The sequence below is a fragment of the Podarcis muralis genome, chromosome W (assembly GCF_964188315.1).
Source record: "Podarcis muralis chromosome W, rPodMur119.hap1.1, whole genome shotgun sequence".
Lineage (NCBI taxonomy): Eukaryota > Metazoa > Chordata > Lepidosauria > Squamata > Lacertidae > Podarcis > Podarcis muralis.
This window is the reverse complement of record NC_135674.1, coordinates 4,628,292-4,699,560: the sequence shown is the minus strand read 5'-3', so window position 1 is coordinate 4,699,560 and position 71,269 is coordinate 4,628,292. Positions and strand designations below refer to the sequence as shown.

Genomic DNA, 71,269 nt, shown 5'->3' with positions numbered 1-71,269 from the left:
CTGGGTTCTTATTCCAAAGGCTCTATGCAGGAAGGGTGAGCCAAGATCCAAGAAAATGATCTTTGTGGGGTATGAGCCTGCCTCAAAGGCTTGGAGGTTCGCGTACCCAAGTGGGAACCAGTCCAGACTGGTGATCAGCAATAGTGCTGAGTTCTGTGAACAGGCTGGTTGGTCACGTCTGCATGCTAATCCAGACGTGCTTTTGCAGCAGTTCTATGACTCAGACGGTGAGGATGAAGAGGAACTTGTTGCTGGGGACCAAGGTCCGGAGCAACAGGGTCCGCCGCAGGGACAGAGTCAAAGGCAGGGACAGCTCAGGATCCCTCAGAGGGGGGAACTTAGACCACCTCCTCCAACAGCTGTTAAGTCTGAGCCAAAGAGTGAGCCTTCCTCACCTGCTGGACCGGCTGTGAGGCCCCAAAGGTGCAGCAGGTCAGAGGGGGAAGTCACTGACACTGAAGATGATTTAGCTGGACCTAGTGGGTCAGAAGGAACACCTGGGTTCACGCTGAGAAGGTCAGCAAGGTCAACCAAAGGGAAGCCACCTGATAGGTACAAAGCTACTGCTGTGTGGGTTGGTGTGGCTAGGTGTGATCCTGAATCCTTCGAGGATGTTCAGAATTTGCCTCAGGAAGAAGCCAGCAAATGGCATGAGGCGATGCAGAAGGAGATGAGATCCATGGAAGATCTAGGTGTGTTCTCACTCACAGAGTTGCCACCGGGCAAACAAGCTGAGTTGCAGATGGGTTTACCGCCTTAAACCCACAGAAGCTGGAGAACCACAATATAAAGCTAGATTAGTTGCCCGTGGGCTCACCCAGAGGAAAGGGATTCACTTCATGGAAGTGTATTCGCCTACCTCTAGGAGTGAAACGCTACGGATGCTTCTAGCTGTTGCTGCACAGAGAGGTTGGAAGGTAAACCACTTTGCTGTGGATGTTGCCTACCTGAACTCAGATCTCCAGGAGGAGCTGTTCATGCTTCCTCCTCCAGAGTTTGAGATCATGAGGCAAGGCATTGTGTGGCGATTGCACAAATCCATCTATGGGTTACGTCAATCTGCCAGAAACTGGAATATGTGCCTGAATGAAGCTTTGGAAGAGCTAGGTTTTAGAAGAAGTGTTGCTGATAGTTGTCTTTACCTGAAAGGATCAGGTGCGACACAGGAAATTGTGCAGGTCTATGTTGATGACCTGTTATATTTCACTGCGACAGGTAAACAGGTAGAGAAGTTTGCTAGGGAGCTTGGTAAACAGTTCAAGCTCAAGCAGCTTGGAGCTGTTAAGACTTATCTGGGCGTGGATGTTTTTAGGACACAAGATGGAGGTTTCTTGCTCAGCCAGAGAGGCAAAATTGAGCAACTGCTTCAAAAGTTCAGGATGAGCGATTGTGCAGGTGTCAGAAGCCCTATGGAGACTAGTTATGTAAAGGATAGTCAGCAAGTAGAACCGAACAGGTTATGGGTCAACGTGAAGCGTGTGAGAAAGGGCTTGGAAGACTCTAAAAGGCTGAACGTCGGCTTGATCGACTGCCAAGGCTTCAAAGAGAGCAGAGGGCAGATCGGAGGAGGCTGGCGGAAAAGGAGCTGAGAGCCACGTCGTCCGGAGTGCCTGGTTTGGCTGCGGAGTGAGTATTATCAGCTGCTCTTGCAAAGGCCAACAGAGGGGACGCAATGGCTCAGCCCCATGGACATGGCTTTGAGTTTAAACTGCCGTGTCAGAAACTGACTAGCCAAAATTGGCTGCAGTGGAGCTTTCAAGTGGAGCTTTTGCTGGTGGGGGAGCAGCTTTGGGATGTAGTATAGCCTCCACAGAATGCAGCTGGGAAAGCAGAGGCTAAGAGGGCTGCAGAGCAAAGTGAAGTTGAGAAGCGTGTGCTTGCTTTTTTGGCAGAAAATGTGGATGCTCATTTAGTGCCAGTTGTCCTGGATGCAAAAAGGCCAGGGGCCGCTTGGCTAGCACTCCATGAGGCTTGTGGAGCTGGGGTGGGCAGCAAGGGCCAAGAAGTGGCTGCATCCGAAAGGGAGAGGCAAGATGGCGCCAGCCACATTCTTGAGAGCCGACACACAGCTGGGAGGAGCTGGGAGCCCCCACAGGGGGGCAAAGGGACTGTTGCTGTTAATGCTGCTGGTGCTTTTGCTGAGCCTAGGAGCTGTATAGATGCTGCAACGTGTCTGTGTGAGGAGCCAGGAGAGAGGCCCCCAGGGGAAGCGTGGCTGGGCGTCAAACAATAAAGCAATAAATCTACCGAATACGCACTGTGTTCGAAAATGCTGAATTCTTTCAGTCAGCTCTAGGAAGTTTGCTGTATTTGTCCCAGTGTTGCAGACCAGACATAGCGTTTGCTGTCAATCTGCTCAGCAGGGAGGCTTCAAATCCTAGTGTGCAGGCCTGGAATGGCATCAAGAGTATCTGCGATATCTACAGGAAACCAAAGACTTTTGTCTTAAGCTGTCAGCGCAGGGTGAGGTCAAGCTGACCTGTTGGGTGGACTCGGACTGGGCTAATCTTCAGGATTGCAAGTCCGTGTCTGGCCTAGTGGTGAAGTTTGGGGACTCAGTAGTTGGGTGGAGGTCCAGGAAGCAGAGCCTCATTGCGCTCTCATCCACTGAAGCTGAGTTCAGTGCTCTTTCTGAAGTGTGCAGAGAGTTAGAGCTCTATGCCTGTTTGGTCCAGGAACTCTGTGGAGAGAATTATTTGCCCATAGTCGTCCACGAAGACAATCAACCGTGTCTCAAATTGGCCGAGACGGGGCAATTCAAGGCTAGGACCAAACACCTAGACATTCGCTTTCAGAATGTGTGTCAGAGTGTTCAGGAGGGGTTAGTTGCGCTGAAGTACTGTCCCTCCGCCAAGAAACTCGCTGATGGGTTCACGAAACCACTCACTTTCCAGAGGCATGGAGAGTTCTGCGAGGGTCTGGGTTTGGGATGTGTTTCCCCTCAGACGCGAAGCAAGAGGGGGTGTAGAGTGTGGTGGTTAAAGGGTTAACCTTCTGTGCTTCGAGTCTGAGGGAAGGGCTTCTACGGGAAGTCAGCCAGGATGTTACATCACAGTTCTTTGTTCTTTGTTCTGTGAAAGTTGGTTTCGATTTCAGTCGGAGTTGTGCTTTGAGCCGGAGAAGATGTCTGAATTTTCTGGTGGACTGATTTACTGCTTGGCATGTAAATAAACGCTTCTTAGATTAGAAGAACCGTGTCTCTGGACTGTTTTACTCCCTGTTTTTCTTCACGGAAGCAACGTCGCTGCAGCTCTGCTATTTCCTGCCTTAGGTGAAGTTTTCCCCAGAAGATTGCACTGAGCAGTGTTTTGTGCACAGGGGAAGCGCACTGGACAGGCAGAAGTTCAATATATCATTCCCCCAATCGGAAAGGTGCACGCCATTGTCGCAAAATAAGGTCATTTTGCTGAAAACAATGGAAGGGTGTGGGATCACCCGGCCATTCAATGCAACCACTTTCTGTGAAATGGAATGATTCAAATGCTTCCGGGCACGGTGTGTAGCGGCTGGGGAATTGCTGCCACACCAAACGTGTCTCTCCAACAGCAGCGACCAAACGGGAGTCATTCTCAGGAAATTCAGCGCAAGAGTGCCCAAGTCCTTTTTGATAGTGAAAAGCAAGTCCATGCCCTTCCGGCAAGGCAAGTCGTTCTCTCCCAGCTGCACAACCAAAGTGTTGGGGGGGACATGTGCCTCCACCCTGGCCATCACAATTGGCATCATCTCTGCCCAGCGCATCCCACGCCTCGTTATCCAAGAAATGCGAATGTGCGGTGGAAAACCCAGTTGGCATCCCTGGCCATTAGCGACCACCCGTTCCTGGGCCCAGTGGACGATCCTGTGTCCCACAATCCAGATTTCTATGAGGCTTGACCCTGAAAAGCAAGAAAAATGACAGAGGCGTGTAAGTGATTGGTCTGTTTTAAATTTTGGAGCTGTCGCGGATATAGTTTTTGTACGCGTTGGATTGCCAGCGACCCATGTCTTTTATTCTGTCTGTTGGCAATCCCAAGTGAGCCACCGTTGTGCCGGCCCCGATCCTAAAAGAATGGGCAGCATATTCCCTAGCCGGAAGCCCACAAGCTTCAATGGCTTTGCGCAACACCCGAGTGAATTGCTGCCTGGCAAGACGGGACCCATCCTCGTGTACCAGGAAAGGGCCAGAACCTGGGGGCCTGAGACCCAAAAACCTTTTTGTGTCCTTTACAGGGCAGGGACCGCTTTTCATGGTTGCCATTAACCGAACCAAGGCACCCTTTCCTTTTTGGTCTGTTTTTGAGCAAAGGATGCGAACCACCAACATTGAATCAGAAAGCTGAATATCATCAAGCTGCAGGCCTTGGGATAAAGGACCCGGTTCACCTTCATGTACCACTTCACCAACTCTTAAAGCGCCAAAAAAATGCTATAGAATATGCAGCTGAGAATAAACGGGCCTCGTATTTGGACCAGCACACTGATTTTAATTTATTACGTATTTTACTGAGGAGATTGAATGGAATGGGCCTATGCCCCTCCTTACTTGGTGGTTGTAATCTGCGCCACCCCTCGAGAGCCCTGCGCACCACGAACTCAGCGCAAGGGTCAGTGCAGTAAATAGATTTTGCAAAGAAGGAAATTGCAGCCGATTGTATAGTTAAGGTCTTTGCTGCACGACCAAGGTTGCGCAGATGAACTAAGAATTGCAGCGCCTGGTCCATGGTGGGGGGCTCTTGATGCGCAATACCCAAAGATTTTCTCCGAAATGCTAGAAAATCAGGCCAGGCTTTTGAGTAGGACCTAAGCTTCCCCTCTGTTATTTATCTCGGTTCTGGAGGTTCTTTTGAACATGATTAGAGGGGACCGGTTGGTGGACGGGATACAGGTCAGAGCCAAACAGTACAAATTAAAGGCGTTTGCAGATGACCTGGTTTTAACATTGCAGGAGCCAGAGTCTAGTACGAAAAGAGCTTTAGAATTGATTCATGAATTTGGTCGGTTGGCGGGATTTAAATTAAACAAACAGAAAACTAAGGTGTTGGAAAAAAATTTGACATCTATGGAAACAGAGAGGTTTCAGAAGGAGACGGATTTAAATGTGGTTAAAAAAGTGAAATACCTAGGGGTTAACTTGTCTGCGAAAAATTTGAATTTATTCAAAGACAACTATGAAAAATGTTGGTCAGAAATTAAAAAGGACTTAGAAATTTGGACAAGATTGAAACTTTCCTTGTTGGGCCGAATAGCAGCCATAAAGATGAATGTGCTGCCAAAAATGCTGTTTTTGTTTGAGGCCCTACAGATCGTGGACAGAGTGGAATGTTTTGGAAAGTGGCAGAAAGATATCTCTAAGTTTATCTGGCAGGGCAAAAAGCCCAGAATAAAATTTAAAATTTTAACTGATGCAAAGGAAAGAGGGGGGTTTGCCCTGCCGGACCTAAGGCTGTATTACGAAGCTGCAGCTTTCTGCTGGATGAAAGATTGGTTACTTCTTGAGAACACTGATGTCCTGGATCTGGAAGGGTTTAATAATGCTTTTGGTTGGCATGCTTATTTGTGGTACGACAAGGTAAAGGTTCATAAAATGTTCAAGAACCACATTGTCAGGAAAGCAATATTTAATGTCTGGTTAAAATACAAGGATTTGCTAGAAAACAAGACTCCAAGGTGGGTGTCACCTTTGGAGGCCAAGGCTCGGAAAAGACTCAATATGGAGGCCGAATGGCCGAAATATTGGGAAATAACTGAAAAGGTTGGAGAAACCTGGAGGCTGCAGAGTTTGGAGAAATTAGAGGGTAAAGTGCGAGATTGGTTACACTATGCTCAGATTAAGGAGGTCTTTAATATGGATAAAAAGGTAGGATTCCAGGTGGAAAAATCGAAATTAGAAACAGAATTGTTAGAACCTAAGACTAAGGTACTTTCAAGAATGTATAACTTGCTGTTGAAATGGAACACACAAGATGAAACAGTTAAATCAGCTATGATAAAATGGGCACAGGATATTGGATATAACATCATGTTTGCTGACTGGGAAAGGTTATGGACCACCGGTGTGAAGTTTACGGCATGTAATGCTTTGAAAGAAAATATTATGAAAATGATATACAGGTGGTACATGACCCCAGTCAAGCTTGCAAAAATATATCACTTGCATGACAATAAATGTTGGAAATGTAAGGAGACTGAAGGAACGTTTTTTCACCTTTGGTGGACCTGCCCGAAAGTGAAGGCATTCTGGGAAGTGATTTATAATGAGTTAAAAAAGGTATTTAAGTATACCTTCCCTAAGAAACCAGAGGCCTTCCTTTTGGGTATTGTCGACCAGAAGGTGTTAAAAAAAGACAGAACCTTTTTTATGTATGCAACAACAGCAGCAAGAATACTGATTGCAAAACATTGGAAGACACAAGATTTGCCCACACTGGAAGAATGGCAAACGCAACTGATAGACTACATGGAGCTGGCCGAGATGACTGGCAGAATTCGAGACCTGGGAAAAGAGGAGGTGGAAGAGGACTGGAAGAAGTTTAAAGACTATTTACAAAAAATATATAAATTGTATGAATGTTAAGAAGGTGCATGAAAGGAAAGATTATGGCAACAGCAGCTGAGATGAGATATGTATGAGAATAAGCTGAAATACAAAGATAAGTGTCAGAGACTGCCTCCCGGTCCCAGCTCACAGAGGACCAACGCTAGCCAGTAGAACTGTACAAAAGTCTTTATTGAAGTTTAGTTTCCATTTTCAAGCCCTAGCGTGCGTCTCTACGTCTAGACCCTAGACCAGCGAAGCCTCGTCTGAGTCTCCGCCCCCTGTACACCAGTTTAAGACTCTAGCCTTACTCCACCTTCTTCGCTTCTCCTTCCGCCTCTGGGTCCTACTACCCCCCGGGGTGCCTTCCTTCCTGGACGCCTCGGAGGCGGACCCCTCGGACTCTTCCCCCTCTCTTCGGCGGGCTTTGGGACCTGGCTCCCTATCCGGGCTGCTCATTGCGCCACCCTCTCACACATTTGAACTTGGCGCGCGCGCGCTGCCTCTGACCTTCCTTTTGACCGTTTCCTCGCTCTCTGATGCAGGCGTGGCTAACCCTGACTCATGTCCTTCCGCTGACGGAAAGCTGCCTGCTGCCGATGCTTGGGACTCCTCCCCCTTACTGCTCTCCGGTGGGGAAGCTGGTCCCGATTTCCAACTGCTGCTTTCTGAGTCCCCTCTGGCCCCTCCTTCCTGTGGTGTTCCCTCTGGCAACCCCCTAGCTCTGACCACGGGAGCCCCTTTCTGTGAATCCTCTGATTCGCTGGAGAGACTTAGAGACCTCGGACGGCTATCATCGCTGACCTCTCCCTCGGATTCCTCTCCCTCGGTCTCTAATTCCTCCCTTTCCTGTCCCTCTGCTCCTGAACCCCTGACATCCATCCCCCCCTCGAAGCCCCCCCTTCCCTCCTCCCCTCCGTCCGGTGTGGGTACTGGGTGCTCCGTCGTAGCGGGGGTGCGTGCAGGATACAGTTCATCCCCCATGTACTCGTCGACGTCGCTCTCCTCTGCTTCCATCTCTCTGCCTCCTTGCTCGAACCCCACGTCTTCCCCCAACACGTCCATGTCCGTCTCGCCTCCGTTCCCCTCTGCGGGTGATGCCTGCCAAGGACCCCCCAGCCACTTCCTGCGCCACCGCTCCTCTGGTCGATCGTCCCACCAATACGAGCGGTCTGAGGCAGACCCCGGTGGCGAACCCTCCGGGGAGCTTGTGACTGGTGCCTGTTCCTCGTCCGATGCGAACCCCTGGAATGTGCTGGCTGAAAGTGTGGGTGTGAAGAGCCAGTCGTCGAAATACTCGGCTGGCATGGGCCTGTGTGGGAAGAGGGCATGAAACTCCTCTTTGAGCAGAGGCTCCTCCAAGGCATAGTCCGGTACCCAGCTGTTGGCACTGGCCGGGGTACCCTCTTTGGCTAGGAGATATTCTACTCCCTCTACCCCCCATCTCGAGTCTAAAATCTCTGTGACCTCGTTGATGTGCCCCCTTCTTGGCGACCCCCCCTTTCTGGGCCCTTCTCTGAGCGGGTCTGGTGCTGTGTCTGGCTCCTGAAATCTATGAGGTGCTTTGTAGGGCGTGAGCACCGATCTATGGAACACCGGATGCATTCTGGAACCCTCCGGAAGAGCCAACCGGAAAGCCACTGGATTGACCTGTGCCTGGACTTGGTAAGGTCCTAGCTGCTTATGTCCTAGCTTCTTCTTCGCTAACGATCTGGTCGGCACTGCTTGCGCTGCTAACCAGACCCAGTCTCCCACCTGTATGTCTTCCCCAACTCTTCTGTGTCTGTCGGCCTGCACTTTGTATGCGTGCTTTGCTAGTTCTAACTGCCTCCTAAGCTGTTCGTGAACTTCCTGCAACTCCGACGCTAAGGCTTCCGCTGCCTGTGGCTCCCCCTCCCCCACTCTCTCTAAACCCGGGAAGGTTCTGGGATGCCTCCCGTTGTTGGCGAAGAACGGCGTCACCCCTGTCGACACGTGCTTCGTATTGTTGTAAGCGAACTCGGCGAGTGGCAGGTAGTCCACCCATGTCGTGGGCTGCTGATTGGCGTAGCATCTCAGGTACTGCTGCATGATGGCGTTGACCCTCTCCGCTTGTCCGTTGGTCTGTGGGTGTCTCGCCGACGCTAAATTGACCTTGACGTTCAGAATGCCCATCAGCTTCTGCCAGAAGTTCGAGATGAACTGTCGCCCCCGGTCGGACAGAATAGACCGTGGTAGACCGTGGACTTTGAACACGTGGTCTATGAACAGTTTGGCGGTCTGCTCTGCCGTGGCTACCTTCGCACACGGAATGAAGTGTGCCATTTTGGTAAACATGTCCACCACCACTAGCACTGCTGTCTTTCCCCTCGAACTGGGCAGATCCGTGACGAAGTCCAGGGCCACCCTCTCCCACGGTTCAGACGGTGTCTGCAGCGGTTCCAGCAGTCCCGCCGGCGGTTTGTGAACTGACTTGGCCCTTTGGCAGGTGTCACATCTCGAGACGTAATCCGCTACTTCCCCCCGCATCTTGGGCCACCAAAAGTCTCTGGCTACTAGTTCGACAGTCTTTTCTTTGCCAAAGTGCCCGGCGGTGGGAGCGTCGTGTAGCTGCTGAAGTACCCTCGCGCGGAGGTCGTCTCCCGGCACGTAGAGTGCTCCCTTGTGGAGGAGCAACCCGTCGCGTATCTGGAACTCGTCGGCCTTCGCTGTGCCCCTGTGCACCTCCTCCATCTTGGCCTGTGCGAAGGGGTCTTCCCGCAGCGCGCGACGTACGGCGTCCACGTCCACGGTTGCCGATGCGCATGCCCACGCTTCCGGTGCAAAAATGTGCTTGGCCGCCGACGGTGCCGCCTCCTCAAGGTATTGCGGCTTTCTGGACAATGCATCCGCCATCACGTTGTTGTCGCCTGGAATGTACTCTATCTTGAAGTCGAAGTCCGCGAAGAACTCTGCCCATCTAATGTGTCTCTGGTTGAGGAACCTAGCCGTGCGCCAGTACTCCAGATTCTTGTGGTCCGTGTGGACCTGCACTGTGTGTCTGGCTCCGATAAGGAAGTGCCGCCATGCCTTGAACGCTGCATGGATGGCTAGCAACTCCCTGTCCCAGATGGTATAATTCTGCTCCGACTTGCTGAGCTTCCTCGAGTAGAAGGCACACGGCCTCCAGTCCCCCTGCTGGTCTTGTTGCAACAGGACGGCTCCCACGGCTCTGTCTGAGGCGTCTGTCTCCACCCTCATGGGTCTGCTGGGATTCACATGCAGCAGCTGCTCTTCGGACGCGAAGAGACGCTTGAGTTTCTGAAAGGACTGCTCCGCTTGCTCCGTCCAGATGAATTTCTTCTTCTTGGAGCTGAGCGTGTCGGTGATGGCCGCTGTCTGCATGGCAAATCCCTTGATGAACTTGCGGTAAAAGTTGGCAAAGCCGACAAACCGCTGGACTTCCTTCCGATTGCGTGGGCTTTTCCAGTCTAAAACTGCGCGAACCTTGGCGCTGTCCATGGCGAGCCCCTTGTCCGACAACTTGTAGCCCAGGAAATCCACCTCCGTCATGTCGAACTGGCACTTCTCCAGCTTGGCGTACAGCCTGTGCTCCTTCAGTCTCTGCAGAACTTCCCTGACATCCCTCTCGTGCGCCTCTCGCGATTCTGAAAAAATCAGGATGTCGTCCAGGAAGCATACGCACTTCTTGTAAAGGAGTCCCGCCAGCACATGATGCATAAAGGCTTGAGAACAGTGAGAGCCATTTTGTAATCCGAAGGGCATAACTCTGTATTCGTAGGTGCCCAGTGGCGTGAACATGGCCGTCTTCCACTCGTCGCCTTCGCGCATGCGAATCAGGTTGTACGCCCCTCGTAGATCCAACTTGGTGAAAACGCGTCCTTTCCTCACCGTCGCGAGCAGGTCGTCTATCTTGGGCATGGGGAAGGCTGAGGGCTTGGTTTTCGAGTTTAAAATTCGATAGTCCACCACCAGCCTCTTTTGGGGCGTGTCCCGCTTCTTCACAAAGAATACTGGACTGCCTCCCACAGCTTTTGACTCCCGGATGAACCCGCGCTTCAAATTGTGATCTATGAACTCCCTGAGTTCCTGCAGTTCATCCTCAGACATGGAATACAGTTTCCCAGTTGGCAGCGTCGCCCCCGGCAGGAGGTCAATCTTGCAGTCATAGGGTCTGCGAGGAGGTAGCTTGTCCGCCTCCTTCTCGCAGAATACCTCCAAAAACTCCGCATACTTGAGGGGTACTGCTTGCAGCGTGCCCAACTGTAACTGCGGGTCTTCCTCTTCCCCTTCTGGGCTAGGTATAATGCAATGTTCCGCACAGTAGGAGGAGCCAAAAGTCAGTTGGCGCTGGTACCAAGCCAATGCTGGGCTGTGCCTGTGCAGCCAACTCATGCCTAATACTACAGGCGTGTCCGACAGTTGGGTGACATTGAAGCTGATGACTTCCCGGTGATTCCCAATTTGCATCACCATCGGCGGCGTCTGCTGTACCACCTGCCCCCCCAGCAGTTCCCTGCCATCCACCGTGACAACCTTCAGGGGCAGCGTGGCTGGCAGTAGCGCTATGTTGTGTTGTTGAATGAACTCCAGTCCTATAAAGTCTGCATTACTGCCAGAGTCAATCGTAATAGGCACTTCTAAGGTGAGTCCATTGGGCAGCTGGAGCGATGCGGTGAGCTGCACCACTGGTTTGGGCGGGAGGGGGTCTGTGGGCTGCAAAATCTCTGGGGACTTCTTCACTGACTCGTCTGGCTGGGCCCCAGTGCCTCCGTTTCCAGCCAGACTCCGTCGTTTCCCTGCTGTGGTTCTCTCTGCTGAGTTGTTTCCCTTACTGTCACTGAAGCTGCAGTGTGCTTGTGGAGCCTCTGGGGACACTCTTTCGCCATGTGCTGTCCACTATCACATATATAGCACTTCCTGTTCCCTCTAGGCAGCTTCGGTTTGACTGCTCCCGGTGTTAAGGCTCTGGTAGCTGAGTGAGCCCTAGCACCGCCAATTTCCATCGGCTCTTCGCCCCCTCCCTGTGGAGGCGTGGACTGAGCACGCGCTGCATCCCTGGGCAAGAGGGGGGGCACTCTCGCTGGTGTGCGTCCCCAACGCCCTTCTTCTTTGCTCCATGGGCGTTCTTCCTGCCTCACCCCAATCATTAGCGCTCTTTCAACCACTTGCTGAGTGGTTTTGGGTCTCTCTCCCCGTGCCATCTCATCCTTGATCTGTGGGCTCAATCCTTCCAAAAAAAGGTCTCTAACTGGCGGAGAATCCTTATCCCAATTCAGCGCGTTGACCAATGCAAAAAACCGGGAATGATACTGCCTTACACTTGCTTTCCCCTGTCGTAGCCCATGTATGTCCTTCCGGGCAATGTCAATGTCTATGTTTGATAAGAAACAGGAATCCATTGCCTTAATGAATGCATTTGCGCTTTGGAGCGCTGGATCCTTATCCCTCCACAGATTGCGCAGCCATGCTTTCGCGTCCCCATGCAAATGGGACAAGATAAACCCCACTTTCTCTTGCTCATCTCTAAAGTCTTTATCCAGCAGCTGCAGCGCAAACAGCACGTCTGCTCGGAAATTGGGGTACTGCTGTAAATTCCCATCAAAATGAGATACAATGCTGCCTCCTCTCTTCCCCAACCCAATCCCCTCGGATCTGGGTCCCGGTAGCCCCTGCTTCACAAGCCCTTCCAACCTGGCTTGAAGATCTTTGCAGGCAGCCGCCGCTTCTTCTTCTCTCTTCCTGGATGCGATTATTTCAGCGCTGAGTTGTGTCACCGCTTCTTGCAGGGAAGCTATTTGCTGTTCTGTAGTCATCTCGCCTGACTTTTGTGAGCTCGCAAGGCACCAGTCTTCTTCCCTCCCTGCCTCGCTCCCGTAGCGATGCTTGAGGCGAAGAAAACCGATGAAATTTGAGACGAGGCTTACTGTCAGAGACTGCCTCCCGGTCCCAGCTCACAGAGGACCAACGCTAGCCAGTAGAACTGTACAAAAGTCTTTATTGAAGTTTAGTTTCCATTTTCAAGCCCTAGCGTGCGTCTCTACGTCTAGACCCTAGACCAGCGAAGCCTCGTCTGAGTCTCCGCCCCCTGTACACCAGTTTAAGACTCTAGCCTTACTCCACCTTCTTCGCTTCTCCTTCCGCCTCTGGGTCCTACTACCCCCCGGGGTGCCTTCCTTCCTGGACGCCTCGGAGGCGGACCCTTCGGACTCTTCCCCCTCTCTTCGGCGGGCTTTGGGACCTGGCTCCCTATCCGGGCTGCTCATTGCGCCACCCTCTTGCACATTTGAACTTGGCGCGCGCGCGCTGCCTCTGACCTTCCTTTTGACCGTTTCCTCGCTCTCTGATGCAGGCGTGGCTAACCCTGACTCATGTCCTTCCGCTGACGGAAAGCTGCCTGCTGCCGATGCTTGGGACTCCTCCCCCTTACTGCTCTCCGGTGGGGAAGCTGGTCCCGATTTCCAACTGCTGCTTTCTGAGTCCCCTCTGGCCCCTCCTTCCTGTGGTGTTCCCTCTGGCAACCCCCTAGCTCTGACCACGGGAGCCCCTTTCTGTGAATCCTCTGATTCGCTGGAGAGACTTAGAGACCTCGGACGGCTATCATCGCTGACCTCTCCCTCGGATTCCTCTCCCTCGGTCTCTAATTCCTCCCTTTCCTGTCCCTCTGCTCCTGAACCCCTGACAGATAAACAGATAAACACTTGATGGAATTAGTTAAAATCAGAGGCATAACATATTAGAATTAGAATATAAGATCTGAAAGAAGATAATAAATTGCTGAACATAACTTTTATATTGAGAACGCAGGAAAGGGAAACGTGAGGAAGTCCAGATGGTTATGGAATATATGTATGAAAAACCGTGTTTTTCTTTTTTTCTTTTCTTTCTATATATAATTGATAGCTATGTCTTTTATGTTTGATATATGCTTGGTTATTTTCTTTTTTCTGAAAAATTAATAAAATATTATTTTTTTAAAAAAAAATGAGAAGGACCTAAGCGTAGAAGGGGCAACCGAAACCAATACTCCCTGCATCACGTCTCGCTTCCAAGGCTCCACAGGTGCTCCGGGAATGGCTCTGGCAATTGCTGTGCTTCTGGGGCTAACGACCGGAAGCGGTCCATCTGAAATCGAGATAGCACATCCGCAATATTGTTATTAATACCAGGAATGAATTTTGCTGAAAATATGATGTTAAATTGCAGGCACCGTAACACAAACGATCGCAGCATCGTGGACACCCTTTCTGAACGCGAAGATTGTTTGGTCAGGACATTGACTACTGACTGGTTTTCTGTCCAACCAGGACTTTGTGAGGCGTACCCTGTGATGTGGTGACCGCAGCCCTGCCCTGCAGATAATCTAGCCAGCCGTGAGCAGAATGGGCGCCCGGGGGCTATCACCCGACAGGCAAAGTTTAAGTGGCCTAGCAAGGACTGAATTTGCCTGAGTGTTACTTTTTTGAGCGGGAGGAGCTGGGAGATTGCCCTTTTAAGAGCTGTCAGTTTGGCCTCAGCCAAACGCAACGTCTGGGCGACCGTGTCGAGTTCGATGCCCAAGTAAGTCGTAGTCGTGACCGGACCCTCGGTTTTTTCTGCTGCCAGGGGAACACCTAACTCCAGCGAAAGAGAGGCAAGAGCATCAAGCAACGTTGCACATGAATTGTTATTTGGCGGTCCAACCAGTAAAAAATCAGATAAACCAGTTTTGAAACGCAGGGCCCAATCCAGTTTCGAAAGCAGCGCATGCGACTGAACAACCCATTGGCATTGCTTTATCCACGTAACAGGAGCCCTCAAACTTAAAACCTAACCAACGAAAGTCCTCAGGATGTATTGGCAGAAGGCGGATTCAATTTCACATTTTGCTAATAGTGCCCCTTTTCCGAAGGTCCGGATAAGTTTGATGGCATGATCGAAGGAGGCGTATTTTACTGAGCAGAGTTCGCCTGGGATGGCATCATTTACTGAGCCCCCTTCGGGATAAGACAAGTTAAGAATCATACGCAAATTTGGAATAGGTGGGCTAGTGAAAGGACCAGCCACCCTCCCTGCCAATATTTCTTTTTCTATTTTCTTTTTTGCAACTTCGGGCCTTTCTCTTACAGATTTTTGGTTGGGTGGATCCCTGGGATTTGGAGCCACCGATACAGGAATTCTAAACCCCCGGGAGAAGCCCTCCCAAAGGTGGTTTGCATCTTTCTTATTGGGGTACAAATCAAGGAGGGCTTTTAGCGTGTGAAGCTTGATGGGTGAAAATGCAAGTGAAAGGATGGGACTGGCAGAGATGACGAGCAGAATCCGAAACCAGGGAAGAGAAACATCGGAGGAAGATTGGAAAAAAATTAAGGACTATTTAAAGAAATACTGTAAAATTAATGACTGTTAAAATGACGTTGGATTAGAAAATATGTGGTTATTAGCGATAATGGATAAGTTAAAGAAGAAGAAAGATTAAAAGTAAGTCAAAAATAAGGGAAGGATTTGCTGAATAATTAATAAATTGGAATACAGAAAGGGGAGGTAAGAGGAAGTCGGGGAAGTAAGGTATAAGAAAATAAGGGTTGAAGTTATATTTGTTTTTTATATTTTTTGTTTGTCATTTTTAGTGTATTGTTTCATTTTGTTTTTGTTGTTATAAAAAACTTTTTAAACTTTAATAAAAACATTTATAAAAAAGAAAAGAAAATGCAAGTGAAAGGGAATTATTGTCTCTGTGCACCTCCTTGGGCAGGGGGTTGTCCACCCTGTCTACTCTGCTGGTGGGACCCCCTGCCTCCCCGAAAGGGCTGCTTTCCCCTGTAACAAGACACAACAGGGTGATTCCCTAGGCACCCGTCACACTCGTGTGAGTACTTACAACTTTGCCATTGACATAACCCTTTGTTAAACTCCCAGCATACCTTGCGGTGTGTATCTCTTTTGAAGTCAGATTTCAGAAAATTACCCTGGTCCGGCGGTTTCTTTTCTTTTTTTAAAAAAATAATAATTTTTATTAACAAACCAATCAAATCACATTAGTTCCAAATTATAGAGTCAAATTTTAAATTTTTGTTGGGGGTACCCATGCTTCGAGCTCAGAAAGGGATCCGATCATCTCTATTGCTGCTGCTTTGATGTTCACAGCTCTGTCCAAATAATGTTCACAGTTCTATCCATTCCTCTCTTTGTTGTTTTCCTCATCTCTTCTTGTTGTTTTCGTATATTTTTCCTTTCTTTGTGACCTCTGATAGTCTCCACAAGCGAGTTGAAAACAAGCGTTTTTATAATCCTGTGTGGATTTTTCCATTCATCCAAGAGTCATATTCATCACTTCCATAGAAAACAATCTTAACGTCTGCTCATTAATCTTCGCAGGCCTGTCACTCCCTTCTCGATCTTCTCAGGGGGTTCTGCCAGGTCAGACACAGAGTCCAATATAATAACAAATCCATGGCTTCCTTCCCCTCTTGATCGTCAATCCTGCAACAAAGCCTGCCGTCATGGCAAATCTCTTTTTATAACTGCGTCATTCCAAAAGCCTTTCACTCCTTTCCAGATCTCCACAAGCCAAGCCTTTGGTTAGTAATTCATTTCCACACAGTTTCTTAATCACCCCACTTATAGTCAATTGTTGCAACGGTTCTTCTTGGGGAGGGATTGTTAGGTAATCACACAGAGAAAAAAAGAAAAGTCCCCCCCCCTTTCCATCCCGTTCCGACATACTGACCCTTTGATGTATCTTCTTGATATATTTTCCTGTTGAATCCAGCCCGTCGCTCAACTTCACAGAGGTCACTTCAATTAGCAGTCTAAACTCCCGTTCTTCACTCGAAACATGTGCATTTGCTGCTCTCTCTAATTGTTTATTTTAAGCTCCTGCAACCAGGTCGCGCGATCAGAGACGGCGTCGGGAGAGCCAGAAACCCACACGAGTGCTGTGCGCCTAGTGCCTTCACCCCCTTCTTCTTTCGAACTCGGGGGTGATTTATCGGCAACCGCAGGTGAAGGCAGTGTTTCCCCCATTCCCTGGGGAAACAAGGGAGGCTACATACTCCCATATTAGCCTCTTAATTACCTCGTGTGAGCCGGAGAGATGGTATTGTCGGCCATCTTCCAATGCGCCCCTAGCGGCCTCCCGGCGCTTTCTTTTCGATGTGGGGACCCACGTACGTAAGCCAGATAAATTGGTCCACCCGATCCCAGTGTGCAGAGGGCAGCAGTGCAGCGTTTCTCTGGAACATTTTATCGTAACGAATGGCCGCAGATTCTCCGGCCGTGGCGTAGGCCGTCCTCACGAGTGCTTGATAGACAATCAAATGCATCACTCTTTTTGGATAAGCCGCTGCTACTACGCAGAAAAAAAACTTGGAAGCCATTTAGCCAATTTTCAAAAGTTTTATCCGCCCTGGGTGACTATTACTTTTGCTTACCATAAACACGCTTTCTTTCAGATTTTTCATCTAGCGGGAGCAGCTTAAAGATATCTACATACTCACCATTCAATATTTTGGCCCTCATTCTTGCAGACAAATGATTACCCAGGATAATATCTTTGGGCCTGTTGGTAGAGACTTTAACGTCCTCCAGTAGCACCCCATCCTTACACTTCAAGGTCCCGCCAAACCGCTTACAATGGGAATTTGCTCTCCTATTCCATGCCCATAATGGTAAACCAGGAACCCCTTCACCCAGGCCCCAGTAGCAATTCAGTGACTCATCGCTATCAGAGTCAGAGCTGGATGAAGAGGAGGAGGACGTACCTGAGTCCAAGTCTGAGTCGTCCCTCTTGGAATTCTTGCTCTTCTTGGAATGCTTCTTATGCTGTCGCTTCTTGGGTGCTATAGCTGCATCTGGGTATTGAAGCACACTTTCGTCCTCTGAGGACGTGTAAGCGCCTGCGATTTGTGCCAACGCTTTGCTCGGTGTGGCGCTGGAAAACGACACTGATGGCTGCCTCCCATCCGTCTTTCGCAAGGCCTTCCAGCCTGTGCGCCGAGGCTACTCATCCCTCCTTTGGGGCACGATGGCAAACTGAACATTTGTTCGCACGTGCGATGCAGAACGAGGTTGCTTGCTGCGGGGCTTAGGCGTGGGAGCCCCCTGCTGGGGTGCGGCATTAGTCGCTTGCAAATTATCAAAGAAGGCCTGGGATGTGCCAGGCATCTCACCATCATCACTCTGGGACCCACTAGAGCCGCTGGCTCCCGTATCGGAAATGTAGTCAGGGGAAGACTGATGGCCTGAACCCTGGTCATCGTCTCCCAGCCTGAACCTATCCATCATAGAGTCAAATTTGGTAAAAAAAACTTACGCAATGCACGCGGGATTTTAGCCATGCCTGCTAAGGTTGAACCCAATAGCCCTATTGCCTGCCCCGTAATGGAGGAACCCTTGCCTGACTGAGCTGACTGTGCACGCTTGACAGGAGCGCTCTTTGGTTCGGAGACAGCAGGGGCCAGATCAATATTTTTCTTTGGAGCCATGAGACCACCTAACACGCTCTCAACCACTTCAATTAAAAGGCAGCGCCTTCAGGTATTAATTACACTGCTGGCAACTGTAATAATATAAACAGTATCAAAGAGCGCGCAACCTACCCAAATATCCAATTGCAACTACCAATTGGGATTGAAAGCATTAAGTGAAGGAACTCCAAGGTAGAGCAGCAAACACCAATTGTAAATAGAACTCAATAAAGCAAATTTAATTCAGCAGCGACGAGGCAAAAGGCCTCAAATACTAAATTAAAACCCGGTATTCAGGCCAGAAGCCAATTAAAATTAACCCATCGAAATGCTGAACTTTTTAGTAAAAGGACCTTCAATAATGGCAGCGCTGCGACAATCTATTCGATTATTAACCAAAACAAATAGGCCCGAAAACTCAATCCACTGAATGAGAATTAACTAATCTGCACAGCACACACAAAACACCTCACCAAAATTGCTAACCTCCAAAATTGCCCTACCCTATAGTATGTGTGTAAGTTTAAATTAGAGTTGTTAAATTATTGAATGAATTAATAATTAGAATATAAATTAAAATTAATTAAAATTGTATGGATTAATATTATAGATGTTGTATGAATTAATAATAAACTAATGTATGACTTAAACTGAAGTATGAATTAATTAATTAATTTAAGTAATTATATTTTAAATATTAATAGTTGATATGTAATTATTTATTTATTTCTTAACCCGTTGTATACAATCAATTTATTGCCCCAATTATGAATTATTCCTATGAATGACCTCTAATGAAACCAATACAACAGCCTGAGGATTTCCAAAGAATAATTGCTTTATTTATGTAGGAGTTAGGATGATTGAAGCTGCAAGCGACCGGGCACTTCTCTGCCCCTCCCAAGATGGCAGTCGGCCGCTGCCTGACTATGCAAGCACGTGGTTGCTTCTAAAATGGTCGCTACCGACCACGTGCTCCCTGCTGCCAAAGAGGATTGTAGGCATGAGTGCAAAAGAATTCACAAAACAGCCCAAAGGCAACCCTGTGCCTCAGAAACTTTCCCCCTTCCCTTAATGTTGTGCTGGGGGGGGGGGAGGGGATGTGAAACCCGGCTGGTGCCAGCTGTGAGCGCATACAGACTTGAGCAAGCCTGAAAACAAAGAGGGTGGGACAAAGGCGAAGCCTGCAGCCAATGAAAAGGCAAAGAGAGCGGGGAGCAAAGGAACACAAAGGCACTCTTCGCCTGTCAGCAAATTGCAGGGCAACGGCGGCTAATAGCAAAAGCACCTTCGCGAATGCTCCGCGCCCTAGGAAGCCCAATTCCCTCTCTGCAGCCAAAACACTCTTTCTGCCGTCCCACGCAACACACAACCCACGTGCACACAAACAAACTGGAAGGACCGGCTGAAGCAACCACAATCAGCGGCTAAAGCCAAGGCAGCGCTGAAGCTGTAAACAATGAGCCACTTGAGGCAAGCTGGAAGGAGCCGCGTGGGGCTCAACAGCCATGCCGAGCGGGGGTGGGTGGGTGGGTGTGCTGGCAGGGGTTTGAGCCGCCGAAGGCAGCGGTCCGGAGACGGTGCTCCAAGGCTCAAACCGCGCCCTAAAGGTTGAAGCGCTGGAAAGCCCCAAACACTCTTTGCTGTCTATCCGTCTCGAAGAAGACTCAAGCACTCCCCTAAATTGCTCAGCGTTCGGTCTCCCAACGGCTGCTACTCAATGCAGAATACCGTGTTTAAAAGGATAACCGAGCCGTTCGCTAGCCCTGCGGCGAGGGAGGAAACAATAAGAAGCAATCCTCCCCTCGTGGCAGCGAGGGAACGCAGAAGGGGGGGGGAGCCGGGGACCCAAAGGAAGGCTACAGCGAAACGCCTCTGTGACCGAGCGTGTAAGGTGGGGGGGCGCACAATGGGACCCTCCAAGCACCGCCACTAGACTTTAATCCACGCGGCTCGAACAGAAGCCATGAACGAGCGCACTTCAGCTGACTAGCCCCCGAAAGGATGGATGAGGAAATGGGGGGGAGGGAGTTTCAACCCCAGGTGCCTTTGGCGGATCGGAAATGTGGAGAAGGGCCAGGAAGGAGGGACAAAGGACAAAAGCAGGCAGTAAGCAGTTCTGAGGGGGCGCAACAACTCACCCACTCGGTTTTCCCCTGGTCCTTCTCGCAACGCTGAACCACGAGGCAGGAAACAACCAAGAAACAAAACAAAAGGCAAAATCCAAAGAGCAGAGAGACCGACATCCTGATCGATTGAGGAAGCGAGCCAAAGAGGAAGTCCTCTGGCTCGCTCCTCCGTTTAACTGGCCCTGGCCACGCCCCCCCCCCGGCCAGCGGATTGGCTGGCTGGGCTCTGACGTAGCTGGGATCCCCCAGGCAACGGGGGACAAAGTCCCCCGGCCCCGGTGGGGAGTGGGTGGCCACACGGTCCACCGCAACTCCTCCCCACTGGGAAGTGGAGCAGATTTCCGTGCACTGCTCTGGTTTGCCAGAAGCGGCTTAGTCATGCTGGCCACATGACCCGGAAGCTGTACGCCGGCTCCCTCGGCCAATAAAGCGAGATGAGTGCCGCAACCCCAGAGTCGGTCACGACTGGACCTAATGGTCAGGGGTCCCTTTACCTTTAGAGGCTTGCAAACAAAGTGCCAGGTAGACTGCCACATAAACAGTGCCCTCGTGTGTTTATTTTAATTTTGCCTTTATTCATTTTTATCCTGTAAAATTTATTCACTGCTTGATTGTAAAAAGTGGTTTAAGCTAACACATGCATTCACTAGAAGGTCAAGAGAATGAAATGTATTTGATGCCCCCTCCAATATGAGACAGAGTCTAAAAACTTTTCCCTCCTTCTCTCCAGCCTCATGAAGCCCAAATTACCACTGAAGCTCCACAGCCTGATTGTGCATGCCGCCTTTGCGGCGGTCATTGAGGTAAAAACTGAGCCCGACAAGCAGGTAAGTTGTTAGTCTTGAAATTTGACTTCTATAGTTGTTTCTTCTTCACACGCTTTAAGCATTGCTCCCATTGCTCAACATCTGATCTCTCTTTCCCCTGCTTGGCGCATCCTCTCCCTCCCTCAACGAACCCATGTGGATGAAAATTGCCATTGCCTGCAGGAGTTAGAGGAACGTTATAGTCTGATGCTGGGAGGCCTCCTCTGGGAGGCCCCAAGCACTAAGATCCTGAACTTGCTGATGAATGTAAGTATATTGATGGCCTCAGTGGCTGTTTGACCTAGAAAGCTTTCATGGAGAAGCCGCCACCTAGCATATACTTTTTCAGCAGTGCACCTCTTGGCCCCTTCCCCTCTTGTAAGGCAAGCTGGCCACATGAAATAGGCAGCAAAGGCCCACTTGCCCAGACAGCCAAAGGAGGGCCTTGGATGCAGAGCTACAATTTGGGGCTGGAGGACATTGTCATTTTAGAACAGAAACGGATCTCTCTCTGAGAGTGTAAAGGGCTTCACAGTGGTCTGCCTCTTTTCCCCAGACCAGCCTCCTGATTCTGAGGTCCTCTTTCCTCCCACAGGAACTGAGAGGTTACACAACAAGTGTGGGTAGACGCACACCCGTCTCGCTCTTGGAACTTCACTAATTAAAAGCCTGAAAAACAAATAACTCTCTGCAAACTGATAGCTGAGATAACTCACCAAAAACTGGGCTTAGGTCCAAGTCCTGGATTGGGGTGAGTTAGTGTTTAAAACGGTGGTTTATCTATTTATTTGGGAAAGACTTGAGAAGGACTTAACAGGATGGCCAAGTCTTTGAAGGAGCTGGGTGAAATGATTCAGCGTTCGGAAGCAAATGTCTGCGCTGATATGCAAGACCTGAAAGGAGAGATGAGAAGAATGACTGCTACAGTAGAAAAAGTTACGAAAATAGCAGAACATGCAAAAGAGGTAGCTGATGCAAACATAAACAAAATAGAATCTCTGACAAAAAGAATTTCACAAATGAACGACAGACAGCGCAGAAGGAATTTAAAATTCTCTGGTATTTCTGAATATATTGGGAATAAGGACCTGGAAAAGGAGATGTTAGAATGGCTCAAAGAACAAGGAATTGAAGTTGAGCAGAATGAAATTGAGAGAGTGCACTGGGTGTTCACATCACGAGGAGGCTCTGGACTACCCAGGGATGTAATTATGGCATTCACAAGAGAGAAGTTAAGAGATGGAATTTATAAATCATTCCGGCAGAATGCAGACCTGCAGTTTAAACAGCGAAAGGTCATAGTGAGACACGATTTTTCTCAGGAAACGCTTCAAGACAGGAAACGTATGCAGCAGTTTGCACAAGCTCTCTACAATTATAAAATCCTCTTTACCTGGGCCTACCCTGCTACACTGCTGGTTTTTTAGAGGCGGCAGGAAATATTCTATTCTTTTCTAGAGCATTCTCTTCTCTCCCAGAATATCTTGGAATGTCCCAGAGTGCTCTAGAATGTTCCAGAGTGCTCTAGAACAGCGGTGCTCTAGAACAGCAGCATCTTTTCTAGAGCATTCTCTTCTCTCCCACAATAATCTCTTCTCTCCCAGAATATCTTGGAATGTCCCAGAGTGCTCTAGAATGTTCCAGAGTGCTCTAGAACAGCGGTGCTCTAGAACAGCAGCATCTTTTCTAGAGCATTCTCTTCTCTCCCACAATAATCTCTTCTCTCCCAGAATATCTTGGAATGTCCCAGAGTGCTCTAGAATGTTCCAGAGTGCTCTAGAACAGCGGTGCTCTAGAACAGCAGCATCTTTTCTAGAGCATTCTCTTCTCTCCCACAATAATCTCTTCTCTCCCAGAATATCTTGGAATGTCCCAGAGTGCTCTAGAATGTTCCAGAGTGCTCTAGAACAGCGGTGCTCTAGAACAGCAGCATCTTTTCTAGAGCATTCTCTTCTCTCCCACAATAATCTCTTCTCTCCCAGAATATTTTGGAATGACGGAAGTCCAGCCGTCATTAAATGGTGCTCAGCATAGAAAAATGACACAGAGAGCCAGCTATATTTTCAGGAAGGTAAGAGCAGCTCCTTCGTCCGCTCTCCCCCGATTTTATTCTCCTTTGTTCTCCCCTGTCGCATGGCCGTTTGCCAATGTCTCACGTTACCTCATCCGGTCATGGCTTTTACCCACCCATCGCCATATAAGGTTATGCACTTAATACACTGCAAGGCATGGACATGCAGGTCACCGAGGTCAACGAGGCACCAGGTGGCGCTACAAGCCTTTGCCATGACTTCATGGCTCCCACATGCCCTCTTTCTTTATTTTATTAATCAGTGATATATGTCAGTACCAATACGGTTATATCGAGCGCGATAGGCGACTCTTGTGAGGCCGGAAGCAGGCCGCTGACGGGAGAACCATGCAGTACATATAGAAATTAAAGAAGGAAGACATTGTATACAGCAACACAAAATAATGCAAATAACTACTATTAGGATCACTAAAATCAATAAATGTCGAAGCCAACTCCCATCCGGAAGCCAAGAATATAACCATGCCCTGGTGTCACTCCTATAGCACTGAGATTGGTCACTGTATGTTCCTGTAAGAGAACAAGAGCTATTAAAAGTGAAATTCAATGTATATTGACAGTTTGGATATATGCCCCATGATTCTTTCCCCTGTTTAATTTGAAAACAAATGGGGGCAGGCTCATGGAGGGTCAATTGTACTGGAGGCCAAAAAGTTTGCTTAGGGGATATAATATTAGTAAATTGAAAAGATCCATTGACAGGCACACCATGAAGCATTATGCCTGAATGACTGGCAAAAGGGGGCATATGCATACACAACCAACATTTAGAAGCATGTAATAAACTGGTAAACATAATCATATCTTGTACAAAAATATTATCCCTCCATATCTTATGATAATTTTCTCCCCTAAAAGTCTTATTCAACAACGCTGTTCTTCTAGTTCGAGAGTGGCTGAGCCGTGGATACTGCCAGCCAGAGTAGGATTCAGGCGACAGCTGCTTGCCAGCCGATAAGGTGAATTATGGTGGTTTCAACTGGACTGGGTCGTCTGCTTCTCTTCCTTGTATAACGTAGCAGGAAAGGATGGCAAGGCAAATGGTTAGGAAGGCAAACACTGCCAGATGCAGCTCGTGTGCAGCACCTCTAGGTGGTGCATGCGGAAAGGTTTCAATGCTTCACCCACAAAATGTTGACAAAGTGTAGGGGAGTTCCGCATGCCTTGAGGCAGGACAACCCACTGATATCGCTGGGTGGGCTGTGAATTGTTATATATTGGCAATGTAAAAGCAAATCGTTCCTGTCTGCTGGGGCCAGTGGGATGAAGACAGTTCAATGTGGCCGAAAGTCAATTGTTCAGAAATAAGCTGGGCCGCCGCTGCTGATTTTTCTTCTGGTAGAGGCCACTGTTCTACCCACACTGGGGTATCGGTGATCCTGGTTTGCCACACTGGAAACATGTTGTATTGGTGGCTACAGGGTTGTTTTTATTTAGCGCCGCCACCAGCAGATGAGCCTTGTAGGTGGCTGTACCTACAGACTGACAAAGGCGAAGCATGGCTGCTGTGTCTGTGGTAGGATTGTGTATTATTGGTCGCAATGCAACTTTACAATCCTCATTAGCATTTTCAAAGGCCAATTGTTTGATAATTATTTGTTTGGCTTCAGGATTTTCAATTTGGTGACTCACTGCTGTAAGCAGCCTGTCCATAAAGGAAGAATATGAGTCTCTTGGTTCTTGTCTGATCGAACCCCATCTAGACTGAATACTGGTGGGTTCTGGAATTTTTCTCATTGCTTCTTTTGCAGCAAGAGCAGTATCCCTCAATAAGATTTGCAGCAGTGTGGCTTGCACTGAAGCCTGAACAAAGGGGCCACGTCCCATCATGGCATCTATGACATCTGCGAGGGTAAGGTTAGGGTTATTCCCTCTGGCTTGTTGTAATAAAGCCGGAGCATAAGCACGGCAGGCGATTTCCCATTCATGGGCAAACAATACGCCCGCTGATGGAGGTAACACTGTATGGGCCAAAAGCTTGATGTCCTCTGGAACCAAGAGCTGGGCTAATGTGGCTTCTAAAAGCGCCTGTGTATATGGGGCTTGGAGTCCATTGGTATTTACTGACTGCTGCAACTCTTTCAAGATCTTAAAGTCAAAAGGTTGATGTTGGGCTTGGGTGCCTGCCGGGGCACCAACAGGAGGCACAATAACGGGAAATGCCACAGTATCCTGAATTAAGGAACAGGCAAGGACTGCACGTTGAAAAGGGGTAGCTGGTTCTGTCGATGAGAGAGTAGGATCATTGCCAGCCATACCACAGTATTTTTGCAGGATTGGGTCCTCTGGTGAGGAACTGTAGTCCGGAGGTTTGGGGTCTGGGGGTGCTGGCAAGGCGAGTGCCAGAAGAGATGGCATCACGGCTGGCTGGACTAAAGAAGCCGGAGGTGATGTTGGCAATACAGCCATGGAGATATTTTTTGGTGATAAAGAGCCCATGGCGTAACGAACCTTGCACCATGCATTTAGAATCCGAACACCAATGCTGGGGTGTCCATGAAAATGTGCTCCAATCTTATCCCAATGTTTTAATTCCCAAGTCCCATCTTCAGGAAACCAGGGGCAATGCTCATCGATGGCCAGAATAAGCTGTATCAAATCACCCTCAGGAACTTCCAATTTGTTGGAGGAGAGGAGAAATTTTAAGTCTTTAAAAAATTTCTGTTGGGGAATAGACAAAGAGCTGCCCATTTTTCTAAAATCAAGATAAAAGGGATCGACTCACCGGGGATCTGAAGACGATTAGCGCTTGCAACCCTTGCCGGGCGTGGTGATTCGATGATGTCCGTTGTGTGGATCAAAAAACCTCACACTGTTTTCTTTTAAAAGTCTCAGACGTATTCTTTTAGTCTGCCTCACATGGGGCACCACGTGACGGAAGTCCAGCCGTCATTAAATGGTGCTCAGCATAGAAAAATGACACAGAGAGCCAGCTATATTTTCAGGAAGGTAAGAGCAGCTCCTTCGTCCGCTCTCCCCCGATTTTATTCTCCTTTGTTCTCCCCTGTCGCATGGCCGTTTGCCAATGTCTCACGTTACCTCATCCGGTCATGGCTTTTACCCACCCATCGCCATATAAGGTTATGCACTTAATACACTGCAAGGCACGGACATGCAGGTCACCGAGGTCAGCGAGGCACCAGGTGGCGCTACAAGCCTTTGCCATGACTTCATGGCTCCCACATTGGAATATTCCAGAGTGCTCTAGGACAGCGGTGCTCTAGAACAGCGGCATCTTTTCTAGAGCATTCTCTTCTCTCCCATAATATTTTGGGAAGATGGAAGTCGAGAGGGGAAGGAAACAGCAAGAAATAATATATACTAAAGTAAGGTAAAGGGACCCCTGACCATTAGGTCCAGTCGTGACCGACTCTGGGGTTGTGGGACTCATCTCGCTTTATTGGCCGAGGGAGCCGGCGTACAGCTTCCTGGTCATGTGGCCAGCATGACTAAGCCACTTCTGGCAAAACAGAACAGCACACGGAAACGCCATTTACCTTCCCACCAGAGCGGTACCTATTTATCTACTTGCACTTCGACGTGCTTTCGAACTGCTAGGTTGGCAGGAGCAGGGACCGAGCAATGGGAGCTCACCCCGGCACGGGGATTCGAACCGCCGACCTTCTGATCGGCAAGTCCTAGGCTCTGTGGTTTAACCCACAGCGCCACCCACATCCCAGCTTAGAGACATCTAAAATGGGCTTTTGTAAATATATATGTGTTTTTTTCTGATATAAACTTTACAAGAGCGAAGGGAGAGGAGTGTGGTTCTCCAAGATACCATGAGACAGGGATCTTCAAGCCCCCTCCATAGAGGCTGGCCCCTCTCACTGTCCTCAGAGCTTGCTTACCGGTAACCTCCTCTGGCTGATATCTCGGACAGACCAGAGAGATTTTGATAGGCGACATTTTCCCAAGCGTGGGTAAAATGCACAACCCCTCTCTCCTGCTTCCGCAGGGGAAAGAAAATAAGTCAGAAATCTATTTACATGATGTTTATTTCAGACATTACAGCACTAGAGAAAAACACGTCCTTTCAGTTCAGTTCTTCCAGCAAGTCTGACAAACTTGTCAGGGCAGCAGCTGAAGAAGGAACAAAAAGGGTTTTCTTGTGTGAGTTTCTTGTGGCTGATTAGCTGCTCTCTCTGGGCAAAGGTCAGAGGGGGCAGGGCTTCTGTTGAGGTAGGTGATTAGCTGTGGGAGGAGCTTATCAGAGCTTTAGGGCAGCAGCTGAAGAAGGAACAAAAAGGGTTTTCTTGTGTGAGTTTCTTGTGGCTGATTAGCTGCTCTCTCTGGGCAAAGGTCAGAGGGGGCAGGGCTTCTGTTGAGGTAGGTGATTAGCTGTGGGAGGAGCTTATCAGAGCTTTAGGGCAGCAGCTGAAGAAGGAACAAAAAGGGTTTTCTTGTGTGAGTTTCTTGTGGCTGATTAGCTGCTCTCTCTGGGCAAAGGTCAGAGGGGGCAGGGCTTCTGTTGAGGTAGGTGATTAGCTGTGGGAGGAGCTTATCAGAGCTTTAGGGCAGCGGCGCGCGCCTAGCGGCGCGTGCAGTTTGATCCATATTTTAGATTTAGGGGAGCTAGTCTCAAACATTTGTTGGGGGAGACCTAGGTTTTTTGGGAGGGATTTATTTGTCCTGTCTCCACACTTTTTATGATAGAGGACCACTGTAGTCACCCCCAACGACACGTTCCCAAGATGGAGGGTGAGGGAACAGCTGCAGTCGCCTGTGGTTCCTGCGCAATGTTTGCCATCTTGCCAAAGGTTGCAGGCAGCTTTACCTGCAGCAATTGCATGTTGATTGCCCTCTTAAAAGACAAAGTCCAGCAACTGGAGGAACGTGTAGCTACGCTCCAAAGAATTAGAGAGCTGGAACTCTTCTTGGAAGCAACAGAGCACACCGTCTCCACCAAGGAAGAGACAGGGGACTCCCCTGAGAAGGTGGCTAGTTCACCAACACAGGAGCCAGATATATGGAGAAACGTGACTCAAAGAAGTAGGAGGCCCAGGGTTCGCTCTGATTGTTTAGAAATACGCAATCGCTTTGAGGTCCTTTCCCCTAGCATGGAAGACGAAGAGCAGACTCCATTTGAGGATCTCTCCCTCATTACAGTCGATCAGGTATATGAAGACGAGGAGCAAAGGCAGTCCTCTGGGAATGTCCAGGCGACCTTGGAACCGACAGCTCACAGAAGAACCCCGACCAGACCTAAGAGGAGGCGTGTAGTGGTGATAGGGGATTCCCTACTGAGGGGAACAGAAGCAGTGATCTGTGGGCCTGACAAGATGTCTCGGGAAGTGTGCTGTCTCCCCAGGGCTAAGATCCAAGATGTAACTGAACGACTGCAAGGAATCATAAAACCCACTGACAAATACCCCTTCCTCTTGGTTCATGTGGGAACCAATGACACTGCAAGCAATAGCCTCCAGAAGATCAAAAGAGATTACGAGGCTCTGGGCAGGAAATTGAAGCAATTAAATGCACAAATTGTCATCTCATCTGTCCTCCCAGTTGAACGACGTGGCCCAGGGAGAGAGGGAAAAATAGTGGAAGTGAACAACTGGCTTCGCAAATGGTGCAAACAGGAACGGTTTGGATTCTTAGATCACGGAATGCAGTTTCTTGAAGATGGACTTCTGGCAAGCGATGGGCTGCACCTCACAATGGTTGGGAGGAATGTTTTTGCAAAAAATCTCAGAAACCTCATCAGGAGGGCTTTAAACTGACTAATGTGGGGGAGGGAGACAGTGCTCCTGAAGGTAGGAGTCTATCAATTGATGAAGATGATCATCCAAATGTCATAGACCGAATGGAGCAAACAGCACGCAGACCTAGTGGTGGGAGGAAAAAATCCTTAAATAAGAGACACGGGGGAATGATTAATGGACTTCAATGTCTGTACACTAATGCGCAAAGCATGGGAAATAAACAAGATGAGCTTGAGCTCCTGGTACAGCAAACTAAATATGACATAATAGGAATCACTGAAACCTGGTGGGATAAATCCCACGATTGGAATGTAATAATGGAGGGATACAATCTATTTCAAAGAAACAGACCAGACAAGAAAGGAGGAGGAGTGGCGTTATATGTCAGGGATGTGTATACCTGTGAAGAGATCCAAGATTTAGAACCTCAAAGCCAAAGTGAGAGCATTTGGGTCAAAATTAAGGGAGAGAAGAATAACAGTGACCTCATTGTGGGAGTTTACTATAGATCCCCAAGCCAAACGGAGGACATAGATGATGCCTTCCTGGAACAGATGGCCAAGCATGCAAAAGGAAGGGAGATAGTAGTAATGGGGGACTTCAATTACCCGGATATTTGTTGGATGTCAAACTCAGCCAAGAGCATAAGGTCAAACAGATTCCTCACTGCCCTTGCAGGCAACTTCATTGTCCAGAAAGTGGGAGAAGCAACAAGAGGAACAGCCATTTTAGATCTGGTCCTAACCAATGTTGATGACCTGGTTAGTGGGGTAGAAGTGGAAGGATCATTAGGCGCGAGTGATCATGCTCTTCTGAAGTTTACTATACAGCGGAAAGGAGCAGCCAAGCATACTAGGACTCAATTTCTCGACTTTAAGAAAGCCGACTTCATAAAGCTTAGGGAAGTGCTGGGTGAGATCCCATGGACAGTAATACTAAAAGGAAAGGGAGTTCAAGATGGCTGGGAGTTTGTTAAGAGGGAGATAGTAAAAGCACAACTTCAGGCAATACCAATGAGACGGAAACATGGAAGGTGCCTAAAGAAGCCAGGGTGGCTATCTAAAGAACTTTTAACTGAGTTAAGATTAAAAAAGGATGTGTACAAAAAATGGAAAAGGGGGGAAACCACCAAAGAGGAATTCAAACAAATAGCCAGCACGTGTAGACACAAAGTCAGAAAAGCTAAAGCACAAAATGAACTCAGGCTTGCTAGAGAGGTTAAAAGCAACAAAAAAGGCTTTTATGGGTATGTTCGTAGCAAATGGAAGAACAAAGAAACCGTGGGGTCACTCAGAGGAGAAGATGGTGAAATGCAAACAGGGGACACAGAAAGGGCTGAACTCCTCAATGCCTTCTCTGCCTCAGTCTTCTCCGATAAAGAAAACAATGCCCGACCTGAAGAATTTGGAGCAAATGATTCAGCAGAGGAAACACAGCCCAGAATAACTAAGGAGATAGTACAAGAATACTTGGCTAGTCTAGATGTATTCAAGTCTCCAGGGCCAGATGAACTGCATCCAAGAGTATTAAAAGAACTGGCAGATGTGATTTCAGAACCACTGGCAGTCATCTTTGAGAATTCCTGGAGAACAGGCGAAGTCCCGGCAGACTGGAGGAGGGCAAATGTTGTCCCTATTTTCAAAAAGGGGAAAAGAGAGGACCCAAATAATTACCGCCCAGTCAGTCTGACATCAATACCAGGGAAGATTCTGGAGCAGATCATTAAGCAAACAGTCTGTGAGCACCTAGAAAGGAATGCTGTGATCACCAATAGTCAGCATGGATTTCTGAAAAATAAGTCATGTCAGACTAACCTGATCTCGTTTTTTGACAGAATTACAAGCCTGGTAGATGAAGGGAACGCAGTGGATGTAGTCTACCTTGATTTCAGCAAGGCATTTGACAAGGTGCCCCATGATATTCTTGTAAAGAAGCTGGTAAAATGCGGTCTTGACTATGCTACCACTCAGTGGATTTGTAACTGGCTGACTGACCGAACCCAAAGGGTGCTCATCAATGGTTCCTCTTCATCCTGGAGAAGAGTGACTAGTGGGGTGCCACAGGGTTCTGTCTTGGGCCCGGTCTTATTCAACATCTTTATCAACGACTTGGATGATGGACTCAAGGGCATCCTGATCAAATTTGCAGATGACACCAAACTGGGAGGGGTGGCTAACACCCCAGAGGACAGGATCACACTTCAAAACGACCTTGACAGATTAGAGAACTGGGCCAAAACAAACAAGATGAATTTTAACAGGGAGAAATGTAAAGTATTGCACTTGGGCAAAAAAAATGAGAGGCACAAATACAAGATGGGTGACACCTGGCTTGAGAGCAGTACATGTGAAAAGGATCTAGGAGTCTTGGTTGACCACAAACTTGACATGAGCCAACAGTGTGACGCGGCAGCTAAAAAAGCCAATGCAATTCTGGGCCTCATCAATAGGAGTATAGCATCTAGATCAAGGGAAGTAATAGTGCCACTGTATTCTGCTCTGGTCAGACCTCACCTGGAGTACTGTGTCCAGTTCTGGGCACCACAGTTCAAGAAGGACACTGACAAACTGGAACGTGTCCAGAGGAGGGCAACCAAAATGGTCAAAGGCCTGGAAATGATGCCTTATGAGGAACGGCTAAGGGAGCTGGGCATGTTTAGCCTGGAGAAGAGGAGGTTAAGGGGTGATATGATAGCCATGTTCAAATATATAAAAGGATGTCACATAGAGGAGGGAGAAAGGCTGTTTTCTGCTGCTCCAGAGAAGCGGACACGGAGCAATGGATCCAAACTACAAGAAAGAAGATTCCACCTAAACATTAGGAAGAACTTCCTGACAGTAAGAGCTGTTCGACAGTGGAATTTGCTGCCACGGAGTGTGGTGGAGTCTCCTTCTTTGGAGGTCTTTAAGCAGAGGCTTGACAACCATATGTCAGGAGTGCTCTGATGGTGTTTCCTGCTTGGCAGGGGGTTGGACTCGATGGCCCTTGTGGTCTCTTCCAACTCTATGATTCTATGATTCTATGATTCTATGAAACTTCCTGAACATGCGCAGTCGGAAGGTTTCAAGTTACACTCTTCACAAAGACTTATCCAGCCTGTGAACGTCCTGGGAAATTCTTCTTTCCCACAGATAGGCGCATCATATGATGTCAACAAACTGGCTGTCTGCAGCGGTGATGTTTCCATATACTGACAGGATCATGGAGATCCCTAGCTGAGTCTCAAGGGGGAAGGGGGAGGGGGGTTGAATGGGCCAGAATTGAAAATATAATATATGTACACAGAGGGATTCAAAAAATAAACAGTAGTCGGGATAATGGATAGATCTTTAAAGGTTTTATCTTTAAATGTTAACGGGCTGGCCTCAAACACCTAATGCTACAGGGTACTGACACTGGCAAAGAAAATGAAAGTGGATATACTATGCCTTCAGGAGACACATAGAGCCCAAGCAAACAATAGACCTTTGTTATGCTCTCAGCAATAGGGCCTAATAGCAGAATCGAAAGCGATGAACAAGGCTAGAGGGGTCGCTATACTTTGTAATGCAAATCTTAGGCCGGAGGTTCTGAGCCAGAAAAAAGGTAATGATGGTAGATTTATATTCTTAAAAATTAAACTGTCACAAAAAATCTTTACAATACCTAATACATACAGCCCTAACACAAGACAGGAAAAAATTATAAAGAAAACCTTGAACAGACTGCAGCTTTACGCTGAAGGGGAAGTTATCGTTACAGCAGACTTTAATTGGAATATAAAGAACAATAGTACCGGTACTTTCAGATTATCTAAATGGGGATTAAAGGATGTTTTTGAGAGGGGAAACCCCAACACCAAACCTACCTTCTTCTCCGACAGACATAAGATTTTCTCTTATATTGACTATATGCTAATTAAAGAAGGGAATGAAATCAGTGTTAGAACAGCAAAGACTGTGGGAATATGGATTTCAGACCATGCTCCACTATTTGTAGAGCTGGGACTGGAAGAGGACGGAAAAAGCAGCAGATGGCAGTACAATAACCTAATAATGGCAAAAGAGATTGACAGGGAATATATCAGAAAACAAATTGGATGGTATTTTAAAGAGAACAATGGTTCGGCCGAGATCACGGTAGTATGGGACGCTTTCAAAGCGGTTATAAGAGGACATTGTATACTGAAAGAGATTGCGATTAAGAAAGATTGGTACTCGGGGAGACAGGAAAAAATTAAAGAGATTGAAATTTTGCAACAACAGCAACAGGTTAAATTTCTAAGGAGCAGACAGGAGCAGTTAAGAAAGTTAAAACAGGAATTGGATGAGCTGGATATAGTTGCGGTGTGGAAGAGAGATAATATGATCAAAAATGATTTTCAGAGAACCTCAATAGGATCATATAAGAGACTGGCAAACTATTTAAAGAAAAGAAGGGATAAACAGAGGGTGAAGGCCATTAAGACCAGAAGGAAAATACTTACACAAAGCTCTAGAGAAATAAGGAAAGAATTTGCAGAATTCTATCAATCTTTATATAAAGAAGAAAATAAAAATATTAGAAGGGAAAGTTTAAAATTGAAGAAAGTGATAGATTAAGACTGAAGGAGGAAATTTCTTTAGAAGAAATAGAGAACGTATGTGAGAGGTGTGTGCTGCCAAGCCGGCATAGATAAAAACTCCGGGCTCGCTGCCAGTTACAATCTCTTTGATTTATTTACAAAGTTCAAAAGAACATCTCCAGTGCTTCAAATCATGTCTGACCCTGTCGGCAAAGATGCCGTGTCTGGTTTCTTTTTACTTTTTTTTGCCCAACATGCAAGTCTGCGGAAACCACGCCTCTGATTTCCTCTGTTTACAGAATGACTAGTTCTGGGCTCACCCCCCCCCCCCCTCGCTGCCTCCTCTTCGCTGTCAGACGACAGACTACTAATTATCTCTTTCGGCTCTCTGTAAGTGCTGGTTTCTCCCCTCAGCTCTTTCCCCGTTTGCCTCTCCCTGACAACGTAGTTAAATCATTTAAAAGCAAGAAATCCCCAGGATTAGATGGAATTACGGCAGACTTTTAAAAAGAAACAATTGATATCCTGGGCTCAGAACTGAAAAAAAGGATTTAATAATATCTTAGAAGGGGGGGAAGCCCCAAACACTTGGAAACTAGCGGAAATAGTGGTGATTGAAAAACCACAAAAGGACCCTACAGAGGTGGGGTCATACAGACCAATTAGCCTATTAAATCAAGACTATAAGATATTTACAAAGATCCTGGGAAGGCGACTGGAAAAGGTACTACCTAAAATAATTAAGGAAGATTAATATGGATTTGTTAAGGGAAGATACATAGGCCATCCTATAAGAAATGTGTTAAACGTATTAACAAGCAGGGTAAAAGGAAAATTGGTGGTATTAAAATTGGATGTGTATAAGGCCTTTGACACGATTAGACGTAAGTTCTTATGGAATATTATGCGGGAGGTGGTAGGATTAGGAGAGAACTTTGTGGAAGCAATCCAGGAATTGTATAGAGAAGGGAAGGCTGTGGTCAGAGTGAATGAGGGGGTTTCAGATCAATTCAATATACAAAGAGGAGTTAAAGAAGGGTGTTCACTCTCACCACTACTATTTGTATTGGGTATGGAGTACTTGGCAGATAGAATACGAAACTCAGTAAGGATAAGAGGATATAACAAAGGAAAGGAAGAAATCAAGTTAAACATGTATGCAGATGATATCCTATTATTATTTACAAACCCCTTAGAGGGTGTAAGAGAACTTATGATAATCCTGATGGACTTTAAAGAGGAGTCAAGATTGGGAGTAAATTTGGAGAAGTGTGAAATTTTATTTTGGGATGTAAATAAAGAGGAGAAGAAGGAAATTGCAAAAATGACAAAGATGGATATCAATAGGGGGGAAATTAAATACTTGGGGGTAAATATTATTAAGAATATTGCTAGGATTCCAGATGTAAATTACAAAGAAGCGTGGAGGAAGTTCAAGAAGGATATAAAATCATGGAAAAATAAGAATTTATCTATTCTAGGTAGGGTTAGAGCAGTTAAAATGTTTCTGGTACCAAAAGTATTATATTTATTTCAAGTAATTACACTACCTGTCAGGGAACTGCCATCGGAGGAACCGGTGGTGGAAGGGCTCACGCAGGCTGGGAGAGACTCAGCAGCTGAAGCAGGAACCAGCAGGGGGAGAGGTGGGTCTCTGGTGGAGGGGCTCACGCAGGCTGGGAGAGACTCAGCAGCTGAAGCAGGAACCAGCAGGGGGAGAGGTGGATCTCTGAGGGAAAGCGAGCAAGAGGGAGGGCTCAGGGACACGTCCAGCGAGAACAGTGGGGGGGTATCTGAAGCTCCCATAGGGAGACCCACTCCTCGCCGGAAACTGTCACGCCGTGAGTCCAGAAGACGTGTTTCCGTTAAGGAGCTTTTATGCTGGAAACGATTCCGAAAGCAACCACTGTCGGAATCTGCAAGTGACTAGAGCAGCCATGTCTGAGGGGCTCTGTCACAGACAGAAGTTTGTGGGCTTGAACAAACTCTGAGGGACTACGATTTTACGCACAATCAGCTCATCATCCCATCACACTACCCATTAGGAAAATATGGTTCAAAACATGGAATAAGGTATTTTAAAATTGGATTTTTGGAAGTAAAAGAGTTAGAACCCCAGACATAGTAAATTATTCATCTCAAGAAGAGATGGGATGGGGAATACCAAACTTAGAATTTTACTATGAAACATTCCAATTGAAAAATCTAATAGATATTGGATATAAGGATGGGATTAAATGGATAAGGCTGGAGAATGAAATAAATGAAGGAATAGGAAGAGAAGGGATATTTAATAGAGATATTAATACGGCTTTTAAGAAGACAATAGGACCAAGGAAAACTGCGTTAGGAATCTGGAAGAATTGGAATACAAAATGGATGTCAACATACTCAAGGTGGACGCCGTTATGCAGGAGGGTCAAAGGGAACCAGGTTGGTGGAAGAAATTAGAAGATCAGGGATTTTATAAATTAAAAGATATATTTGATGGAGAAGGGAATTTAATTACAAAAAAAGTTTTTTTTAGAAAAAATAGGAAAACAATATTGGCTGAAAGTGCAAGGACTTTATGATTTAGTAAAAACAGAAAGAGCAGAGGAAACGATGAGGACAGAAATGAAAATAGATATGGTGCTGAACAAAAGACAAATAATGGAGAAAGGGATAGCAGGGATGTTATATAAACTGATGATAAGCGACAAAGAAAGAATGATAAGGATAATTCAGATTAAATGGGAGCAGGAAGGTATGATACATCCAAACACGGCTCAAGAACTGATGAAGAATATAAACAATATTAAAATAGAAAAGTATAAAGAATTAAGTAGAAAATTGTTGTAATAATAATAATAATTTATTATTTATACCCCGCCCATCTGGCTGGGCTTCCCCAGCCACTCTGGGCGGCTTCCAAAAAAATATTAAAATACTGTAATACATCAAACATTAAAAGCTTCCCTAAACAGGGCTGCCTTTAAATGTCTTCTAAAAGTCTGGTAGTTCTTGTTCTCTTTGACATCTGGTGGGAGGGCATTCCACAGGGCGGGCGCCACTACCGAGAAGGCCCTCTGTATGGTTCCCTGTAACTTGGCTTCTCGCAATGAGGGAACCGCCAGAAGGCCCTCGGTGCTGGACCTCAGTGTCCGGGTAAAACGATGGGGGTGGAGACGCTCCTTCAGATATACTGGACCAAGGCCGTTTAGGGCTTAAAAGGTCAGCACCAACACTTTGAATTGTGCTCGGAAACGTACTGGGAGCCAATGTAGGGCTTTCAAGACCGGTGTTATATCGTCTCGGCGGCCGCTCCCAGTCACCAGTCTGGCTGCCGCGTTCTGGATTAGTTGTAGTTTCCAGGTCACCTTCAAAGGTAGCCCCATGTAGAGCCCATTGCAGTAGTCCAAGCGGGAGATAACCAGAGCATGCACCACTCTGGCGAGGCAGTCTGCAGGCAGATAGGGTCTCAGCCTGCGTACCAGATGGGGCTGGTAAACAGCTGCCCTGGACACAGATTTGACCTGTGCCTCCATGGACAGCTGTGAGTCCAAAATGACTCCCAGGCTGCGCACCTGGTCCTTCAGGGGCACACTTACCCCATTCAGGACCAGGGAATCCTCCACACCTACCCACCTCCTGTCCCCCCAAAACAGTACTTCTGTCTTGTCAGGATTCAGTCTCAATCTGTTAGCCGCCATCCATCCTCCAACCGCCTCCAGACACTCACACAGGACCTTCACCGCCTTCACTGGTTCTGATTTAAAAGAGAGGTAGAGCTGGGTGTCATCTGCATACTGATGAATACCCAGCTCAAACCCCCTGATGATCTCTCCCAGCGGCTGCATGTAGATGTTGAAAAGCATGGGGGAGAGGACAGAACCCTGAGGCACCCCACAAGTGAGAGCCCAGGGGTCTGAACACTCATCCTCCACCACCACTTTCTGAACACGGCCCAGGAGGAAGGAGCGGAACCACTGTATGACAGTGCCCCCAGCTCCCAGGCCCTCAAGACGGTCCAGAAGGATGTTATGGTTGATGGTATCAAACGCCGCTGAGAGATCCAGCAGAACTAGGAAACAGCTCTCACCTTTGTCCCTAGCCCGCCAGAGATCATCAACCAGTACGACCAAGGCAGTTTCAGTCCCATGATGAGGCCTGAATCCTGACTGGAAGGGATCCAATGGTCCGTTTCTTCCAGGCGTGCCTGGAGTTGTTCAGCAACCACCCGCTCAATCACCTTGCCCAAGAATGGAAGATTTGAGACTGGGTGATAGTTGGCCATCGTGGCCGCATCTAAAGATGGTTTTTTAAGAAGCGGTTTAATAACTGCCTCTTTAAGCTGGTCTGGGAAGGCTCCCTCATGAAGGGAAGCATTCACCACCCCATGAAGCCCATCGCCCAGCCCTTCCCGGCTAGCTTTTATAAGCCAGGATGGGCAAGGATCAAGGAGACAGGTGGTTGGTTTCACTCGTCCAAGCAGCCTGTCCACATCCTTGGAGGTAACAGATTGGAATTGATCCCACGCAACTTGACTAGACAGGACTCTAGCACTCTCCCGCCCTGGCCCTGCTCCCACAGTGGCATCTACCTCTTCCCGAATCTGAGCGACTTTATCTGCAAAAAACTTTGCAAAATCATTTCAGGAGATCATGTGGCCCGTTCTTGGCCCCGATGTAGCAGGTGGTTCCGCTAAATTGCGAACCACCTGAAAGAGTCTCCTCCTGCTGTTTTCTGCAGATGCAAAAGAGGCGGTGAAGAAAGTCTTCTTCGCCGTCGCTACCGCCACTTGGTAGGCTCGACATTGAGCTCTAACCCGTGTCCGGTCAGCTTCAGAATGAATTATCCGCCACCGGCGCTCTAGCCGTCTCAGCGATTGTTTCATTGCCCTCAGATCCGTGGAAAACCACGGGGCTGTCCGGGCTCCATGCAATCGGAGAGGGCGCTTTGGAGCCAAACAGTCAATAGCCCTGGTTAACTCCACGTTCCAGCGGGCCACCAGGGAATCAGCTGAAAGGCCATCAACATGGGATAAAGCATCCCCTACCACTCTCTGGAAACCATTTGGATCCATTAAGTGGCGGGGGCAGACCATTCTCATCAGTCCCACCTCCCTGCAGAGGGGAAGGGTCGCGGAGAAGTCCAGTTGCACCAGGAAGTGATCTGACCGTGGCACTTCTTTCGTTTCGTCAGCGCATCCCCCTCTGTGGAACATGCCCCTGCCATTTTGTTGGCTGGGACCCACTCCCCGGCAGCCCTGACCCTTCCCCTTAAGAACAAAATAAAACCATAATCCAATAATAAAAAAACCCCAGAAAACAATAAAACAATACAAACAAAAAACTGTAAAAATTACAAATCCATCAAAATCAAACAAATTCCCAAGCCCAACCAAACATCCATTCCCCCCACCCCCCCATATACAAAAAAGTCAAAAGGGAAAGGAAAATTTTAAAACATTTTTAAAAGAACTCTGCGCCCCTCCGGGTCCTCCAGCAGCAGTGACAGCAACCGTCCTTGTGAGGACTGTCAGGCCCCACCATGGGCCAAGTGGTGAGTGGCAGGAGCAGGGCCCCCAGGCACTCACACAGTGGAGTCCTCCTGGGCAGCAAGCAGTCCTTCCTATATTTCTTTTTCGATCGTGGTCGCGGTGCACTTGTGGGCTGGGGAATTAAAAAATCACCGGTACTCTCCGTCCTATCTAAACAATCTTCGCGTTCCCCGAGGGTGGTGGCCCTGCTGCAATCCTTTATCCTTTTATGCCTAAAGCTAAACATTTATTTCTCGGCTAAGTTTGTACCTGGAGTAAATAATGACATCGCGGATGCTCTATCTTGTTTTCAGATGAACTGTTTCTGCTTGTTAACGCCAGAGGCACAGCAATTGCCACAACCGTTTCCGGAGCACCTTTGGAGCCTTGGGAGCGAGAAGTCCTGAAGGGAGTATTGGCATCTGTAGCCCCATCAACACTTAAATCATATAAAAAGGCATGGTCGGATTTTTTGGTGTTTCTTAATAAAATAAAAAATGTTAGGCTTGACACCCCTCCTACAAAGGCAGATGTGCTGCAATACCTGGTCCATTTAAGGGGATTGGGCCGTGCCCCAAAGACACTTAACATGCAGTCTTCAGCAATCTCCTTCTTTTGCAAGGCCGTTTACTTAACAGACCCTTGCACAGATTTCCTAGTGCGGAAGGCACTGGAGGGCTGGCGCAGGCTTCAGCCTCCCAGCACCGATGGTAGAAGACCCATAACCTTCGACAACCTATGTCAAATTCATAAAAAATTAAGGGCTATTTGTTGGTCGAAGTATGAAGCACGCCTATTTTTGGCCGCTTACTCCATCACCTTTTTCGGCGCCTTGCGCATAGGTGAGGTGGTCTGTGACAACCAGCCGGATTCTGTCGCACGCGGGATCCTTTTAAAGGATATGACCTTATCTCGCTCAGATTTAGTTCTGCATGTCCGGAGTTCTAAAACTGATCAACTAGGTAAAGGGGCCCTGATTCGACTTATAGCTACTCAAAAAAGGGGGCCATGCCCAGTAAAAGACGTGAGACGATTTGGGTATTTGAGACCAAACATCCCCGGGCCCATTTTTCATACATGCAGATGGCTCCCGCCTTACAAGACATCAGTTTATGCGTGTTATGCATAAGGCAATTGCTGCTTGCGGTTATCCCCCGGCTGAATTCGCAGCTCACTCATTTTGTATCGGGGCTGCCACTACAGCGGTGCATTTAGGCCTACCGGCAGAAAGGATAAAGGACTTGGGTCGATGGAAGTCAGATGCATTTAAAGGGTACATTCGGAAAGCTTTATGATTGTTTTCATCATCACTGACCCCAGCTTGTTGTGCTCTTTTCTTTTAGGTGGCGTGGTGGTGCTCATTTGGATCATTGGCCACAGTATTGTCCACTGGGCCAGAAACCGTGCTGTCAGCTGTGGCCTGGGGTGCGGGTTGGATCTGCCACAAAATGTTGAAGTTTCCTGGCTCACCCGCCGTGGAATGCATTGGGCGGAATTTTTGCCGGCAGTGAAAGCCAGAGCCACACTGGAAGGCCCTCCGAATGCCCTTGTCATTCAGCTGGGTGAAAATGATTTGGCCTACCGGAAAGGCATGGACTTAATGTGGAACATTTACAATGATTTCGACAATCTGATGACTTCATTTCCAAATTTAGCCATAATTTGGTCATCATTGTTGGAAAGGCGCACTTGGAGGGACTGCCGATGCCCTATCACTATAAACAAGGCCAGAAAGATCCTGGAACGCTCAGTGGCTCGTAGAGTGGCAGCGCTGGGGGGGGGGCAGGTCATTGACCACCCCAACAAGGTGGCCCTCTACCGTGAAGATGGCGTGCATCTTTCCGATGTGGGAAATGATGTTTGGTTGGCTGACATATCTACTGGGATTAGGGATTGGTTGCAGGTCTGAGGGTATTGGCGGCGAGCTTTGCTCGAATGGCAGTTAGGAATTGGTAGGGGTACTGTTATGTAGATGGATGGGGGGGAGGAAGTGCCATCACCTCCCCCGGATATTGAAGGCTAGTCCGATAAAGGATTCCGGGGGCGTGGCCCTGTCCGAAACCTATGGAGGTGAGGGCCTAAGGCACGCCCCCGATCGGTGACCCCGGGGAGTTCCTAGTTGATGTGCATCAGCAGGGCTCCCCCTGCTGGTGTAAACCTTTCAAGCAAGCAGGCTGAAGCTGGATACTCGGTTAGGATCAATGCCTAAGCCAATACCACTCATTACCTGTAACCAATAAAGTTGTGGCCAATTTTAGCCCATTAACCTTAAATAACGGTGTCATGTGTCTTTATTCCTACTGGGGGGAGGCGGGAACTCGCCACGCAAATAAATGGGCATTTTGTGGTTCGAGGACCCGACCCCCGCAACATGAAATGAATACGCAAGGACACGTGATATAAGGTTAATGGGCAAGAATAGGCCACAATTTTATTGATTACAGCAGTGAAAAGGTATTGGCTTAGGCATTGGATGTCTAAAACAAGGAGGGTTTATTCACCAGTAGGTGGAGCCTGTTGATGCTAATCCAACTATAGGCTCTCCCCTGATGTCACCGAGGGTCGTGCCATGGCCTCCCGCCAAGCAGGCATCGGACAGAATACACGACCGCCAGATTCCTTTAACGGAATACCCAAAAATTGAAGGCATAGGCGATGGCCACACCTAGCCCTTCGACACACCACAACACATTATTCCAATGCCTAACCGCCACCTGAGCCGAAAAGGCTCGCCGCCAATACCCTCACGGCTGTAACCAATCCCAAATGCTATTGATGACACAATCTAACCAAAAGTCGTTCCCCAGATCTGATAGATGCACACCGTCATTCCGGTATAAGGCTTGGTCGCCAATACGGATACGGTCATGATAAATGACTCGGCCATTCATGAAGCGCACCCAATGGGCCACTGCCCGATTTACGAGTTTCCTGGTTCTTTCAATGGCCATACAGCTCTGTGCACCGTGCCAAAAAGTTCTCTTCAGGAAGGAGGACCAGAACACCGTCGTTCTGGGACATAAGGCAGCAAACGCATCCAAGTCTCTTTTTATGTTCCATAACAAGTCCACACTCCTTCTGCAAGCAAGGTCGTTCTCCCCTAATTGAATGACAAGGATATCGGGAGGGCCGAACGTGGCTACTTTCTCCCACAACAATAGCATAAGCTCTTCCCAACGCATGCCTCTTCTCGAAAACCAGGAAACTCGAACTCCAAGTGGTAGACCAAGGTTAGGCGCGAGGCCGCAGCTGACCGCCCGAACGCGGGCCCAATGAACTATACTGTGGCCACAAATCCACACGCTTCTCCTGAGCACAGCTGAGGATGAAAGGACAGAGAAAAGCCGGTAAGTAGGGGTGATAAAGCAGAGCGCATTCTAGCGAATATAACTTTTATAAGCGTTGGATTTCCACCGCCCCATTTCTTTAATCTTATCCGCAGGCAGACCCAAGTGGGCGGCTGTTGTAGCGGCGCCAATTCTGAATGAGTGCGCAGCATACTCCCGGGGAGATAAACCACACGCCTCAATAGCTTTGCGGAGTACCCTGGTGAATTGGTGTCTCAACAAGGGTGACCCATCTTCGTGAACCAGAAGCGGACCAGGGCCAGGTGGTCTGAGGTAGAGGTACCGCCTAGTGTCCTTTACCGGGCATGGGCCCCGCTGCGCTGACGCTGTAAGCTTAACTAGAACCCCCCTACCGGCCTGATCAGTTTTGGACTGACGTATCCGGACCGTCAACGTAGATTCAGACAACTGCACGTCCTCCCTAAGGAGGCCGCGCGTTGAACCTCCTGCGTTAACTTCAACCACAACTTCGCCAACTCTCAGCGCGCCAAAAAAGGCGAGAGCGTACGCTGCGGAAAAGAGGCGGGCCTCAAACTTGGTCCAGCAAATTGACCTGAGCTTCGTGCGTATCTGAGATAGCAACCCATACGAAATTGGCTTACGGCCCTCGGCCCTGGGGGGTTGTGACCTGCCCCAGCCTTCAATAGCCCTGCGGATCAGGAAGTCGCTACACGGGTCGGAGGAAAATGTGGCTTTAGAAAAGAAGCTGATGGCCGCTACATGTATCTTTAAGGTTTTGGGAGCACGTCCCAAATCGTCAAGATGGGAAAGGTACTGCAGAACATCGTCAGTGGTGGGTGGCACGTTATGCGACAGCCCAGATAACCCAGACCTGAAACCCAGGAAATCGCACCAGGCCTTCTTGTAAGACCTGAGAGTGGAGGGTGCGACAGACGCTAATACTCCCTGTATCACTTTGCGTCTCCAACATTCCACAGGTGCTCCGGAAAGGGTTCGGGCAACGGTTGTGCACCAGGTGCTAGCGACCGGAAGCGAGATATCTGAAAGCGAGACAAAGCATCAGCTATATCATTACAGATCCCCGGAATAAATTTGGCTGAAAATATTATGTTGTACTCAAGGCACCGGAGAACGAACGCCCGCAGAAGGGAGGAGACCCTCGCAGACCGAGATGACTGCCTGGCTAGTATGTTCACCACTGCCAGGTTGTCGGTCCTGAAGCATACGCGACGATTTCGAAACTCCTCCGTCCAGATGTGAACGGCCACCACTATTGGAAAAAACTCAAGAAAGGTGAAATCCCGCGTGATGGCCTGACCCTGCCATCCCGTTGGCCATCGTTGCGCACACCAACGTCCCCTGAAGTACAAGCCAAAGCCCAGAGACCCAGCCGCATCTGATTGGACCTGGAAGTCTGATGACAAATTTAAAACATCCTGTCATAGAGATACCCCATTGTAGTTTTCCAAAAATGTCATCCACACCTCCAGGTCGGCCTTAACCAACTTTGGAAGACGGACCCTGTGGTTGTCAGTATCTCAGCTCACAGTCAGAGGTACCTGGCCTCCCCCGAGGCAAACTGAGTGAGATACTTGTTTACCTTCCGTCTGCGCCTCCCGGCAGACTAGGTCGTAAACCGGCGATTCTCCTCATTAGACGTGAGGAGAACACACCCTCTGCTTCTCTCTTCCAGCTTTCCCCCCAGGGAGGGGAAATGAGACAGACAGGAGTCTTTTTACATGTCTTTTATTCCTGCCATTCAGCAGTACATTGAAACGTGACTGCACCCTTCAGACTCCATCAGAAGAGTCACAACTCCGCCCCTGCACTTTCAGCACAGGTCAGATGACACACTGAGCTAACATCCGGTGCTCAGTACAGAGAAAAGACTGCCCCTTTTCTCCAACAGTACATCTGCAGACAACAACATCCTGTTTTGCTTTCCAGCCACCTGCAGCTGGCTTTTGCATTGCTGCTTTTATCCAACAATCTCCCCCAAAAGCATCAATAGGCAAAACATGATCCAGAGAAGAAAACAAACAGTTGTTATACATATAACAGCCCCTGTTGTTTCAGTTCCACCCTTGGAACTTCCCACCACTGGTTTCACCAGTGTACCTCTCTGGTTGTCTGGCTTCCAAGGAATGAGTGCTTCTGCATTACCTTGGCTAGCTACTCTCTGTTGTGTCTTTGTCTCTGACTTAGACACTGCTTTAACCTGCTTTGAGTTGTTAACAATAGCAACACATGCAACAGCTAAGTTAGCAAACTCTTTGGAATACCTCTTTGGTGGTACACCCTTTGTAACTCTCTCAGACCTGCGTATGAGGTGCTGATCCTCTGTGCTCACTGGTTCAACCTCTGGACTTTGTTGAGAACCAGTACCATTGGCTAACAGTGGTTCTTCCTTCACCTGTGAAGGTTTATCCTTTGTGTGAGATTTCCTCTCAATGACTGTTACAACTGAACTCTCTGAGCTATCACTGTCATCATCAGTACCACTGTAATCTGTGACATCAGAAAAATCATCATCTGAATCGCTACCTGTGGGAAATGTGTGTTCTATAACCCACTCTTTTTCTGGAGCACTCTCTAGAAACTTTGTAAGAATCACCTGACCAGATTCAGACAAAATCACTCTGTAGAAACCCTTTTCATAACCCACAAAAATGCCTCTGGCATTCTTTACTCCACCTGGAGCTTCTGTTCTCACATGAGACCCGAAAACCTTAAAATAGGCAACAGAAGGTTTTCTTTGGAACAGCTTTTCAAAAGGAGAACATCCCAACTCTGTTGAGACCTTTCTCAACCACACGTGAAGATAGGACGCTAGCGATTCGGCCCAATATTCATGTGGCAAATGTGAACTCAGCAATTGCGCAAGCATCCCCTTTTGCAATTCTTTGTTCACCCTCACACAGACCCCCCTGTTCCACGCTTCGGCTGAAACAGCAACTTTGTGGTCTATCTCTTTTCCATCCAGGAACTTCTGAAACTTCTGTAACAGAAAAACTTGTTTGTCATCTGTGAAGAGACAATCAATGTTAGCATCATGCATATTTTTAACCTTGTCACAAAACTCCCGAAACCTCTCTAAGGTCTCTTGTGGTTTCTGCATCACAAAAAACCAAGAATAATTAGTAAAACAATCAACACACACACAAGGTAATATTTTGCACCGCCTCTAGATGGTTCTAGAGCAGTGTTTCCCAACCTTGTGCCTCCAGCTGTTTTTGAACTACAACTCCCATCATCCCTGACTAGCAAGACCAGTGGCAAGGGATGATGGGAATTGTAGTCCAAAAACAGCTGGAGGCACAAGGTTGGGAAACACTGTTCTAGAGGACCAATCACATCAGCATACACCCGCTGAAATGCTCTGTCGACCTTCTTGTTCACCTTCCTGGTGTCCTTGTTGGTCACACCTGCAAGAGAAATTTCGTTAGAATCAGAAGAATTACATTTCATGTAATCACTTTGATCAAAAGTCAACAAATACAGTCCATCTTTCTCTCTGGCAGTAAGATACAGTTCTCCATCTTTGTAGATCTTGCAGCTTTTAGCATCATAGGACAGTTTCAGTCCTTTCTTTGCAATCTGCGACACACTCAGCAGATTAAATCTCAGTTCTGGAACCAGGTAAACATTGCTTATAGTCAAGTTCAGACTCTCAAGATACACAGTCCCAATCCCGGTCGCTTCCAGCTCTTGACCGTTGGCCTGTTTCACAGTGAAGCTTTGCTTCTTAAACGTCGAAAACAGTTCTCGGTGCGGGCACATGTGTTTCGTGGCGCCAGTGTCAATTATGAATGCGTTCCCAACATCTGGCATGGTTTTTAGCGACATCAAAGCCTTTGCAGGTTTCACCTGAGACTTGGTATAACTTTTGCCTGATGCCCCAGGCTTTCCAGAGCTCTCCTTGGCTCCTTTTCGCCGACGCGGCTTCTCACAGCTCCGCTGAAGATGCCCAGTCTGTCCACAATTGTAACAGCGGACAACGTTCAATGCTACAGCATGCTCTCCAGTAGCATCAGCAGTGGGAAGATTTGAACTCTGTTCTTCCCTCCCCCTGTCCTTCACTTCCAGTGCAGCAAGTCGGCCGTGTTCATTCAGAACCACCGCACACACTCTCTCCGAAGTCAGGTCTGCCGCTGGTAGGGAACCAAGTTGACTGGCAACAACCTTGTAAGTCCGATTCAGGCTGTTTATCATCATGAAGCAAAACACTTCCTCCTGTAGACGAAAATTGCGTTCCACCATCTGTTGACGCAGAAACTTCATTTCTGTAAGGTGCGCTTGAACATCTCCATCAGGCGCTAATCTGAGATTGGTCAACTTTTCAAAATACAGCAACGCTGAAGAACCAGCATCTCTCTGATGCGTTCTACGCAGCGTATCCCAAACCTCTTTCGCATTTTCTAAATGCTGAATATGCACCAATTGATCATCTGAGACACACAGAATTATAGCAGTCCTGGCCCTCACGTTCCGTGACTCCCAACCTCCGGTTGGTGCTGCAGGGATGGGGTTTTCAATTACGTCAAAAAGCCTCTGATTCTGCAGCAGGGCCTTCATCTTTACAGACCAAGATGAATAATTGTCATTAGTTAAGGGAGGTGGGGAAGGCAGTCCCGCCTTCTTGGCATCCATCTTGAAGCCAAGCCTCTCTCTCTCACTTCCCAGCCTTGCTAAAACTCCAATAGCCTTTTTCTGGGTTGTTTACTGCCTTTCCAGGCAAACTGCAAGCTGTTTCTCAGACCTTGCACAGCATCGGAAACATAGACAAAATAAACTTTCGCTTCCCATGCTCACTCTCAGAGCCATCTGCGCAGCCAGTAAATTTCCACGTCTCTGACGGGCAACGCTTAACAACTGTGCATGCAGGAAGGCTTATCTTAACCACAAGAATTCGTGGAATGCAGGCTGAGTCTCTGAGCTGCAGGCCTCTCCTTCCGGAGCTGTTGCTTTTTTCAAACGCAGCTCCCGTGAACCAGAGAATAAATCAATCTGCGTTCACACTTTTAGCCCGAAATGCAGCATACCTTGAGCTCCGTTGCTTGAAAACACTTTCCTCTGGGTCCAGCCGACTGTGCAGCTACTGGCTGCTCTCAGACGCTTATCTTCTCCCTCGGAGCAGAGGAGGACAAATCACCAGCCTCTCATGCAGATGTTCGATGAATCGCAACCATCCTCTGCTACCATATGTCAGTATCTCAGCTCACAGTCAGAGGTACCTGGCCTCCCCCGAGGCAAACTGAGTGAGATACTTGTTTACCTTCCGTCTGCGCCTCCCGGCAGACTAGGTCGTAAACCGGCGATTCTCCTCATTAGACGTGAGGAGAACACACCCTCTGCTTCTCTCTTCCAGCTTTCCCCCCAGGGAGGGGAAATGAGACAGACAGGAGTCTTTTTACATGTCTTTTATTCCTGCCATTCAGCAGTACATTGAAACGTGACTGCACCCTTCAGACTCCATCAGAAGAGTCACAACTCCGCCCCTGCACTTTCAGCACAGGTCAGATGACACACTGAGCTAACATCCGGTGCTCAGTACAGAGAAAAGACTGCCCCTTTTCTCCAACAGTACATCTGCAGACAACAACATCCTGTTTTGCTTTCCAGCCACCTGCAGCTGGCTTTTGCATTGCTGCTTTTATCCAACAGTGGTGTGGGTGTCTGAGACCTACTGACAGCCTGGCTAGGCGGGCGCAGAAGGGGCGACCGGGGGAAACTACCCTGCAAGCGAAGTTAAAATGACCTAATAGGGATTGAATTTGTCTAAGGGTGATCTTCCTTAGCGTAAGGGTGTCTCGGATTATTCCCTTAAGGGCGTCAATTTTTTCCTCAGGTAGGCGGGATGACTGGGCCATTGTATCCAACTCGATACCCAGGTACGTGAGGTGCGTGGCCAGTCCTTCTGTTTTTTCAGCTGCGAGGGGAACACCCAGGTCCTGGGCCAGAGCTGAGAAGGCCCCAAGCAAGGAGGCGCATTCCCCCGTGTTGGACTTACCCACGAAAAGGAAATCATCCAGGTAGTACGTGACCCCAGTGGAATTGGTCCTAAAACGCAAGGCCCAGTCCAAGAATGTGCTGAAAGTTTCGAATGCCGAACAGGCTACTGCGCAGCCCATTTTCATGGCCCTGTCAATGTAGTATTTTCCTTGAAATTTGAAGCCCAGCAACCAAAAGTCACTAGGGTGCACTGGCAAAAGGTGGAAGGCCGATTCAATATCACACTTTGCCAAAAGTGCCCCGCGACCAAAACTCCGAATTAGTTTAACTGCCTGGTCAAAGGAGGCGTATTTTACCGTGCATAACTCTTGTGCGATGGCGTCATTAACCGAGCCGCCTTTCGGATAAGAAAGATTGTGAATGAGCCTAAATTCCCCAGGGGTCTTCTTGGGAACAATGCCTAATGATGATACGTGTAAGTTTGGGATGGGGGGTCTGTCAAACGGGCCTGCTACCCTGCCTGCGCTCACTTCCTTGGCTATCTTTCGGCGACTTGCGGTCTCTCCCTGACGGACTTCTGATTGGGGGAATCTTTTGCTAAAGACCGGATGGCATTTTGAATTGATTTTGTTATGTAAGCCTTTTTTCAGAAACCATATATATTAATGTAATGTAGTTATGCATTGTAGTATGAATGAATTTTGTTTAGTATTCTTTGTTTTATAGAATATATATAATAATGTTATGTTACTAAGCAAATTTAATGAAACAGTAAAAAATAAATAAATCTCACCTTAACAGTCGCAAGAGGCTCCCAGAGTGGCTTATGAAAGGATTCCCACAGTAGGAATCACAGTCTGGTATCAGGCACACAACACAATGTGTGTCCCTGGGATGCCGGACAAGGCTGGAGACATTTCCTGCCCTCTTCCTTGATCTTACTCTTCCACCTCTGCCTAGTAGGCTGCAGGACCCATTGAGGTCGCCTGGGGCAAGGGATTGGGGCCAGGCAATAGAACTCACTCATCCCATGATGGAAGCAAGTCTTCCCTGGCTTGGGTCTGCTTCCATGTTCTCTTGCACCCATTATTTGAGGAGGGTTTAGGATCAGATCAGTCATCTGATCCAGTACTGCTTTTTCTTTTCTCTACCCCATGTTCTCGTCCCTCTGGAGCTGGCTCACTTCTGCCCCAAAGAAGGTAACACCCACAGCCTGGGGACATGGGACGCACTTTCCAGACTAAGGAGAGCCCACTCAGTAGCTGCAGCAGCCTTGCTTGATGCAGACCTCCTGGGTCATGTGGCTATGAAATCGTGCTACAGGACAAACATGGCTATTTCTCTCCAGGGCCAAACTGCAAGCTTGGAAGGATTCGTTACCACCAAAGACAGGATCCATAAATAAAACCCCAGCCCTGAAAGCCTCATTGTAAGTATGGTTGAATGGGTGCCAGGTAAATTTGGTGAATCAGTAAATGTGGCATAAATTCATCTCTCTTCTCCTTCATTCTCTTCCAGATGACATAATACTTGATGTCGATTTCGATTACAGGGATAAGACACAAGTCTAAGTTTCAAGGCTCAGCAATGATGGAGTGGCAATTTTTGCTTGCTGTTTAATTGTGTGTGTTGTTGCTAATTGTGATCATTGCTGTTGTTTTAGAATTATTTCCTATGCAATATTACTTTTTTATTGCTTTTAAATTGTCCTTGTAAAGGAAAGTGTTCTGCTAATGTTGATTGTATTCTGAATTGCTTCAAGAAGCCTCATAGCAATGAATAATATTAAGAGTAATAATTATTTTACCTGCCTTAATTATAATAAAGCATTGACATGCATATTTTAAATTAGCGGTTAAGGTCTTAAACTACATATTTTAATTGTTTTACATCTGTATTATTTACTGTGTTCTAGCTTATAGATTTTATTTTTTTTAAAGATATTTATTGAAATTTTCAAAATATTACAAAATGAAAAAAGAAAAATACAAAATAAAACTAGTTAAAAAACAATTCCATCTTTCCATCACTTATCTTTCATTTGCTTGTTTTCCGGACCTCCTCACACCTCCCTTTTTGTATTCCAATTCAACTTGTTAGTTCAGCAAATCCTTTCCCTCTTTGTTTATCCTAGTCTTTAATCTTAAAATATTGTAACATTAAATTTTTACCTGTTAATAATCCATTTTTTCATATTCCTTATAAGCTGGTCCCTCCCAAAGCTGCGCGCTCGGTGGAAGAGGGCGACCATCCCAGATAGAAGGAGTGTACCGTTCTTCGGTCAAGGGTATACGATAGCTGCGCTCCCCTGCTAGAACCTCCAAACAAGCTAGCTTATAGATTTTAATTTTAACCTACATATATATCTACATGTTCTCTATCTCTGTATAAGTCCATATTGTGGTTTGTGACTGTAATAAATTGATTCGTTCATTCAATAAAGCTTCGGTGGTTTTGAAATTCAGTAAATTGTCTCTGCCTCCATTTTTGGGTATTGAGGGAAACGCTCTATAAAATAATCAGAAAACATCAGGGTTGTAGTCAACATCAGTCCTTTCCACAGCAGACCTATTTAAATTGATGGGCACAAATTACGTGGCTGTGTTCATTTTGACGCATCTCTTCTGAGTAAAAGTCAGTTGACTACTCCTCACAGGATATCATGGAATTGTAGAGTTGGAAGGGACCACAAGAGTCATCTAGTCCACCCCCTGCAATGCAGGAATATTTCCCCCAACGTGGGGCTCAAACCCACGACCCTGAGATGCAGAGTCTCACACTCTACTGACTGAGCTATGGGCAGATATCTTGTTTGATAAATGTGTCCCTTGGAAACATTTTGGTTTTATCCTCTCTGCAGGAGTTGCTATGCCTGATCATTCCACCTAGTTCTGTCGAAAGAGAGGTGGGGGTTGTTTTCTGATTTCTTAATTGTGAATATTTGGGGGGGGAGGGGAGGCATAGGTGGAAAGGAGATACTCAGATGGACCAGAGTGAAATGGGGCCGAGTGAAATGGGGGCTTCGGGATGGCTTGGGGAAGTCTAAAAGTGTCACATCCAAACCAAAACTCTTGGTTGTTGGATGCCCCTGCCTTCTGTCATCATTTGAGTTTTCCTCTGTTTCCCTTTCAAGCTGCTGTCTGGAAGGAGGCCAAAGCCCACTTAAACATAAGAATGATTATAAGAAAGCATTCATTCAGCAGCCAGAGTTGAATGAAGACGAAGTGCTAGGAGGAGAATGAGCTAATTAAACCATTCTGCAACACACACACACACACACACTGCAATCCGAACCCCAGTGCTGTTATGAGGACAATGGTCACAACCACACTTTTCAAGAAGCATTGCATTAAGAGTCACAGATTCACCCAACACATCCTGGGAACCTCTGTTTGTTAAAGATCTAACATCTTTCAGCACCCTTGGCAAACTACAGTTCCCAGGATTCTTGAGGGAAAGCCTGGACTCTTTCAAGTGGTGTAAGAGCTTTAAATGTGTGGTGTGGAATTCCTCCAAAACAACTGGGTAACTGTGCGACCCTCTCTCTCTCAGGCTACGGTCCTGCCCCAGGCTCAGGAGGAGGGCTCTTTATTAGATTAGGTTTGTATCCTGCCTTTCTATTTTCATGCTCAAGGCAGCTAAACCGTCAGAACTACATAAATCAATTATAATAATCAATACAATAAGAATAGCAATAAGAATTATTTACCAAATCTAAATAATCTGATAGAAAGTTGAGGGAGGTGTGATCTCTCCATTGGCTGCAGTCTTTGGACACAACATTTCAATGATCATTGTTGTTGTTGTTGCTATTATTAATTCCATTTCTATACCACTTTATATTTTCAAGAAAAATCTCCAAGCAGTTTACAGCATATTAAAACATAAATAAAACAATCTGAAGAATGTCAAATATAGAGTATACAGTTAGAGCAGCATAGTTAACAAAAAACTGAAATATTAAAGATTTCAAAATAGAATCATAGAATAGAATCATAGAATCCTAGAGTTGGAATAGACCACAAGGGCCATCGAGTCCAACCCCCTGCCAAGCAGGAAACACCATCAGAGCACTCCTGACATATGGTTGTCAAGCCTCTGCTTAAAGACCTCCAAAGAAGGAGACTCCACCACACTCCTTGGCAGCAAATTCCACTGTCGAACAGCTCTTACTGTCAGGAAGTTCTTCCTAATGTTTAGGTGGAATCTTCTTTCTTGTAGTTTGGATCCATTGCTCCGTGTCCGCTTCTCTGGAGCAGCAGAAAACAACCTTTCTCCCTCCTCTATATGAAATCCTTTTATATATTTGAACATGGCTATCATATCACCCCTTAACCTCCTCTTCTCCAGACTAAACATGCCCAGCTCCCTTAGCCGTTCCTCATAAGGCATCGTTTCCAGGCCTTTGACCATTTTGGTTGCCCTCCTCTGGACACGTTCCAGTTTGTCAGTGTCCTTCTTGAACTGTGGTGCCCAGAACTGGACACAGTACTCCAGGTGAGTTCTGACCAGAGCAGAATACAGTGGCACTATTACTTCCCTTGATCTAGATGCTATACTCCTATTGATGCAGCCCAGAATTGCATTGGCCTTTTTAGCTGCCGCGTCACACTGTTGGCTCATGTCAAGTTTGTGGTCAACCAAGACTCCTAGATCCTTTTCACATGTACTGCTCTCAAGCCAGGTGTCCCCCATCTTGTATTTGTGACTCTCATTTTTTTTGCCCAAGTGCAATACTTTACATTTCTCCCTGTTAAAGTTCATCTTGTTTGTTTTGGCCCAGTTCTCTAATCTGTCAAGGTCGTTTTGAAGTGTGATCCTGTCCTCTGGGGTGTTAGCCACCCCTCCCAGTTTGGTGTCATCTGCAAATTTGATCAGGATGCCCTTGAGTCCATCATCCAAGTCGTTGATACAGATGTTGAATAAGACCGGGCCCAAGACAGAACCCTGTGGCACCCCACTAGTCACTCTTCTCCAGGATGAAGAGGAACCATTGATGAGCACCCTTTGGGTTCGGTCAGTCAGCCAGTTACAAATCCACTGAGTGGTAGCATAGTCAAGACCGCATTTTACCAGCTTCTTTACAAGAATATCATTGGGCACCTTGTTGAATGCCTTGCTGAAATCAAGGTAGGCTACATCCACTGCATTCCCTTCATCTACCAGGCTTGTAATTCTGTCAAAAAACGAGATCAGGTTAGTCTGACATGACTTATTTTTCAGAAATCCATGCTGACTATTGGTGATCACAGCATTCCTTTCTAGGTGCTCACAGACTGTTTGCTTAATGATCTGCTCCAGAATCTTCCCTGGTACTGATGTCAGACTGACTGGGCGATAATTATTTGGGTCCTCTCTTTTCCCCTTTTTGAAAATAGGGACAACATTTGCCCTCCTCCAGTCTGCCGGGACTTCGCCTGTTCTCCAGGAATTCTCAAAGATGATTGCCAGTGGTTCTGAGATCACATCTGCCAGTTCTTTTAATACTCTTGGATGCAGTTCATCTGGCCCTGGAGACTTGAATACACCGAAACTAGCCAAGTATTCTTGTACTATCTCCTTAGTTATTCTGGGCTGTGTTTCCTCTGCTGAATCATTTGCTCCAAATTCTTCAGGTCGGGCATTGTTTTCTTTATCGGAGAAGACTGTGGCAAAGAAGGCATTGAGGAGTTCAGCCCTTTCTGTGTCCCCTGTTTGCATTTCACCATCTTCTCCTCTGAGTTACCCCACTGTTTCTTTGTTCTTCCTTTTGCTACGGACATACCCATAAAAGCCTTTTTTGTTGCTTTTAACCTCTCTAGCAAGCCTGAGTTCATTCTGTGCTTTAGCTTTTCTGACTTTGTGTCTACATGTGCTGGCTATTTGTTTGAATTCCTCTTTGGTGGTTTCCCCCCTTTTCCATTTTTTGTACACATCCTTTTTTAATCTTAACTCAGTTAAAAGTTCTTTAATAAAATAAAACATTACAAAGGAGGTCAACTACAGAATACATATTTAACACAGTTAACAAAAACAAAACAAAAAACTTAAGCATTCTCCCCTCCCCAAAAAGCCAACATTGCTAAGTAAAGTCAAATATAAAATGCACATTTAAAACAGCATAATTAACAAGAGAATAAAATATTGTCATAAGCATGACACGGCTGTTTAGCAGGCACAAAAAGATGGGGCAAAAGAATCCAATAGTTTGGGTTTCTTGTCAGGCCGAGCGATGTCTCTCTGGTCTCACCAGGAGCCTCTTTAGTAGAGCTGGTGTCTGGGCCCTGCCCCCCAGGCCAGGTGGAAAGGGCTTTGCAGGAAGCGGCCTTCACAACTCACAACCGGCCAAGGCCATCATGATGACACACAGTTCAAAAGGAATTCAATTATGATTCCAATCATAAACAGGCAATGATGTTGCTAGGTGAAGTCAAATGCCCTGTTCTTCTGTTTGCAGACTTCAGAAAGGCTTTCAAATTTTCAGTCTTGAGTTTGAGTGATACAGAGAGTCAGTTCCAGCATTGCAGTCTGCAGGCCACACTTGGTTTAGGTCTCCTATTTTTGCAAGGTGACTTAGTTTCCTTTTGCTTGTAAGAGCTTTTCCTCAGTCAGCCACTTGGCTCTTAAAAAGTTAAGAAATGATGTCCTTTCAGAGACAGGGGTGCACACTGAGCATAGTCCCGAGGAGCTGACACCACAGGTGTGGGGTGGAGAGATGCAGGAGGTACATTCCTTCGTTATGTGCACACATGCAAATGCAAATGCAAACACACAGAGGGAGAAAATAACCGTTCCCCACATCAAACAGGGGGCACTTTTTGCACGGTCGCATGCAGCCCCCCCATCCCATGCAGCTCCCAGCACTACAGCCTGAACACCCCCCCCCCCCCAGGCTGGACACCTGGAGGTAGCCGCCTACTTCTGCCAGTTACCCAATCCCAGCTGGGGAGGCGTTGCCAGGAGAGAGTTAGCCAGGGAAGGGGAGGGATCGCCCAGCTCACACAATAGTGGGCGGAATTTACCTGGGAGTTCTCAGTCAGCTTCAGAGCTTCTTCCACCCTGCCCTCCCTCAGTTAAGCCTTCTTTTGCAGGTTAACCTTTTCTTCACAGGTATGCGGGCACTGCTACGTTATGGTTGCTGTTAAAGGGCCAGAAAGGAATTTTCCTGCATTGGCAGGTTTTGCCTTCCCCGTAGCAAAACATCACAACTTTGGTGGTTTCAGGCCTTGGGCAGAATCCTTTAGCCTATCTTCCCTAAATCGGGGGAGGGGGCGGGAAGCAGTGACCCACGCCCCCCCATTGTGGTGATCCCAGGGTTCCCCAATTAAAGGGGTTGTTTTGAGGGGAGTCATTGGCCATATGCCATTAGGTTGTCATTGGCGAAATGGGGGGCGGGCTCTCTCCAGCGCCAGCCCAATCCCCACACATTCTGTTCCCCAGATCCCCGGCTGGGGACTGGGAGGGTTAAACGCCCAATGCCTAAGCCAAGGTCTCCCTACATCTGAAGTTTTAATAAAGTTGTGGCCAAATTTTAATCCCATAACACATTGTCTTGAGTCAGTATTCCACACGGGTGTCGCCCAGGGTTGGGGGGTCTCCGCCTGTCCGCGCAACAGTTTTTTGCAGTAGGAGCTGCTAACACAGCCATTTACTTCACCCCCAGAGGCACACTCAATTGTCCCTCGAGACAGACAGATGGCAGCAACTGTAACATCTCCTGCAAAGTAAATGGGGCATTGAATAAATATCATGAAAGAACAACAGCAAACTTGAGCAACAAATACACACTTTCTCAGGCTGCATGTTGAACAACTCTCTCTCTCTCTCTCTCTCTCTCTGTTACAATCCTGACCTTTTCCTCACTAATAATAGTGTTGAGGTTCTGGACAGTTTAGAGTTAACACTCTAAGAGGCGTTCTTATTCACTGGGTGCCTGTCCATATCATCTGGGGTTTTTCCTTTCATTCTGAGAGTCTCTGAGAGTTGGTTTTGTTTTTGTGAGAGACAGAACGCTGCAAGTATGCAGCTTGATTCTGTCGGTTTCTTTTCTGTTTCTTTATGATTCTGAATAAACACCTTTGGGAGAATAGAAGCACTGGTGTCAAGTTGATTTACTGGAGACACCACTTTGACACAGACCAAGCCATTTATGCTGCGTACGAACTCTACAATGGCCGACAACTGCGAAGTGCGGCAGCATGCTGAAGAAGCGGGCGGGCGGCCATAAACGTCAAACCAGCTCATAAATGAGGCCAATTGCCGTGCCGGGCAGCAGACTCCGTGGGTCAAAGGATTTACCATCTACAAACTTTAACATGTTATGGCCGAGATAGCAACGTGTTAATGGCAGTGTGTCCTGAGGTGATTGATGGCCAGGACGGGAGGTCTGTGTGTCTGCTGCAGCCAGCAGCTTAAAAGTCTGGCTAGAGGCCTGTTTTGTGCCATGCCTTGAGGCACAGAGCAGTAGAAACTCGCTGGTGAAAGCAAGCCATTTCCCAGAGCTGGGAGCTGAGAGCTGGTACTTGTATCTAGAACCCAGGTGGGCCTGAGACGGCTGCTTGCAAAATTAAGTTCTTATTGCACGAGGAATGCTTTATCTATAAACTATGATAAGACGCAGGTCATTGTATTTGGGAAGCGTTCTAAAAAACATGTTTGGCACCTGGATGAACACATCATAAACCAAGAAATACATTTAAATATCTGGGATTGATTTATTCAGAAACGGCATCTTGGAATACACAGCTATCCAATATTAAATTGCAAGCCTTTAAATCAGCAAAAGCCATTCTGAAATTCGCTGCCTGTAAAGGTGGAAATCTGGTCAACCCAGCTCTATCTGTGTATAAAGCAAAAACAATGGCCCAGATTTTATATGGTGCAGAGGTTTGGGGTACCTCAAAGGTCTCGGGTTTGGAACCCCCAGAGAATTATTTTTTAAGAGTTCTTTTAGGTTTACCCAAAGACGTGTAATCTGCCATGGTCAGGTTGGAAACTCGCATGTTGAGCATAGAGAGCCAAATAGATAAAAGAATTCTCTGTTACTGGTTTAGAGTTCAACAGATGGACAACACTAGGCTACCCAAAAAATGCCTGATTCAGCCCTTGAATGGATTACCCCTTAAAAACTGGGTACATCATGCTGCCCAACTGATGGGCAAATATGACCTCTCTGTGACTGAGATTAAAGAACTTCCCTTATATTCCCAGAAAAATATCTTTAAACGAACCATAAGGGCAGTGGCAACTAAAAACGATCTAAACTCTATGTGCACATCTACATGCGCCCCATTGTATTTTAAACTTAGAGAGGCCAATGAACACATATCTTATTTTAATGAATTGACCTTTGCACAACTTCGAAAAGCTTTTACAGAGCTACAACTAAATACAATAAGCTCTGCTTATAGAGATGGGAGACACAGAGGCATACCAAAAAACGAACGTGTTTGCATTAGGGGATGTTCTGAAGTAGAGGACCTTATGCATTATATCTTGCACTGTCCTTTATATAATGATGCAAGAAAAAGATTTTTAGTACCTATAATGACAGGGTCCCCTGGCCAGAACCCCTTTGACCTGATTTTATATCTCCTCGCAGACACAGGTAAGTATGTGACCTGGCGTGTAGCACTTTGTGCAACTGCTGCTAGGAAAATTAGAGCAAATTATATAGCCAAGGTAGCCATTAATTGTAAAGGAGATGAATTTATTTGATCCTATCTATCTACCTCAGGCTATGCTCTATCTTTGTCACCAAACTCTGAGTATAAATTGTTGGAGGGGGATTTCCAGCCGGTGGCAGAGGACAGAGTGACTCCAGGAGACATAGGTGTAAAAACCCAAACTAAAAAGAAGACTTTATTGCTAAGCAAATAAACACAAACTCTGGTGGGTGTTATTCCTGCAGGCAGGCAACAAAACTCAGCTTTTTTCCTTTATAGCAACGGTCACCTGCAGCCAATTAATCCCAGAAACTTCTTAAAGGTATACACACATGTTTCTGTGCCGAATGTCCTCTAACACCCCCTCTCATTCAAACAGAAACAATAGTATTTTAAACAGAACAGAACATATTTACATATCACACACAGCAACTCCCAACTTTGCTACCAGTCGTGCATGTTTTTCAAAGGTTAATGCTTTTGTAAATACATCCGCCACATTTTGTGTACTTTCACAATACTTCAGCATTATCTGGTTCTGTTTTACATTTTCAGCTACATTTTGATATTTAATTTCCAAATGCTTTGATTTGTTTCTAAACTGGTCAGATCCAGACAAAGTTATTACGGCTTGATTATCTTCCATAATTTGAACGGGATAATCACACTGTACGTTTATATCCTTGAGGATCTGAACATAAAATTTTATTTCATTACATAACTCCGACAATGCACAGTATTCAGCCTCAGTTGATGATGTGGCCACTATACTTTGTTTTTTGGATTTCCAACCTATTAAAGAATCTCCAAATTGAAATACCATTCCAGAAATTGATTTTTTATCAGGCAGGTTGGCCCAATCGCTGTCAACGTAACACTGCAATTTGGTGGAACCTGAAGATGGTAATCTTAAACAATAATCAAGTGTTTGCTTTAGATACCGGAAAATGCGTTTTAAACCTTTCCAGGCATTTTCTGTAGGACAGCTTACTAGTCTGCTTAGTATTCCAACTGCATAACTCAAATCTGGTCTGCTCCACAATGAAATGTATAATAAACTTCCAATTATTGAATGGTACATTTCAGGATTTACAGGTTCTGTGCATTCTCCTTCATTTTTGAAAAAACCTATTTCCATTGGGGTTTTTACTCCCTTGCAGTTTTGCATATTGTTTCTTTCAAGTAACTCCATTATTTTGCCTTTTTGACTCAACAAAAAACTTCCATCGTTTGTTCTTTGAATTTCTAAACCGAGATAATTTTTTACTGGCCCCAAATCTCTTACTTTAAATACCTTTCTTAGTTGTTCTGCAAATTTTTCCACTTGCTTGTCACCTTTTGTAGAGTAAAGCAAATCATCAACATAACACAAACACAATTCTTGTTTATCACCCTTTCCTTTAGTGTACAAGCAGTTATCAGCTAAGCTTCTTTTAAAACCAAGATTTTTTAAAGCATTATCAAGACACTCGTTCCAATTTCTAGCTGACTGTTTGAGCCCATAAATTGCTTTGTTCAGCCTATATACAGAATTCTGTTCTCCTGCCTCAAAACCTGGCGCTTGATTCATAAAAATTTCTTCTTGCAGATTTGCGTTAAGATAAGCTGTTTCAATATCAAAATGGTTTACCTTAAACCCACGTTGTGCTGCAAGAGCTAGCAATAAGCGTACACTTTCACTCCTTGCAGTAGGAGAAAAGGTTTCATCAAAGCTTTCACCTTTTCTTTGAGTTTGATTGCTTTCACCTTTTCTTTGAGTTTCACCTTTTCTTTGAGTTTGATTGCTGCTGCCGCTCTGCCGGTGAGTCTTGGGGAGGACCGCTCCCCCCTGAAGCCCATTCTCCATCTTGGGCCTGGGGGCGGGCCCCATACTCCACCTCAGCACATAAGGCTCCAAGGAGGCCTCGGAACATTGCTGCTGCCGCTCTGCCGGTGAGTCTTGGGGAGGACTGCTCCCCCCTGAAGCCCATTCTCCATCTTGGGCCTGGGGACGGGCCCCATACTCCACCTCAGCACATAAGGCTCCAAGGAGGCCTCGGAACATTGCTGCTGCCGCTCTGCCGTGAGTTTGTGGGGAGGACCGCTCCCCCCTGAAGCCCATTCTCCATCTTGGGCCTGGGGGTGGGCCCCATACTCCACCTCAGCACATAAGGCTCCAAGGAGGCCTCGGAACATTGCTGCTGCCGCTCTGCCGGTGAGTCTTGGGGAGGACCGCTCCCCCCTGAAGCCCATTCTCCATCTTGGGCCTGGGGGCGGGCCCCATACTCCACCTCAGCACATAAGGCTCCAAGTAGGCCTCGGAACATTGCTGCTGCCGCTCTGCCGGTGAGTCTTGGGGAGGACCGCTCCCCCCTGAAGCTCATTCTCCATCTTGGGCCTGGGGGCGGGCCCCATACTCCACCTCAGCACATAAGGCTCCAAGGAGGCCTCGGAACATTGCTGCTGCCGCTCTGCCGGTGAGTCTTGGGGAGGACCGCTCCCCCCTGAAGCCCATTCTCCATCTTGGGCCTGGGGGCGGGCCCCATACTCCACCTCAGCACATAAGGCTCCAAGGAGGCCTCGGAACATTGCTGCTGCCGCTCTGCCGGTGAGTCTTGGGGAGGACTGCTCCCCCCTGAAGCCCATTTTCCATCTTGGGCCTGGGGACGGGCCCCATACTCCACCTCAGCACATAAGGCTCCAAGGAGGCCTCGGAACATTGCTGCTGCCGCTCTGCCGGTGAGTCTTGGGGAGGACCGCTCCCCCCTGAAGCCCATTCTCCATCTTGGGCCTGGGGACGGGCCCCATACTCCACCTCAGCACATAAGGCTCCAAGGAGGCCTCGGAACATTGCTGCTGCCGCTCTGCCGTGAACATTGTGGTGGGCCCACACCCACCACCGCCACAACTTTGGGGACACTGGTGCTGCTGCAGCAAATTTTTTAAAATGTTTTTATATATTTTAAAGTGTTGTAAAGGTGTTTTTACTTTTTATTGTGTTGTACCACCATAAACGGTGGTTTTATCCATGTATTTTTATTTTGTTTTGTTTTATTTTGGGTTGGGGTGGGCTGGTTGTTGAGTGGGGTGGGGATTGGTTTTGTTCTGGTGTAATTGTTTCTGTTTGTTTGCTTTTATATTTTGTAAATGGAGGCGAATATGAGGCTTGGGATTCCTACTGTGGAGGGGCGAGGGAGGTATGGCGGTGGGGGCAGATGTTATAGGCGAAGGGGATCGAGATACGGATATGCTCGTACCCCTTCCAATCTGCGCCCCATCCCGAGATACGAGGGTAGGGTGAGCAAGGATTACTCACCTCCGTCACTGGTGTTGTGCAATGCCAGGTCTATAGGCAACAAAACCGCCACCCTGCGAGATTTCTTCATCTCTCAGGGGGTCGACCTGGCTTGTGTGACGGAGACCTGGGTGCGCGAAGGGGATACTGTTACCTTACGAGAGATGGCGCCCCCGGGTTTCTCCGTCCTCCACCAGTCGCGGACTGTGGGCCGGGGGGGAGGGGTGGCATTATTAATCCGGGAAGATTGTTCTTTCAGGGCTCTACCATCGCCATCGATCCCCGGCATTGAATGTGTTGGCCTAGTGTGGGGCTCCGAGGTGAGCTTGGCTGTCTGGCTGGTGTACCGGCCACCTAGCGCACCAGCAGCCACCCTGTCAGGCCTGCTGGAGGCGGTGGCCGGCTGGGCCTTGGAGTTCCCTAACCTATTGGTATTGGGGGACTTCAACATCCATGCTGATGCCACTCCCTCCTCACAAGCTCTGGACCTGGTGTCTTCCATGGCGACACTAGGGCTCTCCCAGTTTGTTTCGGGCCCCACACATCAAGCAGGCCACACGCTGGATTTGATCTTTGGCGTCGGTATAGATGTGATCATGTTTCCTTCGATGAAGGTGCCATGGTCTGATCACTACGCTCTGAAAGCCAGGATTGACGTTCCACCCCCACCCTGCTTGGGTGGCGAGCCGATTTGGGCTCGCCCGCGGAGGCTGATGGACCCTGATAGATTCCGTCAAGCCTTGCGGGACCTTGCTCCCCCTGGCGACTCATTGACTGAGCTTGTTGAGGGCTGGAATACCCAGCTCCTGGCAGCCATCAATGAGATCGCACCTAAGCGCCCTCTGCGACCCCGCAGAAACCGGGCTCCCTGGTTTACCGAGGAGCTCCGGAAAATGAAGCGGGACCTCAGACGGCTAGAGCGAGTATGGCGGGGTGCCCGTGACGGAGCTTCAAGAACATCCTATAGAGTTTTTATGAAAACCTATGAGATGGCAGTGAAGGCCGCTAAGAAGTCCTACTTCTCGGCCTCCATTGCATCCGCTAGCTCTCGCCCGGCGCAATTATTTAGTATAATTCGGTCTTTAACGTCCCTCGAAGGACAGCCAAATTTAAATAACAATTGGACACACAGCTGTGAGGCATTTGCGAGCTTTTTTGCGGAGAAGGTCCTGTTGCTCCGCCATGACCTCCCCGCCAATTTCGATACAATAAAGGAACTGGAGGCCCCTCGACTGTCCTCGGGTCCAGTATTGGACCACTTTGACCGGATATCCCCAGCCGATGTGGACAGACTCCTCCGAGCTGGAAAGCCCACCACTTGTCCTCTCGACCCGTGCCCGTCCTGGCTGATTAGAGCGTGTCCAGACGAGGTGCGGGCCCCCCTGGGGGATATCATCAATTTGTCCCTTGGCACCGGGACATTCCCAGGGGAACTGAAGGAGGCAGTGGTGCGCCCGCTTTTAAAGAAAACATCATTAGATCCCTTAGATCTATCCAATTACCGCCCGGTTTCGAATCTTCCATTCCTGGGTAAGGTGATTGAGAGAGCGGTTGCGGAACAGCTTGGTAGGTTTCTGGATGAAACATCGGCTCTGGATCCATTCCAGTCCGGCTTCCGCGCTGGTCATGGGACCGAGACGGCTCTGGTCGCCTTAACAGATGATCTCCGTAGGCAGCTGGATCAAGGCGGGTCGGGGCTGCTGATTCTTCTAGACCTGTCAGCAGCCTTCGACATGGTCGATCACGAACTCCTGGACCACCGCCTTGCCGACGTGGGGATCCAGGGCACAGCCCTTCAATGGCTGCGCTCGTTTCTCTCTGGTCGGGGACAGAGGGTGGCGCTTGGGGGGGAATTGTCATCCCGCCACTCCTTGGTGTGTGGAGTGCCTCAGGGTGCGATTCTCTCCCCGATGCTTTTTAACATCTTTATGCGCCCCCTTGCCCAGCTTGTCCGGAGTTTTGGGCTGGGCTGCCATCAGTATGCTGATGACACCCAACTCTATCTGTTGATGGATGGCCATCCTGACTCGGCCCCAGACACACTGATCAGATGCTTGGAAGCTGTGGCTGGATGGTTACGTGGGAGCCGGTTGAAGTTAAATCCTTCGAAGACAGAGGTCCTCTGGCTGGGACGGGACGATATGAGATTGAGGGGGCAACTCCCTTCTCTTGCGGGGGTGCAATTAGTGCCAGCACCGTCCGTTAAGAGTTTGGGTGTAATCTTCGATACCTCCCTCTCCATGGAGGCGCAGATTGCAGCTATAACAAAGGCGGCATTTTTTCATCTCCGCCAAGCTAAGCAGTTGGCTCCTTACCTCTCTCGCCCTGACCTAGCCACTGTGATCCACGCGACGGTCACCTCCAGACTGGATTATTGTAACTCGCTCTACGTGGGGCTGCCCTTGAGACTGACCCAGAAACTCCAGCGGGTGCAGAATGCCGCAGCGAGACTCCTTACGGGGTCTTCGCTGCGAGATCACATTCATCCGGTGCTATACCAGCTGCACTGGCTCCCGGTGGAGTACAGGATCAGGTTTAAGGTGCTGGTTTTAACCTTTAAAGCCCTATACGGCCTAGGACCCTCGTACCTACGGGACCGCCTCTCCTGGTATGCCCCACAGAGGAACTTACGGTCTTCAAATAAAAACATCTTGAAGGTCCCAGGCCACAGAGAGGTTAGGCTGGCCTCAACTAGAGCCAGAGCTTTTTCGACTGCGGCTCCAACCTGGTGGAATGCCCTGTCGCAAGAGACAAGGGCCCTGCAGGACTTGACATCTTTTCGCAGGGCCTGTAAGACAGAGCTGTTCCACCAGGCCTTTGGTCAGGGCGCAGCCTGACTCCCTCCTTTGGCAATCTCTACAAAGCTTTAGTCTATGGTTGCCATCAATTTGTATTTTAATTAATTTTTAGAATGTATTTATAATGTTGTACTGTTTTAGTGTTGTTAGCCGCCCTGAGCCCGGCTTCGGCTGGGGAGGGCGGGATATAAATAAAATTTATTATTATTATTATTATTATTAAAGCCTCGTGCTACCAGTCTGGCTTTGTACTTAACATCACCATCTGCCAAGTGTTTTATTTTATACACCCATCTACAGCCCACTGCCTTTTTTCCTTCTGGCAATGGCTCAATGGTAAAGACATTGTGTTCTGCTAAAGATTTCATTTCTGCTTTCATTGCATTTTTCCACCTTACTATTTCCTGGTGTGGTAACTTTAAAACTTCCTCATAATCACGAGGTTCCTTTTTCACATCAACAGTTTTAGCTTCTTGTATAGTAAACCTTTCTGGAGGTACCCCCTTATTGCTTCTTTGTGACCTTCTAACTTGAACACTCTCCCCCTCTGAACTATCTTCCCCTTCTGATTTATCCTGCTCAGGAGAAATTGGTTCAGCTTTAGGAGATTGTGTACTGGGATCCTCATCCCCTGAATCCTCATCACTGTCACTTTCAGAACCTTCTTTAATTTGTGGCTTTTCTTCCTCAGATTTCACAAAATTATCTGTATCATCAGAAGATAACACAACTTCTGAATTTCCATGTAAACGAACCCAACCATCTTGCTCACAAAACTCTGCATGTCTTGATATTACAACTCTGCCACGCCCTAGTGCAAAACGATACCCCTTTGACCAAGTTTGATAGCCAACAAACCTAAGTTTCTTTGCCTTGGGCTCTCCTTTCCTTCTCTGTCCTTTTGGGATGTGAACCCAAGCCCAGCAACCAAAAGTTTTAACATGGTCCAAAAAGGGTTTTTTTCCATAAAGCAAAAAATGAGGGGTGTTGTTTATGGTAGAATGAAACAATCTGTTCTGTATGTAGTTAGCACACAGAATTCCTTCTCCCCAATACTTCCTGGATAGGCCAGAATCACATAGCATTGAATCTAGCATTGTTTGTAAAGATCTTATCTTGCGTTCTGCAACTGAATTTTCTTCAGGCAAAAAAGGACACGATTTACGGTGACTAATACCACGCTTTTTCAACCAAACTTGGAGGGCTTCAGACATGAACTCGCCTCCACGGTCACTTTGCAACTGGGTAACTTTGTAGGGAAACTGCCTTTCTATATAGTTGACCCAATTCTTAATCAGTTGACCAGTTTCACTTTTGTGTTTTAACAAATATACCCAAGCATACCGGCTATAATCATCCACAAGAATCAAAAAAAACTTTGCTCCTCCTTCAGACTCTGCAAATGGCCCACAAAGGTCTGAATGTACTAAAGCAAATGGCCTCTTGCTAATTCTAGTACTTTCAGGATAAGACCCTCGCTTACTTTTAGACTCCTTTCAGGTATTGCAGTCTAGAAAAACTGAACATTTTTTCATTTTAATTCCCTTGCTTAATTCTGGCATTTTTGCAATACTGCGGAAATTGGCATGCCCCAAACGACGATGCCACAGATGCTGGCACTCATCATGCAAGGCTCTATTACAGGCTTTAACACATGCCCCAGACTCACTTACTAGCTGGTCTTTCAAAACAAACAAACCATTTTGTAGCGACGCTGTAACCACTTTTCCAGCTTTCTCTATTCTACAGCCTGAACCAGAAAAGGTTACTTTAAATCCCTGCTTAACAAGACTTGTAACTGAAAGCAAATTATTTTCTAAACTTGGTACACATAAAACATTGGTAAACTTGGTACTTAAACAGTTGATATTCACACTACCCTTTCCAGCTGACTCATGCACTGTTCCATCAGCTAGTACTACATTTACAGATTTACAAGGCTGCTTTTCTACAAGGGTTTGTGCAGACTTAACAAAAATGTTTGTCGCTGCTGAGTCTAAAATCCAGTCTTGTCCAACGTCGTGACTGGTGCCTCGAACTGCTGCAGAAACATACTGGATTCGACTCTTCCTGTCTCCTCGCTTCCCAGCAAACGCAGGCCGCCCTTGTCTTGTATTTTCTCCCACAGACACAGTGCACTGTCGTACTAAATGCTTGGTTGACCCACAACGATAGCATCTTCTAACTGTGAACGCTGCTTCCTCTCTGTGGTCTACAACCTCTTTAGGTTGCCGCTCCTCATCAGTTGCATATTTTTTACTGGACTGCCTCCCATTTCTGGAGTTACGGTGAGGGGTTGTGGCCTTCCTCTCATGTCGTCTTTCCTCCTCATCAAGCAAACGCCCAGTTAGGAAATGCATTGTTAATTGGCTTTCTGGGATTGCTTCCAGAGTCATCACTAAATTGTCCCATGACTCAGGAAGTGAAGACAGCACAATATAAACCTTTCTATGTTCAGAAAAATGTTCCCCAAGTTCATTTAACTGTGAAAATAAATCACGCATTCTTTGAAGATGTGTTGAAACACATTCACCCTCACTTAGTCTGGCTCGGTACAGAGCTCTCATTAGAGTAATTTTGCTGCCAGCAGTGTCTCTAATATGTATTGCTCTCGGTGCTTGCCAAATCTCACTTGCTGTTTCAAGGTCTCGCACATGAGATAACTGAGACTTCTCTAAACTCAAAATTAAATTGGCATAGGCTTTGTCCTCCAGCCTTTGGTCTGCTTCATCTACTTCTTCATCCTCCTCTTTTACAGGAGGGTTAACAATAACAGTCCAACATTGTTCTTTCTTTAAAAACGCCTGCATCTGTAAACTCCATGACATATAATTGGACTCTCCCAGTTTCTCTACTGGAAAATAGGAAGCTCCCCCTTGAGCTCCAGCTCCAAGTCCAGCCATGGCACCACCCAGCTTTCAGCTTTCCACTCAGTTCTTACTCACACGTGGCTTGAAGAAATGTTCGGCTCCTGGTCCCAGACAGACACTCCCTGCCGATGCCTTCACACAGCCAGCTGCTTGAGAAACGCTGAGTTGCTTCCAGTCTCTGGGTTCTTTTCACGCTCTGTCTCTGCCCACTCAGGACTGGGCCCATAACCTGTTGGAGGGGGATTTCCAGCCGGTGGCAGAGGACAGAGTGACTCCAGGAGACATAGGTGTAAAAACCCAAACTAAAAAGAAGACTTTATTGCTAAGCAAATAAACACAAACTCTGGTGGGTGTTATTCCTGCAGGCAGGCAACAAAACTCAGCTTTTTTCCTTTATAGCAACGGTCACCTGCAGCCAATTAATCCCAGAAACTTCTTAAAGGTATACACACATGTTTCTGTGCCGAATGTCCTCTAACATAAATTGCACACTGTATTAATTTTGTTTTTAACATTAGTGACCATGTGATGGTTTTAGCTTATGAATTTTATTGTTTAATGTTTTTATTTGTACATTGGGGTACTTTTATAGCTCTGTTTAGAGTATGTAATGTTTTAATAATATAAATGTTTTAAGTCTTTTTTATCAATTCAGTATATTTTCTTTTAATTGTCAAATAATTCTGTGTACATTGCGGCAGCCTTTGGCTATGTGCAATAAAACTGACTGAGACTGACTGAGAGCTGGAAGCTGGAGAGATCAGCAGCCGTGTAAGTAACACAAGCCCCAGAAAGAAAGAAAATGGCAGAGGTTCGGGAAAATTTTATGGTGGCCTTCCCAAGGCTGACGGGGAAGAACTGGGTGGACTGGTCCAAGAAAATGCAGGTTTTGTTAACTGCTAAAGGCCTTTGGACTTGTACACAGAACCCACCTGTACAGGCCCCGGCAGGGGCAGCAGACGGAGTTGTAGCTGCTGCAGCTGCAGAGCTGAGAAGAGACCAGAGAGCTGTTGCTCATTTGGTCATGGCCATTGATGGGGCTCAGATGGTTCACACTGACCACGCCACCTACACCCACGAGATCTGGGGGGCCCTTCAACGTGTGCATCAGTGGGACATGGCTGGGGCCCGGATTCATGTCACCAGACAGCTGTTTGAATTACGTTTGCAACCGGGAGGCTGCGTGAAAGAGCACATATCCCACATGCTGGCGTTGTTCAACCGTTTGAGGCAACTACAGATTCTCTTCACGGAGCAGCATAAAGTTTACATATTGCTGAGTTCTTTGGACCCCAGCTATGAGACACTTTCTCTCATGTTGGAAGCCATGCCTGCAGCACAGCTTGACCTTGAATATGTGTCGGGCATGTTAGGATATTTCCGTTCCACCTTAAAAGGGAGCAGGATGTTTGTGTCACAGCCTGCGTATTTCCTGTTTCACAGGATGTTTCTGTTGTGTCTTTGCTTTCGTTTCCTTCTTCGTGCCTGAACGCTGAAGCAGGCGGTCATGTTTTTTTCTTTGTTCTGACCAACGCTGAATAAACTTGTAAATATGCTCTCCTGCGTGCATCTTTCGCTGTGCATTATCTGCTGATAAGAGTGTGCACCAGCCCTGGAATGTGGGACTATTTCTGGAGCTCGTGTCGCTAATTGCTGATACTGCGTGTCTACGGGAGATCGTTCGGCAGCCGGCTTGGGGGCCATGATGGACTTTGTCTCCCTGGCAGTATCCCAACAACAGGTTATGGGCCCAGATTCACAGCACTTACAGGAGAGTAAGACTGCGACGGACTGCTGAGAGGTATGTGGAGGAAAAGCGAAAGTGAGGCTTTCCGTTGCCGCGGGCAAAGTCTCTTTGATGTCCGGCAGACTAATGGGTCTGGGAGCTGCGCCAGAGAATTCGTGATTAATGAGCTGCTGAGATAAGAAGTCTTTGAAGGCATAAAAGGCTCAAGGCTCAAGTAAAAAGCTGGAATGGAGTATTTCCAAGTTTTTGAGGCTGCTGAGTGCCCAAAGCTAAATGGCCACAATTATGCGACCTGGGCTGTGTGGTGTGAAAGTTTACTACGACAGTTTGGAGTGTGGCATACTGTGTGTGAGGCCCCTCTAGTTCCTCTGACAGATAGATGGAAGACCCAAAATTTAAGGGCGATAGACGTAATAGTCTTGTCCGTCTCTCTGGAGGAAATTAAAACGCTAGCTGGAAATACGACTGCACGTGAGATGTGGAATGCTTTGAAAATAGCCCATCTGCCAATCATCCCAGCCCAGGGTTTGACTGCATCGGAGGTCCTGGCAGTTTCCCAGACTGCGAGTGAATGCAGGGATGCTGAGGGCACCAGTTGCAAGCTGCAGGGGGAGCTGACTGTGATGTCATCCCAGGCAGCATTCCAGCCTCCAGGGGGAGCCAAGGAGTCGGCAGCTGAGAGCTCTGTTTCTCATGGGAGCCAAGGTCATACTCAGAAGTTTTGTCCAAAGACTGGAAATAAACAAAGGAAAAAGCCTGCAGATGGCCCGAAGCAGAAGGGGGGTGGAAAGCCCAAGCCAGGGAAAAACAAGGCTTTGTTTGCTGGCACAGCTTCACCAAAGGCTAAAGGCAAGTCTGATGGCCAGGAGCAGGGGGGCAAGCTGCAAAAGCCCACGCTGGTAAAAAACAAGGTTTTGCTTGCTGCAAAAGCTGCTCCAAAGGCCAAATTTATTGTGGATTCAGGATGCACCCGCCATATCGCGAAAGATAAGCATCTTTTTATCTCCTTCAAGCCTCAAGATGGTGAGATCCACCTGGCTGACGGGAAGACGTTACGAATTGCAGGAGAAGGGACTGTGAAACTGGCAAGTCTGCACACTACCATCAAAGATGTACTTTATGTTCCAGGTGCTGCAGACAATTTGCTAAGTGTCCCACAGCTGACTGGGCGTGGTTTCGAGGTTTCCTTCAAGAGGAGCGTCTGTGTCATCAGAAAAGGCAAAGAGGACATTTTGCATGCAAAGTTTATGGATGGATTGTTCTGTATAACTTATGATGACAATGGTGCTGTTGTGTCTAATGCTGATTCTTGTTGTGTTGCACAAACTAACAAAGTTCTTCATGCAGGATGCATTCATGATGCACATCGAAGTTTTTGTCACCTCTCTTGGAAGGCACTGGCCAAGATGCCAGAGATGGTTGAGGGTTTGAACATCAAACCCTGTAAGTTTCACATGAAATGTGTATCTTGTGCAGAGAACAAGGTGAAGGTTGCTCCAAAAGGCAAGGAGTCTAGCAGGCAGGCTTCCAAACCCTACCAGCTAGTCCACGCAGACCTGGTTGGTCCACTTACGCCCTCTTTGGGTAGAGCAAGGTACTTCGTGGTTCTAATTGATTCTTTTTCCAGGTACATTCATGTGTTTATGCTCGAGCAGAAATCGCAAGCGTTTCCTAGGTTCAAGGCATTCTGTGCTTGGTTGGAGAATGTTCACAGTAAACGTATTGGCTGTCTGTTTACTGATCGGGGCGGGGAGTTCACTTCTCAGCAGTTTGAAGCTTTCCTGACTGAGAAGGGAATCCAGCATGACTTGTCAACGCCTAGATCGCCATGGATGAATGGGCTTGCGGAGCGAGCAAATCAAACGTTGCTGCAAGGAATGAAAACCTTGTTGCATGATGCCAATCTCCCTGATAAGTTTTGGGGGGAGGCTCTGTCGAATTTTGTTTACACTTTTAATCGCAGATTGTCATCACCTATTGGTTGTACTCCCTATGAGAAGATGTTTGGTAAGAAACCTTGCATCAAGCACATGAGAATCTTTTGTTCTGACATGTGGGTACACACCCCACAAAGCAACAAGCTTGGGAAACGTGGGGCACATGGTTTGTTCATGGGGTACGAAAAAGGTGCATACAGAGTATGGATGACTGACTCTAAGTCCATTAAATTCACAAGGAGTGTTGAGTACAATCCTAAGTGGGGGGAAAATGTGGGAATTTTCCAGAGTTACCCAGAGGAAGATGAAGGTGATGTGAAAAAAGCAGATCATGCTGAGGAAGCTGAGGAAGCTGAGGAAGCTGAGGATGATGATGATGATCAGAGTTCGGATTCCAGCTCAGTGGGCGGCGCTGCTGCTGATGTCGGTGACAGTGATGACACAGCAGACTACAAGAGCGCAAAGGCCTCAGTCAGACCATCTGATGCGTCTGACAATGAACTGGAAGAACCACTGTTCACCATTGGTCACTTTTCTCCTAAGAAGGAGGAGATGAGTCCAGAAGACTTGTGTCTAGTACGCAGATCTGAGAGAGCCACGAAGGGCAGACCTCCAAAGAGATTTGCTGATGAGTTTGCTAAGACGGCAACTGCTGTTCTTAGTAGCTCAGAGAAGGTGTGGGAACCTTCAAGCTTCAAAGAGGTTCAGGAGTTAACCTCGAAAGATGCTGAGCCTTGGCTTAATGCCATGAAGGCTGAAGTTGATTCCTTGAACAGGAACCAAACTTGGGAGCTGGTACCGGTAGTCCCAGGGATGAGACTGGTTGGCAGCAAATGGGTCTTCAAGGCCAAGACAGACCAGAATGGCAAGGTTGTCAGACACAAAGCCAGATTGGTTGCCAGAGGTTTTTCACAGGTACCAGGACAGGATTACCACGAGACCTACTCACCCACCGTCAAATATGAAAGCATTCGGCTGATGCTCAAGATCGCTGTGGAGGAGA

At 47.5% G+C, this 71,269-nt stretch overlaps 1 pseudogene; it reads left to right on the top strand.

The window, feature by feature from the left end:
• The first annotated feature begins 19,399 nt into the window (after positions 1-19,399).
• LOC144326445 (integrase/recombinase xerD homolog) lies at positions 19,400-40,031 on the top strand (annotated as a pseudogene).
• The last annotated feature ends 31,238 nt before the right edge of the window (positions 40,032-71,269 follow it).